The 68082-nt window shown below is 41.2% G+C and overlaps 10 protein-coding genes and 2 pseudogenes across 21 annotated transcripts in view; 6 read left to right on the top strand and 6 right to left on the bottom strand.

Moving 5' to 3' along the window:
- Positions 1 to 849, top strand: part of LOC311339326 (uncharacterized protein) — a 2702-nt gene extending 1853 nt beyond the window's left edge. For all 3 annotated transcript variants that reach the window (XM_084464710.1, XM_084464708.1, XM_084464709.1), the window contains exons 3-4: positions 1 to 43; positions 390 to 849. The exon at positions 1 to 43 is cut by the window's left edge and continues 322 nt beyond it. In XM_084464710.1, coding sequence (XP_084320836.1) covers positions 1 to 43; positions 390 to 578 — 232 coding nt within the window. In that variant the 3' untranslated portion in view covers positions 579 to 849. The remainder of the gene's footprint in view (positions 44 to 389) is intronic.
- Positions 850 to 1305: 456 nt separating this feature from the next.
- Positions 1306 to 8379, bottom strand: nab2 (NGFI-A binding protein 2 (EGR1 binding protein 2)). 3 transcript variants are annotated; one of them, XM_084464377.1, is made up of 7 exons: positions 8250 to 8379; positions 5862 to 6768; positions 5566 to 5699; positions 5054 to 5105; positions 4747 to 4861; positions 4280 to 4417; positions 1306 to 2945 (listed from the first exon to the last, which is right to left on the bottom strand). In XM_084464377.1, exons 2-7 carry the CDS (start codon positions 6756 to 6758, stop codon positions 2851 to 2853), a joined length of 1431 nt encoding a protein of 476 aa, XP_084320503.1. In that variant the 5' UTR covers positions 6759 to 6768; positions 8250 to 8379; the 3' UTR covers positions 1306 to 2850. The 3 variants fall into 3 exon arrangements, with proteins under 3 accessions (XP_084320503.1, XP_084320504.1, XP_084320505.1); XM_084464378.1 differs by having other exon boundaries at positions 5566 to 5609; XM_084464379.1 differs by lacking the exons at positions 1306 to 2945; positions 4280 to 4417 and adding an exon at positions 4426 to 4637.
- A 1111-nt stretch (positions 8380 to 9490) lies between these two features.
- On the top strand, positions 9491 to 13979 carry dnajc14 (DnaJ (Hsp40) homolog, subfamily C, member 14). Of its 2 annotated transcripts, none has more exons than XM_084464375.1 (7): positions 9491 to 9581; positions 10519 to 12052; positions 12177 to 12283; positions 12555 to 12674; positions 12833 to 12993; positions 13129 to 13231; positions 13436 to 13979. In XM_084464375.1, the coding sequence occupies exons 2-7, from the start codon at positions 10733 to 10735 to the stop codon at positions 13737 to 13739; spliced, it is 2115 nt and encodes a 704-aa protein (XP_084320501.1). In that variant the 5' UTR covers positions 9491 to 9581; positions 10519 to 10732; the 3' UTR covers positions 13740 to 13979. The 2 variants fall into 2 exon arrangements, with proteins under 2 accessions (XP_084320501.1, XP_084320502.1); XM_084464376.1 differs by having other exon boundaries at positions 9516 to 9581; positions 10553 to 12052.
- Positions 13980 to 17974: 3995 nt separating this feature from the next.
- Positions 17975 to 21534, bottom strand: inpp1 (inositol polyphosphate-1-phosphatase). 2 transcript variants are annotated; one of them, XM_084464381.1, is made up of 6 exons: positions 21368 to 21534; positions 20764 to 20969; positions 20617 to 20677; positions 19104 to 19304; positions 18740 to 18911; positions 17975 to 18623 (listed from the first exon to the last, which is right to left on the bottom strand). In XM_084464381.1, exons 2-6 carry the CDS (start codon positions 20965 to 20967, stop codon positions 18137 to 18139), a joined length of 1125 nt encoding a protein of 374 aa, XP_084320507.1. In that variant the 5' UTR covers positions 20968 to 20969; positions 21368 to 21534; the 3' UTR covers positions 17975 to 18136. The 2 variants fall into 2 exon arrangements, with proteins under 2 accessions (XP_084320507.1, XP_084320506.1); XM_084464380.1 differs by having other exon boundaries at positions 17983 to 18623; positions 21389 to 21534.
- A 1178-nt stretch (positions 21535 to 22712) lies between these two features.
- On the top strand, positions 22713 to 27011 carry LOC311338216 (protein S100-B pseudogene; annotated as a pseudogene). Its single transcript has 3 exons — positions 22713 to 22718; positions 26402 to 26545; positions 26874 to 27011. The product of its transcript is annotated as a protein S100-B pseudogene (transcript).
- A 677-nt stretch (positions 27012 to 27688) lies between these two features.
- LOC311339304 (acyl-coenzyme A thioesterase 1-like) lies at positions 27689 to 32932 on the bottom strand. Its single transcript, XM_084464685.1, has 12 exons — positions 32827 to 32932; positions 31244 to 31370; positions 30822 to 31031; positions 30501 to 30600; positions 30202 to 30407; positions 29699 to 29874; positions 29469 to 29585; positions 29319 to 29389; positions 28943 to 29030; positions 28784 to 28864; positions 28391 to 28526; positions 27689 to 28223 (listed from the first exon to the last, which is right to left on the bottom strand). The coding sequence occupies exons 2-12, from the start codon at positions 31344 to 31346 to the stop codon at positions 28123 to 28125; spliced, it is 1389 nt and encodes a 462-aa protein (XP_084320811.1). The 5' UTR covers positions 31347 to 31370; positions 32827 to 32932; the 3' UTR covers positions 27689 to 28122.
- Positions 32933 to 34565: 1633 nt separating this feature from the next.
- Positions 34566 to 37205, top strand: sys1 (SYS1 golgi trafficking protein). The gene is made up of 4 exons (XM_084464880.1): positions 34566 to 34771; positions 35219 to 35435; positions 35542 to 35609; positions 36157 to 37205. The coding sequence occupies exons 2-4, from the start codon at positions 35274 to 35276 to the stop codon at positions 36395 to 36397; spliced, it is 471 nt and encodes a 156-aa protein (XP_084321006.1). The 5' UTR covers positions 34566 to 34771; positions 35219 to 35273; the 3' UTR covers positions 36398 to 37205.
- A 2488-nt stretch (positions 37206 to 39693) lies between these two features.
- On the bottom strand, positions 39694 to 41295 carry LOC311338674 (neuritin-like; the record flags this gene model as incomplete). Its single annotated transcript, XM_084463982.1, has 3 exons — positions 39694 to 39922; positions 40502 to 40658; positions 41247 to 41295. 3 exons carry the CDS (start codon positions 41293 to 41295, stop codon positions 39694 to 39696), a joined length of 435 nt encoding a protein of 144 aa, XP_084320108.1.
- A 677-nt stretch (positions 41296 to 41972) lies between these two features.
- LOC311338591 (translocon-associated protein subunit alpha-like) lies at positions 41973 to 46291 on the bottom strand. Its single transcript, XM_084463886.1, has 9 exons — positions 46156 to 46291; positions 45101 to 45222; positions 44746 to 44839; positions 44405 to 44532; positions 44112 to 44246; positions 43456 to 43532; positions 43176 to 43254; positions 42848 to 42941; positions 41973 to 42720 (listed from the first exon to the last, which is right to left on the bottom strand). The coding sequence occupies exons 1-9, from the start codon at positions 46223 to 46225 to the stop codon at positions 42656 to 42658; spliced, it is 864 nt and encodes a 287-aa protein (XP_084320012.1). The 5' UTR covers positions 46226 to 46291; the 3' UTR covers positions 41973 to 42655.
- Positions 46292 to 48974: 2683 nt separating this feature from the next.
- LOC311338214 (ammonium transporter Rh type B pseudogene) lies at positions 48975 to 50396 on the bottom strand (annotated as a pseudogene). The gene has a single exon. The product of its transcript is annotated as an ammonium transporter Rh type B pseudogene (transcript).
- A 2525-nt stretch (positions 50397 to 52921) lies between these two features.
- arfgap1 (ADP-ribosylation factor GTPase activating protein 1) lies at positions 52922 to 62037 on the top strand. Of its 3 annotated transcripts, none has more exons than XM_084463993.1 (13): positions 52922 to 53115; positions 53681 to 53749; positions 54108 to 54217; positions 54709 to 54880; positions 54978 to 55078; positions 55196 to 55282; positions 55398 to 55512; positions 55599 to 55655; positions 55752 to 55784; positions 56915 to 56971; positions 57928 to 57987; positions 58680 to 58735; positions 58832 to 62037. In XM_084463993.1, exons 2-13 carry the CDS (start codon positions 53690 to 53692, stop codon positions 59172 to 59174), a joined length of 1251 nt encoding a protein of 416 aa, XP_084320119.1. In that variant the 5' UTR covers positions 52922 to 53115; positions 53681 to 53689; the 3' UTR covers positions 59175 to 62037. The 3 variants fall into 3 exon arrangements, with proteins under 3 accessions (XP_084320119.1, XP_084320121.1, XP_084320120.1); XM_084463994.1 differs by having other exon boundaries at positions 52939 to 53115; positions 53632 to 53749; XM_084463995.1 differs by lacking the exon at positions 56915 to 56971.
- A 2101-nt stretch (positions 62038 to 64138) lies between these two features.
- Positions 64139 to 68082, top strand: part of elmo2 (engulfment and cell motility 2) — a 13060-nt gene continuing 9116 nt past the window's right edge. For both annotated transcript variants that reach the window (XM_084464755.1, XM_084464754.1), the window contains exons 1-6: positions 64139 to 64222; positions 64595 to 64635; positions 65488 to 65560; positions 65656 to 65706; positions 66055 to 66224; positions 66622 to 66721. In XM_084464755.1, the coding sequence (XP_084320881.1) occupies positions 64145 to 64222; positions 64595 to 64635; positions 65488 to 65560; positions 65656 to 65706; positions 66055 to 66224; positions 66622 to 66721 (513 nt within the window). In that variant the 5' untranslated portion in view covers positions 64139 to 64144. The remainder of the gene's footprint in view (positions 64223 to 64594; positions 64636 to 65487; positions 65561 to 65655; positions 65707 to 66054; positions 66225 to 66621; positions 66722 to 68082) is intronic.

The following is a 68082-nucleotide window of genomic DNA, read 5'->3' as shown; positions in this document are numbered from 1 at the left end:
AGGCCGTCAGAGAGGAGAGCGTAAGGTTATGCAGCCGTATGGGGTAGGGAGTCCTTCTTTCTGACCTTTTATCTGGCCACCTTTTTTTTGGGGGGGGGGGGGGGGGGGGGCCTATGGTCTGGTGGTTGTGTGTGTATATTAGAGAAGCAGCCCAAAGTTGTGCGGTCGAAACCCCGTCACTGCAGTCTTCCTGTAGGCGTACCCTTGAGCAAGATGCAAAGAACGTTAATGACGAGCGTCCGAAGAAAATAAATGTCACACTGCTTGCTGTGGATGAATGTATCCTCTAAAATTAAAAAAAAAAAGAAAAGAACAATTCAAAATCTGTAATGTCATGAGTACGTTCTGCCTCGGCGAGGGTGTCTCATGTGTGGTGCTCTCCCTCTCAGACGGCAAGTCCGCTGGCTTGGCCTTACAACCCCCACCTCGACAACGAGGTGCTGAGCCCCAACGGCGGGGCGTTCATGTCCGAAATGGAGCTGCAGTCCCAGGTGTGCGAGTTCTGCCACGCCATCTTCCCCGGACACACGGCCACCCGGGGAGAGTTCCTGCGACACCTCCACACGCACATCACCTAGCAGACGCACCGCTTCACCTAGCAGACGCACCACTTCACCCTGTTCTATGATGATGTCTTAAAGAGAGATTACTTTCGTTTTTTTTTTTTTTCTCTGTACATTAAGAAATAGCTAACTCGAAATAAACAGTTTTTCTGCTGAGGAATATTTAGATTTGGGTTTGGGTTTGCAAAAAACAGACTGCTTTGATTCAATTCTATCTGTGTGTTTTTTTTCTACTTTAGGTTCTCCTCTGGTTTTATATTTAAAGAAATAAACAACCCTGAAATACCACGGAACCTCAATCCATAAACAGATTCCCCAAAACGTTATTGTTGCATTCTGTTTTAAAGACCATGCCATGCAGAACCATCTTTGTTGCCTACCCAACAGAGGAGGGCTATGTGTGAAATAGCGCTGAGTGGATCTGAGTGCTGACATCACTACTAAAGGTGAGTCATGCAAGCCTCGTCTGTACAGAACTAACTGTTCCGCACGGAAATGGAAAGAAAAAAAAAAACTGCAAAACAAGACGGTGTTACTGGCTGTGTGACGCAAGCTATAAATTACTAACACACCATCACGTTATAGAAAAGGTAATTACATAATTCCTCAAACACTAAACATTTGAACATGAAATTATGACTTGAAAAATCACAAAAACAATTCTTAATTAAACAATAAAATAACGTTTATTGAGATTTAATAAAATAAATAATCTGTTTTTCAACATGAGGGTGGTGACAATAGTGAAAGAGAACCTGCAGTTAAATTGAATGCTATACATCACTTGGCTGCCTGTCTTATTGTGTAGATATCATGTAGTTATAATGGACAATGCATTTCCAAACATGGGCCTTCCCACTATTTCTATTAATATAACAATATAACAACAAAACATTAGCATATTCATATCTAATGTAGTGAAGGGTCAGTTGTGTCGGAAGATGAAGCACCGTTTGATCATCTTTTGACTCCAGGTTGAGTGTGTGTGGGATTGTTCATCATCATTTGATGTTGCTTTGATGGGTTTTTGATCCAAGAGGAGATCTTGAGGACGTTAACCCCCAGATCCCGGATGGTAAACACTGCACTGCACTCGTCTCTACTCCCTCTCGTTTTATAAGATTCTAACTGGTAGGTGGCAATAAGTAAAACGTAGCAGCCCCTGTGGGAGAGCAGGGGTGTGAGTGGGTGGTCTTTTGGGTTAGTGGGGGTGACTGGATGACATAGGCAAACCTCAGCTATCTGAAAATGTTCCCACCTAAAATTTAAGAAAATGTTTTTCTTTTCAACGAGATTACACCACGGATAGATGTGTGTTCGATTATAAGACCACAGTAATGAACACATCAATGATATTCAGTTAAAAAGAAGGCTTGTTCCATATTTTATCTTCAGTAAATAAACATGGCCCCATCATTATCTGGATCGTTGTACAGTTGTATTGTAGTTTTACTTATTTTAACAACCTGGACACACACTAAAACTTTGCAAAGTTATGATTATTTCAAAGTGACTGACTTAAATGATACTGTTAATAGGGGCGTGAATGTGTGAAGAGTGTGAAAAACACATTACTTTTACACCCTAGCATCACACAAATATTGTTTCAGTGCTCAAATAACTGAAGGATGTTTAATCTGATGTAATTTCTTTATAAATTATAGATCATCTCAGGGTTCATGAGTTGATGTGAAATCCACAAGATAGCAGACAACAGCAACGGTATATATTCCATGTTGAATAACTAATATTTTAGAAGCTCCCCCCTAGCTCTCTAGTATCTACTAGCGTTACATCATCAACACTTCCTATTAAAATTTAAATCATCACATATGATTTTATTTAGTTAGAGGGCAGCAGAGGACAATTTTTCAAATATTGTATGTTGATATGTTAAAAATGCTGATAGATATTTTAAAGATTTAATTTTGCCCCCCACCATTCAAATAACCCTGCCCACTAGCTCAGCGATCCCATCAGGTTTATTACAGACTAATATAAACTCTTAATACCACCATGTCTTGTCCATTTAGTGTGGGTTTAGGCACCCATGGCTTTCTACCCAGACTTGCCACCGTAAGGCTGAGGAGCCATCAATCAAGACAGGGTTTAAGGTATTTATAATATGGATTTTTTCCCCCAGCCATTTTTGTCGTGTTTTCTAGTAATTGATGTGAGAACTTAAACCTGCTCAGTTACAGTCCATATAGTACATGATGTGTTGAGGTTGAGATGGAGGTCTGTACATACGACGTAGTGTACCCCCTAGGGGGGGGGGGGGGGGGGTTCATTTCCCTCTGTGGTCAAAATCCTCCTTTGTGATGATAGGGCTCCGGCTCCTACACGCTATTGCACTCCCCCGCTCTTCTTTACTCTCGTAATCTGTGAAAAACAAATAAAACAAAGTTGCGTAAGTAAACATCCTGTCTGTGATATGAATATAGTTAAAAATAGACAAGGACTCAGTTTATCATTGTCATTATAATAGCATGTTGGAGGTCTGTGAAGTATAGATAGTCACTATGAGGCAGTTTAGTTCTGACATGTTGCGTTAACCGTGCATTTACTAAAGTCGATTTTACTGTAACTGCATATACTTCTATTTGAAAGATTTCATGTTTTAGATTTTTTTGGAGCATTTCATTTTAATATCGGACTCATGGTGTGTTTCGCAGTGGTTTAAGCACCAGCACAAACAACTGACCGTCAATACAAGTGTCCAGGAATACTGTCATTATATTTTTTTCCTGAAAGATGAATTCTTAAAGATAACAACGCATACTGAGAGACAATAAGCATCAAAAAACCACAAGGGGTGAGAAAAACAACAAGACAGAGTGGAGGGAGACCAACGTCAGAGATGAAACATATGTCATTTTTATTATTTCCACACTTTACTCCGAGGGGGATGTGTGTATGAGATGTATAAAAAAGGACTGTGCCATTTCCCTGCCCACAAGTTTTATTTTTGAACACTGTCGCTTGGTGAGTCAATGCAACGCCCCTCCAATTACCTCCCACTCCTTCGCCCCCACGCCCAATGGCTCCCGCCCTCCAGCCCACGCACCTAAAAGTCTGACGTCAGACACTGCTGCTGTTGGGGGGGGGGGGGGGGGGGGGCGGGCAGGGAGATCTGAACGCCCACAGAGTGCTTCCTATCCCCACCTCCTCCTCCTCATGCCTTTGTTTGCTTCTTGCTGCTTTTCTTTTCTTTCTCTCTGTTTCCTGCTGCCTCAGCCCAGCAGTGCTGAGCCCTTCTAAATCTCTCACATACCTCTGATGAATACATTTGGGGGGGGGGGGGACACTGTTAATAATATCAACTTTTTCTTATTTTATATGATGATGGTGACGTTGTGTTTGATTCTAGCCCATGACAGTGTTACACATTTGTCTATGTCATCTCTCTCTCTCTCTTCGTCTCCTTCTAACTGCAAACCTCTCTAATTTGCAGTCTAGTGAAGTTCAGCTGTGCATAGTGGGAGGCGTCACCTCAGAGATTATATGACTCACTGTTGTTCAAACTGTAGATCCATAAAACATTCATTGTTTGGGGATCTCTGTCTGCGTCGTTCCGTTCATCGAATAAAATCCTATTTTCTTCCACTTTAAATTAAAAACCAAACATGTGGCTCAGTAGAAAAGAAAGAAAGAAAGAAAGGTCATGTGCAAAAATAGCCTGATCTAATATCAGGCTATTTTTTTTGAAAATTCACCTGTTGAATGAGTGCCTTCTGACCCTAGGCTGATCCTGCCATCTCGGCCATGTGACACCATCCTAGCCAATCGCAGCCCTTCATCCATAAGTGTTTGCTGTATGAGATGGCGACTCCAGTTGACCGGGTTAGAAGTGTCTGTTGGAGGGGGTGGGGAAGAGGGCAGGGGGATGGAGATTGGTCGCACTGTAACCAATTATGTCTAGTTGGACAGACAGATGTGTGTGTGTGTGTGTGTGTGTACTGCGTGGGTACTCCTCCATAGCGGTAACCCTTCTTTTACGATAATCAGTGGTTTCATACAATCAGACATTGACATTTAAAGAAACATAAAACATGTCTGGGGATGACAGATGATCTGTAGAAGGGGACAGGTTAGAGATAAAAAAAAAAAAAGTGTCAAAACTCCCCAAAGAGCAATACAAAGAGAAACACTTGATATTATAGTGCTTATCTGGGGAGACTACCTTGGGATACAGTGTCCAGGCTTTCATTAGACACACTGTCGTCCTCCGCCCTCTGGGTCGTAATCTCTGACCCCTCCACCCCAACCAGCGAAGACACGCTTTCTGGCACAATGACCTGGACAACATCACAGCCGCACAAGAGGAACATAGAGTTCTAATGAACAGTTTTCACGTCGCGTTGCGAAAAGAAGTTGTGATGATCAGTCTGATTATGTGGCAGAAACATCCAGCAATTAATTCATCGTTTTTAACCCACACATTCAAACCAAGCTAATTGGCCAGTTATAATTGTGCTTTGATAACTCACCTCATGTTTCACCCTCTTTTGCGATAGGAAATTATTGTCATCTGTAATTGTCCTTTGAATAGAAAGAAAGAATAAAAAGAATAAGATGAGATAAGATAAACATAATGAAAAACAAAAATATAGCCCAGATCACCTGCAAATTGTTTATTTATGTATATTTTGCACAGATTTCCTTTTTATCAGAGCTAGTTCAATCAAGATACGTTTTGTTTAAATTGCCATTTGAATTATGGTACTATAATTACATGTAAAAATCACCTGAGTTTAATGTATGAGAAATGTCCTTACATAACCAGATCGGGCTCATATATTGTTACGTTACATACAACATTAGATCCAATAATGCCATATTCTGGAATGTACACGATTCATTTCCATATTACTTACTCTACATTCCCGTGTTTCATTTACTATAGAAATACAATGATATTTAACACTAACAAATATGGAATATGGACTGTACATCCAACTGTCGAGCAGAAGGATTTGTTCCATGTTTTCAGTGATCTTACCGAGCATGTTTTAATGTTGATGTGTAGGCACACTTCCTTGCCACCTGCCGAGCCAAAGAAAAGAGTTCGACACGTCTCAGCAAAAGGGCATTGTCTCTCATACAGAACTGGGCAGCAGCTTCATTGATGATCAACTGAGGGGAGAGAACACTAAGTAAAGGGAGCCATCTTTAAACTGATTTACATCAAATATTGCAACCCTAGCCGCTAGTGAAATTAATCCTTTCATATTTCTAATGAGAAATATAAAGAAGTCCATCACTTTAGTTTTTGTGTCTTTGGTTTGATGCCCTTACCTCATGATGCGTGAGTTGCTTGCCTTCCCTCCGCTTTGAGTCAAACCTCCCGTAAATCAGGCTGTACTTCCTGATCTCCTCCTCCTTGTTCCTGTCCTGCGGTCCCATCTTGAATATGTGACCCACAGTTTTTGCCATCTTCTTGTTCATCCTCAGCAGAGTCTTCACCTCCCCTGGCTCTGATCTGGGCAGCGTCCTCAGGAGCCTCTCCACACTCTCCCCCACCGCCCTGGCCGTCTCTCCGTCCAGCTGCCCCCCGGGCCAGGCCGAGAGCGTCCCGGGGGGGGGGAAAGACGTGGAGGACCCCGGGGGTGTGGAGGGACCCGCCGGGCCGGACGGGTGCAGCGGTGGGCTGGGGGAGCCGTCCTCCGCCGTGCAGTTCCCGTCCTGCTCGGGGTTGAGCCAGTGGTGGTCCATGGGCGACAGTTTATCCCTGTAGTGCGCGTCGGGGGGCTGGGGGGACGCCTGAGAGCAGGGGCTCCTGGGGCTCCCGCTGTGCATCGGCGTGAGACACGCCCTGTCCTCCCTCTCGCAGGGGGAGCCCGGCTGGCCGTTGCTGACGGACTTCCTGGGCCCCCCCTGCGACCCCGCGGAGCCCGTGCCCTCCACTTTGAACAGCGGGATCCCGCAGGGAGCGGCGCTGGACACGGGCTGGTTGAAGAGCGCCGGATTGGCCGCCCAGTCACGGAGCGCCTTCTGTAGCCTACGCACATGCAGTGGCTTCGTGGCCATGCCAACTAGTGCCATGATCTCCAAGAATTCTTCCTCAGCCGCCTCACAGAGCTGCTGCACGTCATCGCCACCTTGCTGGATGAAGGTGTCGTAATAGGCCAGTAAGTTGGCTCTCTGAAGCACCCGATAGAGCTGTAACTCCCCAAGCGTGCGTGGCAGAGACATGGCGCTGTACCTAGAGCAAGTAGGGCAAGAAACGCATGAGGGAGAGGAAAGGGAGCTTTGATGAAATTGCGATAAACAACTAAGGCATCACAATAAAGAAGAAGTCATTGTGGTAATCTAGGGTATGTTTTTCATTTACTTTATAGCTTAGAGTCAGATGGTAAATGAGACAGTACCCAACGATGGGATGGGTCAGACAGTAGTACACTTACACAGTTCTCAAGGACTTTCAGCTAAAACACACAGCCACAAGGTTGTAACATAGTATATAGGTCCTATTGTTTGATCATTTTTAATGCAAATTATGACTACTGAGGGAGTCAACACAATATCTCATCAGTCATTATAACTACCATGGCTTTCCTAGTAAACAACCCTGTAATTATAACATTTACTTGCACACACAAACACAAACACACAAGCCTCTCATGTGTGATTCAGCATGGCTCACAGGTGGAATTGGAAAAGTGTGACGAGAAGGACATCACTGCTGTGGCAATATTGCTGCATACAGTCATGATGGTAAGGTAAGCATGTTTACATTTTCGGATCCACTGGCTGTCAGTGCTATAATATCTAAAAGTGCAATAGCTGTAATAGATGTGCGTTGAATGCAGGTGCTGTGTGTGTGTGTGTGTGTGTGTGTGTGTGTGTGTGTGTGTGTGTGTGTGTGTGTGTGTGTGTGTGTGTGTGTGTGTGTGTGTGTGTGTGTGTGTGTGTGTGTGTGTGTGTGTGTGTGGTGGGTCACTGAGTTGATTTTGTAATAATACTGGTTTGCTGAAGTGACACTGGGGTTTAAGTCCACACCTTGGTTTAATCACTTCACCGGTGTGACTGAGGGCTGACTAATAGTGAGGCGTGCATCGCCCTACATGAATGAACATATTACGAAGCCATTGTTTTCATCAGTGGAATATAAATGGTAATTTGTTATCAGTACTGGTTTAATGACTATAAACTGTTGTATGAACGAGCTACAGCTTGTCATTATTTGGGAGGTGCAGTGTCTGTGTTGAATGATAATTGGGTAGTTGATAGTTAGTGAACAGCGCTTTTTCTCTACATTTAGTATTGATAAGTTTAACTTATTGTGGCGCTATTACGCTAATATAACTTTTATGACATATCTGCTGCATCGTCCATGACATCCTATACGTCTATATGGAACCTATTGTACATTAGCAGCATGCATATAACATTTTTCCACTAAGTGTAGATTAGGCATCGTGGTGAAGTCAACGATCGTCCACGTTTTACATTTAAACTAGTGTACTTAATTATTGAAATGCCCTATTTCAGCTTCTGGTACACTACTCTTATGTTTGACAACTTTTCCTATTGTGAATTGAGAAATCTGGAGGTTACAGTTGAGTCCAGTCAAGTTAATGCTTTGTATTGCTTTCTCTTCATCTTTTGTACAATCCCTGAGCCCAGACGACCCAACTAATACAGCTGTATTTGTATCGAAAGGAAAGAAGGCATTTCACTTACCTTCTTCTGATCAGTCAGATTAATTCAGCAGGGGTGCAGTTCAACAACTGCTTAATTTCCCTATAGTTCACCAGTGTGTACGAGCTTCGCATCAAAAAGAAAAAACAAATATGGATGGCCAACTGATACTCAAAGTGTAACGTTCGCCTATATGTGAGAAATCCTTTGTTATTTGAATTCAGATTTAAAAAAAAAATCGTTTTTGTTTGAAGCCAAGACAGGACTAATCCCGAGCAGCCAGATGTTGCGGAAACGCCCGGAAAGACATTCTCTTTTCGCTTATCTTCAACCAGTTTCTATCACGTTTGGTATTGAGTGGCGTGCTCGTCAGTAAGTCCCTGCGCTTATAGCAACTCGTCTTAATTCTTTGGCAGAAATCCTCCTCCGGCGCACCGTATTGGTTGCTGACTGCCTTTTTTTTGTACTGTTTGTGTGGGTGCAAGAATGATGGGGGCGGACTGCAGCACGCCATCTGACCGAAAAAGAGTTTTCCTCTCCCGGCAGAGGCGGCTTTCAAATTGGAGATGTAGGTGGAGACCGTAGTGGGGGGTTTAAAATACCAATTTTAACCCTTGCTTCTTATGGCACACAGATTGCCATTATAGGCCTATATAAGAATGTCGCCATTCAACCTAAATCCAGTGTGTATTCACCATAGGCCTATGTGTATGACTGTTGTACCTGTAAGACACGTGCCACGATGGTATTTTGGGGGCATTGCTAAAGATTGTATTTTCCATCTGATTTCGTTGGAGATTCGCTGACGCAGTAAGGGGATCCCCGATATGATCGACAGTCCCTCCGCCCCTCCACTTCTCTTACACCACTAGCCTACACGTTTGAAATGTTGCGCGCGGCACCAATGTGTTAATTTTGGTTGAATCGATAAATACCAATATGTTGTAAAGGATCGAGCCGCAGACGATTAAGTACTATACAAATACATCCCGAAAGTTTGAAATTTCAAATGTAGTTCGTATGCCTTTTTTTTATTAGCTCTTACTCAATTGTGATCATTTGAGCCTCATACATGTCGGCACGTTCATACGCATGAATCCATATTTAATGACTAACATTGAACGGTAGATGGTGGTAATGTGCGTGTAACTGATTGGAGAAACCAAAGAGAAGAAGCCAAACGCGCACGTCTACATGCATTGACATCCTCACTCCACAGAGGCGACAGAGAGCAGGACTGACATGAACCGTAGAAGAAGACCAGTGCGAATAAACCAATAAATGTAGAAGAAGAAGTGAGGAAAGTAAGAGAAAACAACATGGGACAGTGACAACCTAAAAACAACCCGTCAATCGCTTGCGTAGTCCTCCGAGGTATCTATAGCATCTAATGAATGAGAGCGCTCTGATGCATTTGCTAGATCCATTTCGTTTCCTTTGCAAATGACTGATATCTCCGATCAAACTCGCTAACCTCACAGGAAGAGGAAGCAATGCTACCGTAGCGTTAGCTAGTTCTGGGTTGTTTACAACTGCCTTGCCAGTTTGTTCGACGTAGGCGTTTAATGGGAGCTTTGTACGGCTGTGTTTGCTGGAGAAACTACTGTGCGTCTCCGGTGATGTCCGATCGTTCACCGTCAAACGTTCAACTGTCACACTTGGTTTAACACAACCACCTCTGCCAGGCTACTTTCTCTTCGGTCCTGCCTGGCATCGCCTGGGCCAGCCGGGGCTGCTCTGCGAAGCTAGCCGTCGTTTGATGCAGGTGTCAGTTCAATCAATAACCATACATGGTGACCTATTATAAGGACATAAGGCCTTTTTCTCTTTGCTTAAGTATTCGGACCTTTGCTCATAGTTGCGGGAGGCGTTGGTCGGACCTGAGTCGTTTATCTGGATCGGGTCAAAATGTCTTAAGCAAATGCAAGTCGTCTTAGTGGTTTGGTGAATGCATCCTCAAAATGAAATGGAAGACTGTCCATTTGCCTGTCGGGTTTTAGTTATGAGGTGCTTGCAGAACGGAAATTGCAATCAAGATTAAATGCTTCTGTTTACGTAAACTTGAGATGTAACTGTTGATCTCTGACAGTTTAAGAAAGATACATTTGCGATTTAAACAAGACATTTAATTGTAAGTTTATTGCAAACTGATCAATTTTGGAGACAATTTTTCTTCCTGACTATATGGATCTTTAGTTATGAATATTATATTATTACACAGGTGAAAGAAAAATGTTCAATGGTGACCTATTTTTTTTTGGTTGAGAATCTACAAGTGTATTTAATGATCTAAATATAACTATCATTCCAGGGGGCCAATGTGTGATGTGATTCTGATTATCCAGGAAAGACTCGACATCCAAACCTTGAAAGTGACACACAAGGAAAATGGGGTTAACCTTGCCTTGGTTGTGCCTTACAAGAATTCGGAGAAGATATCGACTGAGAGAATGAATTTAGTCAATCATCTTTGATGAGATTCCATTCAATCTACACCTGGATCGAAAGAGCTAAGGCCACTGGAGATGGCTTCATCTGAGAGGGAGATGGATGGCATTACTGAGACTGAGGAGGAGAGTCCCGATGGCCCCCTGCCTTCTGGTGGTCCCCCTTTGGTGACCAGCACTAACCACTGGGAGATCAGAGAAAGGGAGCAGGACCCCCACAGGGTGCCCATTGTGGAGGACATTACATCAGTTCTGGATTTCAATAACCCTCAGGACACCTCAAACCTAGCCATGCCTCAAGACTCAGGAACTGCTGAAGAAGTGAATGGCGGACACATAGAATCACACAGGGATGCAGACGATCAAGTCTTCAAAATGTTAGGCCAACAACCAGGTGTGGACTATGCAGACACTCGGTGTATGGACGAAGAAGAGGAGGACGAAGAAGAAGAAGAGGAAGATAGCCAAGGAGGAAGCCAAACTGAAAACGTTAAGTCGCCCCATATGAACGGCGAGGCCGGTGGGAGGAGCTCGCAGGGGGCGGGGAAGAGATGCAGGTCCAGGAACAGTGGCGGCGGGGCGGTTTCCGAACAAAGTAGCCACAGCTCGGCCGGCTCTCTGTTCTTTTCTTCCATTCAAAAAGGTACCGTTATGTCCGGGGGTAGTAGGCACAAACAGAACCGCAGGCGCAACCACCAGCACCAGCAGGGTCGCGGTCGCAGGAACAGGGGCCAGGAGCTGGTGCTGGCGTTCAAGGAGCTGTTGTCAGAGTCCCTGGGCACCTGGTGCCTCTCGTGCATCCACATGGTGATTGAGCTCATTGTGGCGCTCACGCACCATTGCGGTGTCGGCGTGGAGACCGGAGGGATGACTCTGTACAACGTCGGCCTCCAGCTGCTCGCCAAGGTCACAGACGTCCCCGGGATGAAGGCGGACGCCCTGCGGGTCCTGCAGGGAGCCAGGGGCACCGCTGCAGAGCTCATGGATAAGACCGTCCGGTCGGCCAGGTGGCTGCAGCAGGTGGCCACGACCAGTTTCGCCCTCGTTTGTGCCATAGTAATGCTTGCTTCCCAGTGGGGAAAGAGTCTTCTGATCCGAGTGGGTGGAGAGAGGGCAAACCGGTGTTGGGCCGCATGCCAGGACTCCAGGCTCTGGAAGAGGGTGAACTCTTTGACGGAGACGGTCAGAAACTGGTTTAGGAGAAAAGGACGGGTGCCCGTGTCCCTGCCGGACTCCCCTGGTCAACTGGGGAAGACCCAGCCGGGCCAGGAGCTGGAGAGGCTGCTGGCCTTGGCTCAGGTACCGGAGGAGGAGCTCGACCCCTTCACTGTGCTCGGTGTGGAGGTCCACGCCTCTGAGGCGGAGCTGAAGAAGGCGTACAGGCAGCTGGCTGTCCAGGTGTGTGTGTGTGTGTGTGTAATGTATACGTGGTCCATCTTCCAAAATGGAAAAATTGGCTAATGTATAGTGTTGGGAGTTATTTTCATTTGTTTATTGCTGTATTCTCTACCCTGTGTGCTAGGTCCATCCAGACAAGAATAAGCACCCCCGTGCTGGGGAGGCGTTCAAAGTGCTCAGGGCCGCCTGGGATATTGTCAGTAACCCTGAAACACGGCGAGAGTATGAAATGTGAGTGAAAGAAAAAAGGAGAAGTTCAGCCCCAGTTTCTTTGCAATTCTCTGTATTAAAGCTCTTGGATATTGTCAGGGATTCAACAAGAAAGCTTTCATCCTAGTAGAAGAGATTGAGCTTTTATTCTCTAGTGCTTCTGAATTGCTTTTCATTTATCATTGCATAAAGATGTTATTCTCACCCCCTGAAGACAAACTTGTATGTTTTACTTGCTGTTTCAAAATTATTTTATGGAATTAGCTGACTGACCTACATTTTTCTAACACAGAAAGCGAATGGCGGCAACTGAGCTGTCAAAGTCCATGAATGAGTTCCTCACCAAACTGCAGGATGACCTTAAGGAAGCCATGAATACCATGATGTGTACCAAATGTGAAGGCAAGCACAAGTATGTCCCGCCCTCCGTCCATCTAACATACCCCTCGAAGCATTGCTGGCTTTAGTACACAGAATAAATGAAATTAAACAATTTAGCGTAGTTATTGGCTCATTCATACCAGAAAATGTACAAATAAGCGACGCAACATTGCTTGTGTTTTTCTGCAGGCGGTTTGAAATGGACCGTGAGCCTTCTGAGGCCAGGTTTTGCGGGGAATGCAACCGTTTCCACAGTGCCGAGGAGGGAGACCTGTGGGCTGAGTCCAGCATGTTAGGCCTACGGATCACATACTTTGCCTTTATGGATGGCAAGGTGTACGACATCACAGGTGAACTTGATGGCAGGAGATGGTTGCCATTGGCGCATAATGAAATAAACGTTATTGTGGTATTTGAGTTTAAAAACATTGAAGATAAGTGTTGTGAAGTGTATCGTTTATACTGCCTTGTTCTTTGTTTTACAGAGTGGGCAGGTTGCCAAAGGATTGGCATTTCGCCTGACACACACCGTGTGCCCTATCACATCTCATTTGGTTCCAAGAACAATGGCAGCGCTGCACGACAGCGGTAAGGCCCACCTGGGAATGGTTGCAGTCGAGCTAGGGTTAAGTGGTCAATGAATATTGGTGGTCATGGGAGAGCGGTCTTGGAAATGCAAGACCTTAATGTCACCAGGAACGGAGACATTAAGTTACTGTTACTAGTATGGCATCCAGGCAGATGAAGGTGACGTTTCGTCCTCTAACTGCCGGAGTGTTTCCCCACCTCCAGGACGCCCTCGGAGCCGGCCCCAGGTCCCAGTAACCCGGCCGATCTACAAGACCTCTTCAACCGCATCTTTCAAGGGGGGCCCGCCGCCGACATGGCCGCCAACGGGGGATTCTTTCCCCCGGGCCCGCCGCCGCACCCTCCCGGCACGGGGGCGCCCCCGTTCCCCCCCCCGTTCTCCCCCCCGCCCGCCCACGGTGGATTCTTCATGCCGGGCGCCCAGCGGCCGGAGGCCGGCGAGACATGTGCGGAGAGCGGCAAACCCCCGCGGAGAAGGAAAAAGGTCCGCAAGCCCTTTCAGAGGTGAAATCACGTGACTGGTTTTTAAAGTTATCGACCTAATGGCAACACTGAGACGCGACACACACACAGATATCACCCATGTTTGTCTCTTCATAAGCCCCTGGGCGTGCCGAGGGCGGCCCTTCGTGAGTTGAACTCAGGAAGATTCATGTGGGTAGAGCCGACTCTTTGGCATTTGTCATTTCAACATCGGCAAAAAGGAGGGACCCGATCACGAAGACCAATCGGAAAGAAGGCAAAGTATTAAGGGGGGGGGGGGGGGGGGGAGTATTGAAGAAGTGAAGGCAAAGGTGCTTTTAAAAAAACATCCGTCATTACTTTATTCTTTTGGGTTGTCTTTGGTCTTTGAGACGACGGTAGCCTTGAAATATATCAGAATGCTGTACACGTTAATTTCCTGCCAAATTTTGCATTGCATGCACAATTTATTCACTTGCTTTTAAACATTTTAGTTCTGTTGTGTTTTTTTTCTTTCCTGTAGAGCTTTGCTTTTATGGTTCTGAAGGATAAAGCAAAGGCCTGTTGGGGGTAGCGCTCTGGATCCCCTAAATCAAGAGATGATCTAGCTATCGGTACTGTTTCAGTGATGCCTGGACTGGCAAATTTGAGAGTTGTCTGCTTTCGGAATATTTCCCCCGCTACCCCTCGTTCAGTCCGTAGTTTATCTAACAGAAATCAACCAAGAAGATAGGTCTGTGTCCGTCTGCTGCAATGCAGCTTCACATAATATATTGTAATGTTTTGCATTGCATAGACGTGTGAATATCTGAAAAAGTGCACTTTTTCATAGAGGGCAGCGTACAACATTATCTAGGCATGCTATTGCAAACATCAGCCAAGGCGCCAAAATAACAGGTGGGGCTATTTGGCGACTGGCGAGATATCGCGCTGATGGTGTACCATTTCAACATGTTGCCTTCTGCGGTGACCATGGTGACGGGAGGAGGGTTATCAACTAATCCTTTTTGTTTTAGTGGTATTGATTTGTCTCACTTTGGATGGAAGTGAAAACTGCAACAGAATATTGGCACAAAGCTTCTCTTTATGTTCTGCTAAAGCGTTGAACTTGCAGTGAACTTACAAATGATTACTATTATTTTTGTATGCAGTGGGTGGCTCGGCCTGGGCTTCAGAATGGTGAAAAGGTTCTTCATGCTTTGCCTGGTTCTCCGGAAGAATGCATACAAATGGTTCTAGTGCAGTTAATCCCTGTCAGTCCAGATTCTAAATGCCTCCGTGTGCTACACTGGGGAATGAATGGAAAACCGTGTTGGTAAAATGTATTTCCAGTAATACAAAACATGTTGGACAATTATGATTTGGCTTATTGACTTTTGTGACCTGGTCTTGATATTTAATATATAAATGTGCTTTAATCTGATCTTAATTTGATTGAATTTGTTTATTGAAACTCAAACCACTTAGGAAAACATGTTAATCATATTAAGACTGAATAAATCCTACTTTTTTTATCCTTTTCAGACACATTGCAGAACACTTGAATCTTGAATGATAGACATAATTATTACTAACAATACTGAAAGCTAAAAGGTAACATATTTGCCTTTTTTTTCCTGAAGCATAAGCCCATGTCCGCCTCAGATGTGGAACATTCAAACAGCAGGCCAGCAGTATTCTTTTTCCTTTGTTCTCTTTTTGAAAGGTAAACAACTAAAGGAATGATGTTGGCCTGCTCACAGCTATTGTCTGTGGATCAAACAGCAATGGACTGCATTGGCCCCCTGTGTAACGGACTCCTATGACGGTCTGATACGCCCATCGTTTTCAGGAAATTAAGAAAGTGGGGGATCCCATTACACTTTGGTGATACATTCTGATGACTAAAGCAACACAGAAAGCTTTGTTTTCATGTGTTATTGACAACCGATTAAACCAAGGTAACAGGTGAAGCATCTGTCTGGCACTTCCCTAGATAGACATTACATTGTCATTGTAGATTGTTTAATGGGGTCGATGGAAAACCGAATTACGCAGACAGCATTCTTTAACGGTTTTCTGTTCTATTCCCTGCCCATGCTGCAGATGCTATTCACTATGTTGTAATTGTGCGTGTGTGTGCGATTGTCACTCGCTTCTCTATTTTGAACCCAGTTTCAGTTAGTCTGAGGCTGTAACTGTAGGCCTATATTGGTTTCAGAAGCATACCAAATTGATGATTGGCCATGACTTGGTTTGTACACTTCTTTGCAGTGCCATAACAATTAGTTTTTGGTCAAGGAATTCATATCTGCATATCATTACTTCACTGGGTGCAATGTGTTACAATACTAAAACTAAATTACAACTTTAATCAAAATAAGAAAGTGATTGAGTTAAGTTTGGGATTTGGCATGAACAAGAAAGCTACTTTTACTCCTAATGAAGTTCTGTGATGAAGGAAACTCCACTTTTTTTTCTACAGGATATTTTCTCTAAACATGATTAACTTGGTTTAATTAATAAGTTAGTCACTTATCAATATCTTCTCATTTTGAAGTTTTACAACGCATGGTGGGAATGTTTTATTTTCCAAATTATTTTTAGGCCACCCAAGAAATGATGTCTGGGTTTGACTGAACTCAATAGCCTCTTAATGCTTTATTTATTTTTTCCTCCTTTACACAGGAGCTGGTTTCATTTTGTGTTTTGTTTCTTAATAGCTGGGATAAGTTACATTTTTGCTTTTCCAGGCATGGAATTGTCAGGACCTTCAATGTCCTATTGGACTGGACTATTCAACATGGCTTCCACACATATTTCATATTTGTACATTAAGATTATGGTTAAAGTAAAACAAATATATAGGGTATATCCAAGGCCAGACTCAGAATAAAATGGGGTGAATGTGTATATTAAAGTTATAACACATACACATAAAATAACATATGTAGATTCAGAATTTTTACAGAGAAATATTCCTAGACCTAAAACATGCACAAAAAAAGGGCGAGGTCACTGGAGTGCATTGGATGTGGTTAACCCAATCTGTACCCACAGCTTGGTTTTTCCCTAAATTAAAACAACAATATGCAAAAAAGAAATGCAAAAATCTGACAATCAACAGGATGTGTTGTGCAGGACTTTACAATACACCGACCACTTTTGTTAGGGAAGACGGTTTGAGTCGTCTTTTGCTGGAATTACATTTGATTTCTTTCACTTTCTCCGGTTTATAAAATAAACGTAATTTGCCATTAACCCCTGCTGTATTTTGTGATCAATATATTTAAAAGTTGGACATTTCTTAGTGCTTTAATTCTGAGTACACAATGTATAATTGCCATACATATACAATTGACATCAATATAAAACACAAATGCAATAGCAATCATGACAAAAAAAATGACTGCAACTCCTCGCAAGGAACAAATACGCTTGCATAGGTCCGCTTTGAGGAAATGTGCTTGTCGTCACTAAACAAGTCATAGTTTGGCCTGGCGTGGCTTTCCCGTCGTCGGACCTTCATTAAGCAGTGGGGCTACGGCCACAGAAAGAGACCAGGTCACCTCTTTTTTCTCCTTAAAAGGAGTGTTGTCAGACAGCCACAGCCTTAACCAGACACTGGCTGATATTGAGGTCCCCTTGGCAGGGACAGGACATGTGAGGTGGTTGTTTTTTTTTTATAGGTTGAAATGAAAACAAAATCTATTTATAACGAAGGGAGATTATTGATAAATTCCTAACCAAAAGACCTGGCAGTTAGAAAATACAGATGAACCTTTGGTGACACCCATAAATAGCCTCTCCACTGAGAGCTGATGAGCTGTCTTATCTAAGCTATGTAAGCCCATAACATTATATTGGTATTCAAATAAATGGAGAGTAAAGTGTACTACAAAATGTAGGCTTGGACGTGGCCCTTCCCTCTGAACCGGTGATCTTGTGAGTGGAGGCCGGCACCTCAATTCTCAGCTGCAACTGCAAGTACAGCCATCAGGGGAGGGATACATTTTGGGGAGTTGGAAGATATATCATGTATCACTAACATTTTACATATATTAAATAGTCATAACAGAGACATGAAAAACAAATTCTGTTATATATATATCTATATCTATATAGATATATATATCTATAGATATATATCTATATATATCTATAGATATAGATCTATAGATATATCTATAGATCTATAGATATATAGATATATATATATATTAAAAACTGCAAAGATGGCTGAAGATAACCCAAATAATGTATCATAGTTTCCCCGCCATTCTTATTAACATAAGCATATCTGGTTCTGTATTAAATAATATATATTTGCTTAAAATAAAACCTACACCAAGCCATTCCCAAAACTTTTCTTCCCCAGAAATAGAAAAAAAACGCATATATGGATACAATCTGAGCCACGGCTACAGTGCTTTGGCTTGTGCTACACCCAAAAAGGCTCCACCCCTACGGCTTGAGGTTGAGCGCCTCGATGGCCGTGCTGAGAACCTTGCAGTCCAGGTAGGCCACCAGGCCGCCCTGGTTGGCCCAGCAGTCCGCTCCCTTACTCTGGGTGCGGGGCTGGTGGTAGGTGAGCTGGGCGCCCCGGGGCTCCGGGGACCCCAGGCTCTGCGTGTAGTCGACGATCCCCCCTCCGAGCGCCCGCAGCAGGGCGTGGGGGGCGCACGAGTCCCACTTGAAGGTGCTCCCTTCGGACAGGACGTAGACGTCGGCCAGGCCCAGGATCACGCACAGGATCTTGTAGCCCGCCCCGGAGGCGTAGGTGACGTTGTCCGGCCCGCACAGCGAGGCCATCGCCTTCTTCACGGCGGGCTTCTCGCTGGAGCTCAGCACCGCCCGCAGCGCCGCGCCCTCGGCCGGACTTTCGGAGAGGGATACGGAACACGCGCTCACACCTCCGCAGCACACGCCCCAGAAATGCTTTCCTCGCCAGCTGTGGTGAGCGTGTGAGAGTGTCACACGAAATAATGAGTCTTTCTTTTCAAACAGAGTTACAGCTGTGTATTTTAAACGCTGTCCCGTTTTTTTTTGGGGTCGTTCATGACTTACCGCCCCGAAGGATCTTTGTGGTTGAAAGGCTGGTTGATGACCCCCATGATTGGCTCCCCAGTGCTACGCAGGTAAACCCCAATCAGGACCAGGGCGCAGTGAAGACCCGATGGAGACAGGTGGCCGTCTTCCAATACCATCTCACGACCCTCAATGTACTGGCTGGTAGCGTCTTCACATCAAAACAATGAAAAAAAGTGTCATATTTTCAACGTTTATGTAACTTGTTTTTCGTACCACAGCCAGGCCTGCCAGGCATGGGTGTTTTCGAGTTAAGATTCTTCAGATGCCTAGCGGTTCAATGTTTTTACACCAACAGCCGCATGGCAAAAAAAAAAAAAAAAGTGGACGGACGACATTTTACCTATGGGGTCGATCCAGATGCCGAGCTCGGAGGGACTGTGCGGTATGCTCAGGTCTCCAGGGTCTGTGTCTACACCGGCCGGGTCCTGGTGGATGGCCTTGGCCAGCAGGGCCGCTGCCGTGGAGTCACCGTCCAGCACGCAGCCCAACAGCGCCGCCGTCTCCGCCTCCGTCGCGCACACCGTCACCACCACACTCTCTCCTGCAGGACAGCAACACACACACACACACACTCATTTCAGATATGATGGTGGTGGGAATTCCGGAACCAAGTCAATCACAAACTATCTAAACCGGGTAGAATAAAGAGTCATCTGAACTTAGAGCAATTATGGTCATATATTTGGGTAATAACGGTATAATAACATACACACAATGACACACAAACTAACAATAATCCATAAAACAAACAAACAATGATCAATGAAACAAATCAATGAAACAAACAACGATGGGAGTCCTCCCTGCATCGCTTCAAGTTCTCCGCAAGCTGAAGTCCAAAGCATTGGCTAAAACGAGGAGTTCTTACACAGTTTCTGTCAGGATTCTGAGGGCAGCTGAGCCCCCCAATAAAACTAAGCATTTGTTAACCAGATGGTAATCTATCGATTGATCCTCCTCAGGATGTGATAAAAAAGGGTTTCGCGGCCGTGCCGTAAGTTGGATCTCTGGTCTGTCCCTTCTTCCCCCAGGGGGTCCGGAAAAAACAGCCTTTGAACACATGCCCCGAAAGTGGTTCACTGAACACAGGCACATTCCGACCGGCATTTAGAGACACAGAATGTGAAAACTGATTTTTTCCCATTACACATGAGAGGATTGTACTACTGCTACTATTTAGTTGAGTTATTTCTCAGGCGAGATAATCCCAAATTGACTGTGACTTAATTCAGATATGTAATTAATGAGCAGCCATCTTGCTCAAAGATGCATAAGGGTAGACTTGTGAAATTTGGGTAAGATGAACCACAACACTATCAAGCCCCCATAAAGATCTTTTTTATTTTTATTTCATAGCCTACACAGTGAGGATTTTCAATAGTGTATAGCCAAGAAAAGGGCATAGACCACATATATACGTATATATCCATATATATATAATTGATCACATGGACCGTGGCTTGTTTAGGTCCGGTCTGAGTCAAAACATAAACAAACTGGGGGGTGGTCAATGATCACCATTCACTGACCAGTTTTATTTTTAGGTTCATTTTTGTAAGGTTGGGGTAGGATTAGAAGTTATGAAACTTTGGAAATTGGTGTTAACAGTCATGTTTCTTTACTTCAAGTACAGACATGAATAAATACTCAAATCTCACTCCAAGGTTTACTGAAAACTAGGCATTATATTGTAGCTGATAGAAAGCTGATTGATGGTCCATGCCTAGATCTTTTCAAATATTTCAGATTTCAAATGAAAGCAACTTTCTCAAAAGGTCATTCGTTTTAAAATCTGGTTTAAATCTTCTTTTAAGATTATTATTTTTAGCTATGAAGTGTAGTGAAATAATTACCAAGACCGTTTTCAAACTTGTTGGACTCCTCGCCTTGGATGAAACCGCTCATTTCAGGGAACTGGAGCAAATAAACATAAAGGGTAAGATGATATCTTATCATATAATATTATACAAACACTTTAGCATATAGAGTAGACGTCCTACCTCTTCACCGACATAATGTCGGATCATCTCCTGTATCACCACGTCAGCAAGTGTCTTAAAGTCCTGGACAAACTTCTTGTTTTTATCATCTCCGGTCTTCTCTTGCACCAGAAGCTCAAAGAGCGGCGCTTCTTGTCTGCAGACCCGGGCCACATTGGCTGCTTTCTCTGCTACGCGAAGCAGCACTTTTAGTAGGGCAGCCATTCCTTGAATAAAATATAATCAAAGTTTTTTAGTTAAGAGTGCTATGGCGCACTGAAATGAGTGAGAAATAAACGAGGCGCATAGTGGGTGACCAGAGAGTGAGAGAGTATTCTGGGACGCACTGGAGTTAATTATGGTCTCTGGAGAAAATAGGGCATTTCTGGGTATTAAAAAAAAAAGTACTTGAGAGGTGTGGCCTGGACATCATTTAATTTCGAGCCAGCACACTGTTTCGCCAATGCCGTATTTTTTTTTTTTTTTACCCCTATATCCGTCACCTTCAACCGGGGCAAAACAGAGCTCAGTGATTTTAGATGGTTGTTTCCCCACAGCGGTGACATACTAGTAGAAATAAGGTTACATGTGAAAGAGTTGCAATACGTTGAAACCCATACCTCACCCGAGATATAGGTTAACTTACTGATCGCGTTTCCTTCTCGGACTGCAAATGATCGTACTGTGATATTTTAATTCCGGTAGGCTTTCCCCCCTAATTCCGACCTTCGGTTACGACAACGCGAAGTGACAAGCAGAACAGGTTACAGACGTCTATAACCGCTCAAAGGATCAAAACAGTCCCACTTCAAATTGTATTTCCTGGTCGTGCCTGCACACGTTTCATGACGTCACATATGGGGCGGGCAGTCGTTTTGGAGGTTGATATTAACAAGGTACAGAGAGATGACACGAATTCACCGTGTCAAGACAAGCAGAACTGCGCCGGATGTGTGTCCCCCCCCGACCCACAAATTCCGCATTCATCATTAATTGAGTGACAAGCCAGGTTCAGCCACAATATTGTGAACGTTAACACTATGTGTTCCTTCGCCAATTTGTAAGGTTCCAATATTCAATTATTAGGGTATTCGTCAAACTGCATTGAAAGAAAAACTTTAAATGAACACTCACACACACACACGCACACGCACACGCACACACACACACACACACACACACACACGTGTAAAAAGTAATATGGATTAAAATTATACATTATGAGAACCAAATCAATCCTGACCTCTCAAACCCACAGATGAGGGCACTCTGTATATTGAAGATTTATATACCTGATGTTGAGGATTCCCTCCACTACTGTTGAGGAGTTGATCGAATAATTAATGTGTATTCACCTTCATCCTGTTCTCATCCTCCACCCTGCATCTCCAACCCCAAATGGCCCTTCCTTTTTCTCACAGCCCAACGACAGATCCCCCACAGACCAATAGGTCATGGGGCCAGGTATCACACACAACCAAGTCTTCAGCCTAGAGAGGGTGGATTAACACACTGCAAGGCAGAAACAAGGTAACAACGGAAGGACTATGGTGGTTGTTTTGATTAACCTGCATGAGCCCACGAATAAAGCAATGAACGTGAAGTAGTGACTCTGCAGTCTTCTTTGGACTAAACTGACTAAACAGAATCTTGAAACTTGATATGAATCTAACTTCTTCACCAAATGGACAGTTTATGGCTCTCAGAACACAAGCACACAGACAGACATAAGCACAGACTAACGCACACAGCAGTAACATGATACCAATTAAGATTCATATTGAGAGTAAGTGGTTTCCAGAATGCCTTTGACCGCTAGCATCCATTAGAGTAGACCATACAGGCTTTACAGTGGGGGGTTGAGGAGACTGTAGGCTCATTCTTCTTGTGAAGCTACGGTACAGCCAGCTCTTCCGTTGGTCTCTGTCACCGCGTCCATATTCCTGCTCCACTAAAAACAGCATCTTCAAATGCAGGTAAACCAGTCTATATTTTGTATGATACTAATTAGGGTGCCAAGCACAAAGTGCGAAGGCAACCTATTGTAATCGTTAGTTTTATTATTATTATTCCGCTAAATTTGACTTACACAGCCTAAACTGCTTGCACGCTTTTTATGAAACAGAGAGCAAATGTTACACTGATTGGCCCAAAGGTGGCGCTACAGCAACAGTCCAAAAATGCAAACTTTGAACTGGCATATACCTCTTCCGTATAATCTTAATAAGGATGAGGACTATTTCATCATACATGATGCATCACAGCTTTTTGCGTGCTGGTGGGGCCCCATGTTGTGCAGAATGTGCCCTTTTTATTTTTTCGCCCCTGCCCTTCAAACAGTCAGAGTCTGCCACTGTGCATATCCTCATGGTGAACAAATCTGGCTCAAGAACCTATGACTTTCTTTGAAAAGATTTACTGCCATCTTGAATTAAAAAAAAAAAAAAAGAAATTCCCCAAGGATCACAGGATTTTTGACTTAGACAAAAATCCTATAGCATCTATCATCTATGGATCAATGTCTTCAACCTGACATTAAGCGAAGTCTGTACAATAAAGATTAAAGCACCCAGGAGCCATTGACTTCTAAAAAGGGTGTCGTTTAAAACGCGTAAAGACTTAAATGCTTATATCAACATCAAAATTGACTCCTATGATCTTGAGTCCAATACAACAGTTGTTCAGAATCAAATTCTAAACAAGATAAATTCAACATATTTTCAATTAGGGCGTGGCATCAAGATGGGTGTGGCCACTGACTAAAATGACCACAGTTCATAGACGGAATGTTTAATTTGAGTGGGACCAACTTAGTGGCTGTTGTTGGGGACCAAAGTTCCAACTGCTCAAGTGAAATGAAGTTGATTGACAAAACAACATGGCCGCCAGAGGCTCAAAATCATCCAAAATTAACTTAATGCCAAAAAGCAAGGTTAACTTAAAGCAATCATCATCATCATTGTATCTATATCGGGCTATAGGGAGCGCTATAACAATGAACTGAAAATCCTACGCTCAATGTTAGGTGACTAAAGGCGGGGTTAACTTGAGTCAATCATCACACAAACTTGGTGTACTACCAGATCTAAGCTGAGGCTATTCCATAACTGTCAGTTATGTTCTTTTAAAGATGTGGCAAGGAAATGGTTGATGGTAGCTTCCAAAGAAGTACCTTTACATCCCATCTATGATTTCAATAGCCAAAAGTATTACTTCAGGATTCCTGATGGACAGGTTGAGAGCAACCAACCTGTCCATCAGGAATCCTAAAGTAATACCTTTGGTATTATCTTTAGTAAGCAGAGAACCATTCTGCCCCAGCCATTGCCAATTTATCCCACAATATGTTTTCACTCGTTCTCTACCTGGTAGGATATTTTAAACTTCGAACTCTCCAACCCAATGTGTTACAACTATCGCTAATCGAAACAGCTATGCAAATCTATACGGTTAGAAACTCCAGAATATACTGATCATCCTGATCAAATTTTGGATCAGTTTTCCCCAAAAACACTAACCAGTGTTGCAAGATTGGGCTGTTCCCCTCCCAATTGGGCTACTTTTTTTATCACTTTAGGCTGGAACAGTTAGCACTGGGCCGGTACATACAGTTTGGGCTGGTTTTGAAAAAAAGTGTTTGTGAGATTTGCATTTTTGTTAGTGAGATTTGCCAAATTTGCATTTTTGGACTGTTGCTATAGCGCCACCTTTGGGCTAATCAGTTTAATATTTCTTCTCTGTTCATCTTGAGTCAGCCTCTAGTACAGCTGTAGTAAGTTTCATAAAAAGCGTGCAAGCGGTTTAGGCTGTGTAAGTCAAACGTGGCGGAATAATAATAATAAAACTAACAATTACAATAGGTTGCAAAAGCATAGCAAAAGCAATCATAGGTGGAATGTACAGGTACTTTCCTCGCCACACCTTACAAAGAACATAACTGACAGTCCCTCTATCTCTCTCACACACACACGCATGCACACCTCACAAGGTCTGTGTAAAGAACACACTGACAGCAGCAGAAAATGTGTCTTACACAAATGAGCGGACATTAACACATAGCACACAAAATAGGCATGTAAAAGGCCAATGCTCAAGCAAAATAAACACCTGAATGTGACCAAATTAACGTAATAACTATTAAGTTAGGTGGTTGTACACAAGGCACATCGCTATATCTCACTAACCCTTTTTTTTTCAAAACCAGCCCAAACTGTATGTACCCGCCCAATGCTAACTGTTCCAGCCTAAAGTGATAAAAAAGTAGCCCAATTGGGAGGGGAACAGCCCAATCTTGCAACACTGGTAGTGTTTTTGGGGAAAACTGATCCAAAATTTGACCAGGATGATCAGTATATTCTGGAGTTTCTAACCGTATAGATTTGCATAGCTGTTTCGATTAGCGATAGTTGTAACACATTGGGTTGGAGAGTTCAAAAAAGTTTAAAATATCCTACCAAGTAGAGAACAAGCAAAAACATATCATTGTGGGCTAAATTGGCAATGGCTGGGGCAGAATGGTTCTCTGCTTACTAAGAGCACCCAACCTGTCCATCAGGAATCCTGAAGTAATACCTTTGGCTAATTAAACCATAGGTGGAATGTAAAGGTACTTCCTTGGAAGCTTGGAACCATTTCCTTGCCACATCTTATAAAGAACATAACTGACAGTTATGGAATAGCCTCAGCTTAGATCTGGTAGATACACCAAGTTTGTGTGATGATTGACTCAAGTTAACCCCGCCTTTAGTCACCTAACATTGAGCGTAGGATTTTCAGTTCATTGTTATAGCGCTCCCTATAGCCCGATATAGATACAATGATGATGATGATTGCTTTAAGTTAACCTTGCTTTTTGGCATTAAGTTAATTTTGGATGATTTTGAGCCTCTGGCGGCCATGTTGTTTTGTCAATCAACTTCATTTTACTTGAGCAGTTGGAACTTTGGTCCCCAACAACAGCCACTAAGTTGGTCCCACTCAAATCAAACATTCTGTCTATGAACTGTGGTCATTTTAGTCAGTGGCCATGCCCATCTCGATGCCACGCCCTAATTGAAAATATGTTGACTTTATCTTGTTTAGAATTTGATTCTGAACAACTTTTGTATTGGACTCAAGATCATAGGAGTCAATTTTGATGTTGATATAAGCATTTAAGTCTTTACGCGTTTTTATCCTCATGATGAACAAATATGCCTCAAGAACCTATTACTTTTTTGGATAGATTTACGACTATCTTTGATTTACGACTATTTAAGACTATCTATCTTTGTTAAAAACACTAAATTCCCTAAGGATCCTAGGTTTTTTCACTTAGACAAAAATCCTTTTTCCACATACCACCGCACCTGTAAAATGCTGCTTGCTGCTTTAATTGTCATTGTTGTGCTGTTAACTAGCTCATATTTGCTCCTATGTCACTCTATGAGTTTATTCTTTTATTACTTAGATTCAGAAAACATTATTTTCTCACAACCATGTGATGTAAAATCTCAAATACAGTAGGTTGTTATATAGATATATATATATTTTTTATTTTCCAAAATATTATGCACGTTTATGTCATGAAAGCATGAGGTACAATTTGACTTATCTCCTACAGATGTATGTGGAATCAGGATATGATTTGTATGGTTAAAATAAGGTGTGTTTATTGCAGAGTCCTCGTCCCAGCATAAGTGACATGGAGCAAGCCATCATTGCCATCATTAGGGTGTTCCACAAGTACTCTGGGAATAAGAGCAAGCTCAAAAAAGCAGAGCTCAAACACCTCATCAATAATGAAATGAGCCAGTTCATAATGGTAAGCCAATCCTTCCAGTAGTATTGATATCGGTGTATTATGAAGGACAGTGTATTTACACAGCGTAAGTGAAACACATTATCGGCTCAAAAAATATCGTAGACTTCTCAATGTCATGTTTATTCCTTCTAAATAGAATACCGTCTAGGTGAAGAACAACTTATTTTTTGTTGATTGTGGTAAATTGTTCTCTACTAAAATAAGTGTTCCATTCACAAGAGATTAATAAATAATACGAATATGTAGATATATAAAATAAATCAGCTTCACAAACCTAAAAAGTGTTGTTTTGCCGCATTTTTTAACAATTGTTCCTTCTGTTCCACAGAAAATCGAGGACAACGACACTCTAGACAGGCTTTTTGCAGACCTCGATCAAAATGGAGATCTGGAGATTGACTTCCAAGAGTTCATTTCCCTAATTGCCATGATTACCTCAGAATGTCATGACCTTATACCACTTTGAATCCCCATCGATAACTTAATATATCTATTAAACTTTAAACAATACCTAAGAAAGAATCCATTATTTTGTTAATGGACTGACACTAAATGTTGACCAATACTGACTGGTAGAGTCTTCATATCAAAACATGAAAAAAAGTGTAATATTTTCAAGGTTTATGGAGGGCTGCCAACTTTTGGGTTTTCGCTGGCATGAGATCCTGTAGAATCTTGTAATGCATCAATCTTTTACACCAAAAGCCCCATACAACAAAAATTGTGGACTGACGACATTTTACCTATGGGGTCGATCCAGGTGGCGAGCTTGGAGGGACCATGCGGTATGCTAATTTTACTAGTGATAGGCAAGAATACAAGGAGTGACGTATCCAGACCAGCGGAGCTAACCAATAGATAAGACTTGCCGTATCCGGTTGGTAAAACAGCAACGCTTTTGGCCCGCCTATATCAGATACACCGATTTGATTGGTTAATGTTCGGATCCAGGGGAATCAGAGAGTGATTGTGTGTTCCAGATGCCTCGGACACCAGCCACCAGCCGACTTGCAACTGGGGAAATCTCCCAGCTTTCTTGCGGCATTTCACGAAGGCACGCCCCCTTTTTGTCAGTGCCCCCTCGGAATTCTGAGAGTATACCGGGTTCAGTGAAGCAAACAAAAACAAAAATGGCTGATAATTATTTTCATTTTTATTTGTAACACGTTGGTCATTTTAATGTCGATTTTAAATGCTCTTACACACTTGAATACATTAATACTTTATTCCAGTCACCAATTTATGCATTGCACTGCATGCATTTATTGTCTTGCTGTGCGTGCAATACAATGTAAAGTTGTGTTGTTTGCTTTCGAGCTGGTTTGCTAAAGAGGCTAATGTAGCTAACAATAACAATGACTAGCTAATGACATGACACAATCACAAAGACGAATGGGAACTCTATAAATGCTACAAGACAGGAAATGTCGTAGACGTCATAAGTGCAACTCGGAAGGCTTGTGTCCGAGGCATCTAGAACACACCATGAGTATATTGCTCGTTCCCAGAGTGACTCGCTGAGCAAATTCAAATTGTGCTCTCGTGAGAACTATGGACAAAGTGTGATGTCGGGTTCCTTATCTTCTTAGGTTACAGTCAATAAAATCGAACATTTTCTTCCAGGCATCTTCCTGGGCAGCTGCATGGGGTGCAGGGTGCCCTCCCCAGATTGCTCTGACTACAAAACAGCAAATAAAAGACAGCATTAAAGTATGCCTTTAGAATTTGCCATAACCCTCACCGAATGTTCTGTAGTTTATTCAACTGCAGCCATGATTCCAGCAAAGAGTTTGAGAAAAATGTTAAGTTTTGAAGCGAAACAAAGAGAAAAACCCAACAACATACCTTTCTTTGGTTTGGCCCTCCAAAGGGAAACTCTTGTGTTTGGAGAGTAAGGTGGCTCTATCAGATGACCGGCCCCAGGGTACGACAAGCGGGTGAACAGGTGAGCTTTCCCCACGGCACTCAGGGCCTCCTCAATCTCAACGAGTGATACAACATGATTGGAACAAGAACTCATCAAGGAGGTTTAAAGGGGCAACTTCCAGGATTAGAAAATAAAAAGTAGAAAATAACAGTACTTGGATGAGGAAATCAATGTATAAGATTGCATTGTAGGATTTTCTTTATTTCTCTGAAATAGATCTTCTTTGTCTTTGTTATAGAATGAATCTTAAAAAGTACTAATCCAGCCACATTTGAATGTGGTAAGCTTCATACATTTAGACGTTTGTTCACCTCATTTGCTGACTCCACACTTGCACAGTTGCCGTCGTCTTCACCCAATATGCATAATAAAGGGCATTCCAACATTTCAATCTGCCAAAACACACAACTTGATGGAATCATTGAGCCTGCTTCACATGTCAGTGTGTGCATGGGGAGTCAAATAGTTACCTTAATTTTGTTGCCTTCGGGAATGTTAGATGGCATCGTCATTTCTTTCACAGTGAAGTAGCCATGTTCATCAGCCGCCTTCGGGCTACTACAACACATCAGCCAAACAGGTAGTGATATCATGTGGTATTAGAACATGATAATAAGGCTTTATATAACAAAAACAATACAAGGTAGTGTTTTAAGGGCAAAACACCAGCATCAAAGTTGTACAATGTGTTTATATTTCAAGAGCTAAATCTTAAAATATTTCTATCTCCTGGTGTATGCCAATTTATTCAGATTAGTATGTCTTGGTATGTAAAAAAAAAAAGAAAAGAAGCTTAAAATGGGATAATCCATGTCAGCTATACATGTGTATATATAATTTGGAAACCTTCCAGACATCATGCTAGGCCACTTGTCATTACTTCCCAGTGGTCCGTTGATACCAATCACACACTTTGGCTGAGAGGAAGAAAAAAAAATCATTATTTTGATCAACACATTAACGCTTATACTTGACTTACTTATGAAATCATCTTACTTTGAGACCCATATGAGTGGCCATATGTAGGACAAGGTAGACTCCATAAGAGAGCCCAATGAGGCCAACTCTCTCCCCACAGACTTCCGGGTGGTCTTGGAGGAGGTTGTATGCCGCCTGCCAGCAAAGGGAAGAGGTTTAAAACAAGAACAGATCAGCTTTAGCTGCACAACATAGGGATACACCGCCAACATACTGCAGAGGTTAACTAACAACTGAACTTTCTTTACCCGGAGGTAATCATCCCCAACGTTTATTTGATTCAGTGGGCCGGGGATGTCTTTGTGTCCGAAGTAGGCAAGAGACAAGCTGGCAATGCCTTTAGATGCAAACAATGCAGAGCGGTACTCGTTCAGCCCTCCGCCAATGCCCCAGAGGTCCACCATGGCAGGGAAGGGCCCCGGACCTGGGTGGGATGGAAGTGATCCGGTCGGTCACTGAACGGCCTGGTCTTTAATAAAGCCACTTTTTCCCTTCAGCCAAGCAGGTGATGTATTCTTAATATACTGAATGTACAAATCGATCCAATCCATAATTTAGCTCTATAGCCTCTTGGCTGAGATAAACAATTAAACAAATACTTTTAAACAAATAAATGACCAAATCAATAAACAAATAAATATAATATAATATAATATAAAATAAATGTAACAAATCACAAACTTGTGTGTATACTGTGTCATTACAAATAATAGCAGATAAAAAAAAATGGGTGCTTCATTATTCTGCTTACCAGAAGGTAAAAATAACGTTCCCACAATCCCATTCTGGCGGATCTCGACCCTCCTCGTGTGCGGAGCCACGTACCACCGCTCCACAGTCAAAGCGGCCAGTCGACCCGCATGTTGTTCATCCATGGGCTCCTGGTCCGAGGACACGTGGCCCTCCCAGAGGGACAGCTGCACTACGTAGGGCGACTCCACGTCTCTCTTCCTCAGCCTGTGTGGAGCGGGCAGACAGTAGGTGTTTGAGAGGGGGGCATCAAATCGACCAATTCAAGTGAATTCAGTCCACAGATGAGCAGCTCCCTACCTCAGACCCTCCCTTGCAGAAGGCGCAGGGTGCAGTGCCCAGAATAGTCCCATTGGTTCACAGCCAACATACGACCCCCCTACCGAGTGATCCTTGGTCACTATTGGGAGGTAGAGCAATAGTGATAGTGGGAGTACATATTAATTATTATTACTTATTGCCTTATTTGCCCGAGCGGTGCATATCAATCACAAAGTGTGATTGATATGGCTTGACTTACTCTTATTGGACAGTATGTGGTTACAGATATTAGACGTTAACATTCTTATGTTTACATTTTGTTGCTCTAAAATCAGTATAATGATAATCCTTTGGACTTACAGTTGACAACGCCATTCTCATCGGTATTATAGTGGGAGAAAGCTTCCCACAGGTCCCCTTCTTCACTGTGCATGTGTGCCCGCACAGTAACGGGCCAGTGCGGGGGCAGGAAACGCCCCTGGATGCTGATCTTCTCGTCGACGAGGGCGCGCAAGGGTCGAGCTGTTAACAATGGGGCGGGTCTGAACTGGCTCTTCCACCGCACAGCCCCTTGAGTCAGAGAAAAATCACATTTTGGGAGCCAGCCTCAAGTTAAGACTTGACCTTTGGCCCAGCTCACCAATGTGAGAAAACATAGACAAAATAACTTTATTGTAATAATGCAAAAGCCCAAACCAATAAAAAATGCCATTGTGAAAGTGTGTGCAAAGGTTGTTGCAGATTTGAGATACAATGACAAGATAAAAGAGATACCAACTTACCCAACAAATGTTGCATGCATGCTACATTTCTGAGTGTGGTGACCTCTGGAATTATTCCTGTGTTTCGCAATAGTGCTGTCACGGATGAATGGGCTTTCAGCATTGCGGATACGGAATACAGTCCACCCTTTAGTTAGACACAAACAGTATTAATACATCCTATTTCACTAAACCTGTACGATTAGGAACCGCATCTTGTGTCAACACAGTAATTCATTATCAACTATTTACATAAAAACAGAGCTGATCTGAAAAACTGAAAGAACTGAAAGAAAAATTGTTTTCTTATCTTTGCTGCTTACAAAATTGGAGAAACCAAACACTCAAACTAAAACAATACAATACAATACAAATATTTTGTCTGTTGAAAAGAACGGTTCACAAACAACAATCAGCAAGACTACTACATACAATACTACTAAATGCACAATTCACTACAAACTGGACTGGTCTACACACACCGTAAGGAGCTGGGAATGAGAAAGCTCCTCTTAAATGTTACCTATGACCTGATAGCAGCTAATCAGTAACCAGAAAGGGGTATGGACAAGCATAATTTAGTTTCACAAACATTCTCACAAAAACCATAATTCATTCAGGATGATTTACATTTAGGGTTTATGGTTAGGGTTTGGGTAAGGGTTAACAGAGTCAGGATCAGAGTGGAGAAAGAAAGACCAGTTTATCCAGAATTGTAAAACTAATACCTTTAATTTATCCTGAATAAATCTAAATTTTTTTAATACATTTTTTTAAATATTATATTAATTGTTACGACACAGCAGCCTATACACATGCACACACGTTTCTCTCAACAGACCAAATTATTGGTTAGTTGTGAGTTGATCACATTTCCATTGGATATTTTTATAGGCCTTATGCCCTATTCATAAGATATATAGGTCTATATGATCTGATGTACAGTGGTAGCCATAAGTTTAGGCACCCAAAGTTGACTAAAAAGAGGAATGAAAAATCATCTTTTGGAAATTGATCTTAATGCCTTAATTAAAGAAATGGGGGTGTCCATACTTATGCACCCTGTATTTTAATGGAGAACATTTATTTATTTACGATACATTATTCATTCACAAAGCAAATTGGTGTCCTTAAAGGTTGGATTTTTCCTCATTTGTTTAATTAAGGCATTAAGATCAATTTCCAAAAGACGATTTTTTTATTCCTCTTTTTAGTCAATTTTAGCATGGGTGTCTAAACTTATGCCTACCACTGTAGCCTATATACATTTAGCCTACTGTGGTGAACAACCTAAAGTTAATTGTTAACTTTGAAACCTCTATTTCAGTGTTTCACAAAGTAGGCTTTTATCTTCCGTAAACTCAAATGTCACTCATTAAAATCACTCATAGTGATAAAATGTGATCAATGGAGTGATCACTGCGGTTAATAATGTAAGTAGGCGTATACATTTACATTTAGAGCCTTTGCACGGAAGCAAAGTAGTAATAGATCACTCGTCATGTTTTGCTTTTACTTGAAAATCGGTAGGATCACGGTCTAGTGTTAACTATTGGTCACACACACAATTTTGAAGATATTGTAACGTGAACCACATAGCCTACCTCATAAAATGGTTGATAAAAATATTAATGTTTTTGTGGTCCAAGTTCTTGTTATTGCGGTGGTAGGCCATGCGTCGTGAAATATGACGCCTGACTCCTGCGGGCGATATTTTTTTTTCGTAGGATAAGTCTGGGATTGTCGCCTCTGATTGGTTAGAATGGCTCTCCTCCGATTGGTTATAGTTAGGGTCAGGGTTAGGGTTCGGGTAAGGGTTAACTCTAACCATAAACTCCCACAAACAGCTAAGACTTATCGAAACACGATCTAAAAAATAGCTCTTCTAACCAATCAGAGGCGAGAATCCCAGACTTATCTTACGAAAATAAAAAATACATAAAAAATATATAGCGGGGGCTCAAGCTCCCCTTGAAAAAGACTGAGCCAGAGTGGTAGAGAAACCTCTCCCAGATGAAGGCTCTGGGCTAAGCTTAGCCCACCCTCCCAACAACAAAAAACAAAACTTTTCACTTTTTGATAGGGTTAAATATATATTTGGTAACACTTTATAATAAGGTGCCATAATAAATAGCAAACTAATCATTACCTAACCCTTTGTTAATATTTGTTAATTGTTACTAAAATATATATTTGGCACAAGTTAATAGTTTTTTCATCATTAATTAAATATTAGTTGTTTGCATAAAATCTGTATGTTAATGTTTTAACAAATAAAAAACAATCAATAATATAACAATAATATTGTATTAATATTTATTAATAGTTAACTAAATGTCTTTTTGGCACTAATTACACTAATTACTAATTAATAACAGTTATTTCTTACATCATTTAAATGTTAAATGTTTATTTACAAACTATATGTTAACATAAAAGTTAATGACATATTATTATTTAACTAATTGTTATTATGTGCTTCTGCCTAAATGTAAAAAATTAGGAATTTTTACATTTAATTTAAATGTTAAAATGTAGCCTTTTAACCCTGGATAATTAAATCTCGTTTTTCTCTAGTAGTTACAACTTTTATTGTTATTGTTTGTTGTGTCATGTGCTAAATGTATTAGCACATGCTAATACAAAACATTTTCTTGGATGTTTAGTTAAAATAAATGTATATCTGGTCCATCAGGCAATAAAGTGATTTTCCTGATAAGAAGACAAAGTAGCCTACGATAGGCCGACAATATTTGTGAAAAGTGAACCTGTCCCTGAAGTCAGAAGGGGATATGCAATTAAGAGAACAGAGCACAACACTTAATTGGAATTAATGTGTGAATGGAAATTATTAGGTTTAGGTTTATATGGTTGATATTATTAACGTAAAGTCATTATTTAATCAATAACAAGCACGACTGGGTATATTTTCATTGAATGTGATGTCGTGGGATAAGAAGGTATGGGTTTGCGTCCGTTGTTATCCATAAAGAATTACGTGCTTTTAGGATTTTATGTTGAGAAGAACATCTTTTATTTACACTATTTAAAACTCAACTCGTCTAAATATTATTTTTATTCTTATTATTCTTATAATTTTCATTATTTTTATTTAGTTTGTTATAATAAAAATGTATCTATAAAACATTTTGTCAAATCGGTGAACAGGTACATCGTGACGTAGCGCTTTGGGCACGTTTCCTAGTCTCTTTCAAAGTAAAAGCCTTATCCAGCTTGAAAAGTATACAATGAAGCTAGAGGAAGGACTTTATTTTGGAAATTATTGTAATAATTTTGTTATCCGGTTAAATTATTTCGACCTAGCTTACTTGTTGGTTTAGTTTTGCGTATGCAAGACACGGGGAGCTAAACATTATGTGGACGTGTCATTGATAACATAAAACGGGTTGTTTCGGGCCGAGCTGTTGCGTGGCTTTTCGTTTGGATGAGGCGTTTCGCCCACTCACAGCTGAACAGACTCTTGTTTTCGGGCAAAGAACGTTTCTGCTGTCAAGGAACTACGATGAAGTTGCCTCAATCAAATTAAACGTAAACACCTATGTTGTATACATCAATGTTCGTAATATTTGATTCCTCCCCGGTCAAGACTGTCAAACCCGCGGGACACAAAGCCTTGTTGTTGTATGATTGGCATCCGAGTGTTTTTAGACTGGTTTGGGATCTGCTCAGTCCAGCAGGATGGACTGCTGGTCTTTGTATGCTCGGCAGCTAACGTTAGCCGTCTCTCTTCGTAACCACTACTGCCACTCACTCGGACTGCTGTCATATTATTTGACAGTATATGTATATATTTTCAAAAGAAAATGTGCGTTGTATCAGCCTAGTTATGTGTCAAGTTATTGTTGGCCCCAATCTCCCAAATGCTTTGAACGTTTCAGTGTGTTGTTGTGCCCTTGCGGTTTTAGAACGTATACAGAAATGATACAAATCCACAAATTAACTTGTAACTTCTTCTGCTTTTTGTTTCCAATTCAGAAGTCAAACTCACTGCTTTCATCAGCTTTGAGAAGATCCCAGAGTTCACAGTGCAATGGCTAGCCATTTCAGAAGCTACATCTGGGACCCAGTCCTGATCGTTTCTCAAATTGTACTGATGCAGTGCATCTACTACAGCTTCTTGGGACTGTGGATGGCAGGAGTGGACAGCCTTGTGCAGATTAACCACTCTCTGGACCAAATATTTAGCTATCAAGTAAGTCCTACTCTTAACCATATGTGTAATAGCAATTCATGCCATGCCATGCCAATTTATGAACCCAACCACCGGCACGGTCTAAACGAAGCTTTTCTACTTGCAGGTCCTTGGATTTGCAACGATACAAGGCAGACTTTCAATGATGGCATTTGTTTTAAATTCTCTTACATGGTAAGATATATGATCATCTTTAGAGTTGTCCTTAAATGCATTTTCTTGTTCCTCTATCTCGTCACATCCCAGCAACACACTTTGAAAGCCCAGCCAATAACCTCCACCACATTGAAAGCTGCTCAGGATGTTGATCCATACTGGACCACATTCTCAGTGCGATGCGAATGAGTCTGCGTCCTGGACCACGGCCAGGGCTTTTCATATGCAGTCTACCGCCTACCTACTCAACATGGCTTGACTAATTTGTTATAGTCTTTTAATCACAATCAGCTTTTTCAATATTGCATCACAATTCATTATTAAAATGATAAGTGAGGACACATTTTAGAGTTGAGAGTTTAGGTATTTTATTTAGGTAAAGTCACACCTAAGGTTTAGGTAAATTTGCAGAGAAATGCTTAATCTCGGCAAGATGCCATATTGAACAGGGTCAGTGATACAGTATTCTATTTTTTTCTATTGGGGTATGGCACATGAGTTACACATTCAAACTCCACATGATTCATGTTTATCCTAACTTGTGTCTGTCCCAATATTTCACCAGTGCCCTCGGCCTGTGGTTTTTTATCCGCCGAGGGAAGCAGTGCCTGGACTTCACCGTCACTGTCCACTTCTTCCACATGATTGGTTGCTGGATCTACAACGCTCACTTTCCAGCCGCTCTGTCCTGGTGGCTCGTCAACATTGCCTGCATGGCTTTGATGGCTGTGATTGGGGAGTACCTGTGCATGCGGACTGAGCTCCGGGCAATCCCTGTGAACACGGGCCCCAAATCCAACCTGTGACTCGCTGACCGCACACAGTGACGCAGATGTGGGTACCAGTGGACGGGACAGTTGACCGTGGGAGTTTGGTCAACTTGGTGACGGTTTTGGACTCAAACGGCAGGCAACAGATGCAAATGGACTGTTGAAATAACAGAGATAAAAACCACAAGACAAACCTTTTTGTCATAATTTCCCATTGTACACTGAAAATCTTTCATTTGTATGCCAATTAAGATGCACTGCTAAAATGGTTTTAGATGCAGGTTAATGTGTTTCATATTATATACAATTTATTTTTAGATTGTGACCTATGTCCCAAAATTCCATTAACTGCATCAGAAAATGCACTATTGGATAAGGTGGTGTCCGCAATGTCCATCGATTTGTACAGTATTATGTATCCTAGTGTAAACCAGCTGGGGATCTTGTTTGCTCACATCAACATTCTTGGCATATATAGTGTTGGATAAAGGGTTGTTTTCTGGGTTGAATCTCAAGATGGCAACTGTGCCTCATAGTTTGCAGATTGCTTCTAGTCCCCTCCGTAAGGGATTATCTACCAGCTACTGCTTTGTTGTTTTTTAAAGTGTTGTGTGACTTTGCTTTTTTTGCATTACCTTAGAGTTACACAATGTATAATTATTCATAGAGACCAATGCTTTTGAATTTGTCAAATTGTGAGATTGAGCTAGCTGGTGGCTGTGAACAATATAATATGAGTGTTACCACAACATCTATGAATTCAAATATAAGCCTATCATACAATCTGAGCCTTTATCTGAACCTATCAATGGTAATAAATCTTGTTTGGGTTGATATTCCTTGATATAGTATTGTATTAGAGCCTGGATGGTAGCAGACAGCGAAAGCGATCTTCACTACTCAACCAATTCATCTTTTTAGAAAAACATGAAGTAATCATTTTCACCTAATCATATATATATATAGAGAAAAAGTTGTGTGGTGGTATGGCTCTGTTTGTCCAGAATCCCCCAGGCGCTCTCTTCAAATCTTGCTGCATTAAGATACTGTGTCTATGTGCAAATGGAAGTTACAATGTTTTATACATTATCCAAGACAGAAAGTGTACACCCCAATTCACTGACAATAACAAGAGAGAGAAGGAATTGAAACTTTTTAGGTTTTAAGTAAAAATCACTGCTTTCATTTGACATTTAGTGGGACATTTTATGTTTAACCAAATACAGGGGAAGGATTAATTTTTGTCACGATGTTATGGGTTATACATAATTGGACGGCTTGCGTCAGCTGTTAAAACTGAGCTTCTATGAAGAGTGCCTTACACCACAAATGGGCATTATGGTGGCCGTAGGTCTTTCCTCTGGGCCGGAACCCCCTCTCGCTCTGTCCACTTCCTTTCTTTTGAGTGGTCAGGTGGAAGAGAACAGATGGGGACAGACTAACGAGCTTCTGCATGGAGACTCCACACTCTCATTATCGACATTTTGCTACAGGCAAGGCTAAATACAGAAGTGTTAGGCTGAAGGAGTGATCTCTGAGGAAACTGTTAAACTAATACACCCTCATTTAAAGTGAGACTTGGTAACAATGTATTTTGAATGTCTTAGAACTAATTTGTTATATAATTACCCGTATGAGAGCTTATATAGACAACTTCACAACCATCAAAATAAAACATTCATCACAACAAAACAAATGGGTGGGTATTTCAATAGATAGTTCTGTTTTATTGTTACAAACATATTACTTTGTGATACAATACTTGGTACAGGCTTTTATAAATACTGTGCTTTTTTATTGACTTCCAGAAATGACAGGTATTGCATTTCATGTTTACATTCAGTTCTTTAGATAAACTTTTTGTATATTTGCTTTTTCATGTTACTGAAGACCTGGATGCAATCATGTTCATGCTTTCTTCATCAGAAGCTTAAATAACTGACCTCTTTCTCATGCTTTATAAACCAAAAATACTGTGTATTTTTAATCTGACATTTACGGCCAACACAAACAAGGGTTGACAATTTGTTACCACTTAAAAATGAGCACAAGCTACTACAAACCATGCCAATGTTGGAGAGAATCGATATGGATAAATAAACTAAAACATATTGCTTCTACTTGGGATCCAATCCGATGTCATGCATGTATCTATACAACTTGCTCTGTGTCGAGGTGCAGACAGATGCATCTATAAAATCCATCTGCTTCCATCCAACCGTATGCTGAAAATAATCATGCGTTTGAAATTGTATTATTATAAATACCAAGGACCACACAATTCAAAAGGGCTAAATTATGATATGATGTGAATAAAACATTAATTGCAATATTTGGGCAAGTGTCCATAATTGAGTAAGCCGTTAGTGTGTGGTCATAATGGAGGATGATGTGAGGCTCATGGTTATAATTATTACTCTTTGTTAGCTCTTTATTGTTATTTGTTTGTTGTGTTATAAAGGCCCTTTAACACAATACCATGTAGAATATTAAATTGGAAAATAATTCTCAATATCTTCACCTCATTTGAGGTGTCAGTCACTGACTGTTGCTGAAAAGTCAGGTCAGCAATCAACAATACAAATCCCATTCCGCAAACCATAACAATGGATGTAGAAAGAGATTATTAGCAAGGATGAACATGAAGTTCTGTGGGTCCAATGCCTAATTTGGTGTCTTAATAGTGGCCATGCAAAACTAGCCAGAAGTGGCTAAGATTTGCGGGAAATATTGTTAGGTTTCATACACCTTGCTTGATTGTCACATAAACATATAATCACGACAGCTTGCAATATCCTTATGCGGCGGTCTTATGCATGTTCCATCTGTGTCTGGTTGACAGATCGTTCAATACTTGTCAACATGTACAGTATAAACTATTTTTTTAATTACAAAACAGTTTTGTTATTTTCTTTATCAAACAACTGTCACTAGAGTTTATCTAAATCATCGCATTGACAAAATAACAGCACAAAGTCAACCTTGCTGACATAGCTTAGCTTATGCTCAATTACATTTCCGAACAACAATATTCTTGAAGCAGTAACACATTAGCCTTCCAAAACGTAACATCTATGGCTTTGCGTTAACATTTACTGCGGCCCTTTAACATTGCCACACCATTATAACAGTACCCAATTTGCTAACTTGTCAATCTTGTGCTGATCAAACTCGTAAGCAGTGTTTGATTTACAAACATTGTTAAATTGCTTAAGGAAATCCTTGGCGTGACGATTCTAGTGCTCAGGGGAGAATATAATGTAAAGAGATGTGGGTCTGCAGAGGGAGGGAGTGGGGGGGGGGGGAGTAGGTCGTCTGCTTATGAGTCCGCTTCATGCGTATGCGGCTACAGACATGATGAGCCCAGCCAGCAGGGGTAGGGGAAGAGTGGTCAGAGAGGCCCGGAGGCGGGGAGAGGAGCTGGGGGCGCACAGGTCGAACAGGCTCCCCTGGAAGCGGATCTTCCTGGAGTCCTCTCGCAGGGTCTCCCAGATGGGGCCCACCTCCTCCTGACAGTCTGACAGAGCCATGAGGGCACACGTGTGGAAGGCTTCCCAGTGGCTGCACGGCAAACACAAGAAACAGGGATGAGCAGAGGTATGCTCTGAAACAGCAGAACATTAATTGTTATGCACACCATGAGTGGTTGTGATTAGAATTCCACAGGTTGGTGTTGGGTATAATATTCAAATAGGACTACAAAGACTTTAATTGCCATAGATTAAAGCACCATACCAGGACACATACAACATGTGAATAATAACTTGATGGTTTGTGTATAGCTGTGTAGATTGAATACACAGTGCTGTGCTTGCAATGCGCACAGAGGAACAATGATTTTTCTAATCTGGGTAATTACTGCTGCAGCCATAGTCATACATTATTTAGTCGAGCAACTCTGTGCATTCTTTCCTGTTCTCTACACTGGAGATCTGCGGACATCTGTTCATTTGTTTTCAGTTGGCGTAATGCATAGCCTTACAGAATTATAGAAATAGGCCTATCTTCAAAGCATAAATATCAAAAAAAGATATAGAAACATACTTATACAAGAAATATCCTGGATTTGACTATTATATAGTGACCTTTCTTACAAACATTTGCTTATTTTCTAATTATTCTCCTCTCCAATAGGCCTACCTGCACACCGCCTCAACTCCCCGCTCACTGGTCACGTTCTCCTGGTAGTTGTCCATGCTTTTCCCCAGCGCCAGGACACAGTCCGAGAAGTCCTTGTATATCTTCTCACACTTCACATCGGTCGAGTCGACTGTCACAACGACGATGCACAGGGACACTACAAGACAGACAGTAGCAGATGACAACCCCGAACAACTGCACAACATTTAATTTGAATTAGACATATTATATGAGCTCTATAATAGTAAATACAACGTGCCGCCCTTTGGCTAACCCAGCAGGACGTTATCGTATTTAGTCCCCGTCTTAAATAGGAGGCTTGCTAGCTTTTTTATTTTTGTATTTTTTTTTATATTGAATATGGCAAGATCATGTTGTAATTAAGTATTTAAACGACAAACCGTTCAAAATTGCTGTATTTTAATTTGAACGCCATGTTCAGTGTGCTAAACAGTAACGCTAGGTGAACCTTGATGCTCGGTAACACATTGCATGGAGGGGTGTGCCCGGCGATGTACTAGCCAGGCTATACTTCGCTACGTAAAAACATTAAGGTGAAGATACGATATTCCTTTCTTTTCTCCTGAGACGCAAATGAATTCATGCAGACTTTACATAATTCAACATGTTTGCAGCTTTTGCTGGTTCAATGTATCAAAACATCTTGCATTTAAACATTGGGAGGATAAATATTGGAAAATTGTATGCATCGATAATAAAATATAGGCTAGGTAGGCACGCTTACCAAAGACAAGTGCTAGAAGTCCACAGATCTTCGTCGATATAAATCCCATATCCCATTTCAAGCCAAGCAAACAACACTTCGAGCCATAAGCCAAGGGAGCTAATAAACTCGTTTAAACATACAAATATTCCTCGCAAATCGCGATGTTGAGCAATTCAGATGGCCGTCATTTGCAATGCATTGTCATTTGGTAAATAATTACAAGATGATACGCAGGCCTATTTGGCGCGTCTTGCGGTGTCTGCACAGATGCTTCCGACAACAAGGACACCTGCATCTATCTGTGCATCTTTCTACTCTCATCCCGGACTGCTCTTATACCCATAACCCCGACATGCTGCTGCCATCCCATGGTTTATTGTGGCTTGGAGTGAAACAGCGCCTCTGTGTTAAATACGGGGTCGGCAGCTGTGCACCATCTACTCAAACTCTATAGAAAACAGAAATACTGATTGTTCGACGGTCGCCTAGACCTATTCAAATAGGCTAAGTAGGCTAAACAAGCCTACTGCTAAAACGCAAATGGCCATATACAGAACTTCCTTTTGAAGCTTTATCTTTGGGATTAAGACTATGTTTAGTAATCCATAAATATAACCATGAAGAAACCTCACTTGTTATTTGCAGAATTGTTATTTCATTCTTATATTAAATATCATAGGCCTCCACTGTTCATAGGCCTCAAATGATGAGGGAATAACACAGCAATTACTTCAGACAAAAAACTATTTCCCTCAGCCCTTTATTTGTCCTGTCATGCAGTTTGACAACATGGCACACATTTTTTTTTAACAAAAGCTTAAAATACTTAATACTTTTCAAAGCTTCATGAGAAATAGGTAAACAAAAACAAAACATTTGTTCCCTGATAAGGCTTTGCTCTTATTTGTTGTACCTTGAAGAAACGATGAGTTGAACCGATGGACATAAAATAAAAAACTGCATCCAAACCACTCAAGCTTTAACGGGAATGATGGAGAACGTCGCCAATACACAAATCCAATACCAATATTAAACCCATCACATACAGTAAATTCTTGGAAAGGCAGCTTGAATTGTTTTCGACCTTTTTGTTACAAATAGAAAAGGGATGTCTCTAACGACAATATACCTCAACGCTTAGTGCACATGCTGTACATCTGGTGTGTGCTATTTTTCTAAATGATGCATTACAGACTATTGTTCACGTAATTTTTTCAATACATGATCCTGATGCTCTTTCAGGCCCAAACCCCCTGGCAGGTTAAGGCAGCAGCAGGACAGATGTCAAGGGTGTGTCAGGCATACTGCTGGGACGGGAAGCTGTGCACTCCAGGGCTGGTGAGCAGTGGTTATTCAGAGTCAGTTGCTGTGGCAGATGAAGAAATTGGCGTCGGAAGTCGCTCATGGCAGGGAATGACAGCGGGAATCTATTGATCGGTCCCAGCTGCCCTCTTGGTTCGTTTCCGTGGTGATGTCTTCGGGGATGCTTTGTCTGTAACACAGGTGGTGTGTTAGGAATGATGCTGTGGCTTTTAATAAGATCAGATACATCAATTCGAGCAGAATGTTGTTGTACATTGTACGATTCCTTTTAGAGCGCGTCAATGTGTAAAACTTACTCATGGCATCGAGGGTTTCCTTAGGGATCCAGCTGATGTCCACATCATTCATGTTGCCAGTGCCCTTCTCAATCTTCATCGTAATTCTCCTCTTCTGAAAATAGAAAAATATCATGCCTTTATAAATAAAGAGCAATGTTCTTTACAATCCTTTTTTTAGGGAAGATGATTAGATAAAGAGAAGATAATATTTTTTCATTTTTTCAATATTTTTATCATATTATTATTATTCAAAAAGATGCCATGGTCACACCCAGTAGTTGAAATTTTAAGATATAAACATATATACTAAGTATTGATGAGTTTTGAATGTTGTTCAACCCCATACCGTCCTAGAGTCCAGAACCTGGTACATGCCGAACAGCATGAGAGCCACCAGTCCAGTCAGGAAGATGTACATGAACATCCTGGAAACAGAAAAATATGTTAAAAAAAAAAAAGTTTCAGGCACACTTTCTCATTCTGTTTGGCACATGATCACTCAATACATATGCAACCCTTTGATTATAAAATTAAGGACCAAAAGCTGTTTCTTATGGACTTAATTTCTCATGTTATTATTTAAATAATATAAAACTCATAATAATAATAATAATACAAAACATTACGTTTCTCCATCCAGCCCCTCCTCTAGCTCTGTGATGGTGACAGTCTGGTTATAGATGGCGGTCTGGAAGGCTTTGCCCTGGAGAACAATGATCAAACAAAACATCATTAGTTAATACATTACAGATAATATACTAAGATGACTACTACTGGTAGTAATCCTGTATACTGGTACTAGCAAACAACTGATGTCGTCAAATGCAACCAAAAATGTTTTTAGCTGTGAGTATACTGGCATTCTAAATTACTCATACAGACAGATTGGGACCAAAATCTGTTGACCTGATTTTGCATTGAGCTAGCTACAATCAGCTAGCTGTGCTGTGCCAGACTGCGCAACAATCTGTAAACGAATGTCATCCAAAAGAGATCATTCTTGCCATTGGTTGACTCAGACCAAGTGTTAGTGTAGATCATATCCAACACCTTTCCTATTGAATAATATTCTTAGGTTTGTAGAATTGCGCCAGAAGACTTTACAACTTCAGGCACAAATACTCAAATGCAAATAGATATTGTGGGTGAATTCTCACTCTTTCAAGCTTACAACCCTTTGAAGCAGATTGTAGTTTCACTTCATCAAAATATCTTGTCCCAGAGCGATTGGACAACCAGCCACACTATATCTTTCTGAAACCTCTATGGGGAGACTTCTTACTTCTGTGTCCATGTAGTTGAGGAGAATCACAAGGCCAAAAGGCCGGCCAGCCATGGGTTGGGCTGGGATGAAGGAATATTCAAAGGAGGCCTGTTTCTGGGCTGGCACCACAGTGTTCAGCTGTAGCGCTGTGAACTGCACAACAGAGGAATACCACATAGTTCAATTAAACATGCGACTGATAGAATAAACAAACTAACTAACTTTTGATTTTAAAATGTATTCCCTGAAATGTACTGGAAAACTATGAGGGTCTCTATAAAACTCTTAACCACAACTGTGTTTCAACATACGTTCTGGATGTAGAACTGGAAGTCTTGGGGGTAGCGGAAGGAAGCCTCCAGGGACTGGACCGTGAACTCCTGGTTCCCCTTGTTCGTGAAGCCTACCAGGAACTTCACGATTTCATCGGATGGGAACTCTGTATTGTGGGGAAAGACATGGTACACACAACATGGTCCAGTGTCAATAAATGTATATTTATTAACATATATTCCATAGCATATTTACTACAATCATAGACATCTCACAAGAAACCCCTCCAAGTCAATATATGTGTTTTTGAAACACACGTGCACTTCACTAAGCATAGGTAATGTTATATTTAGGAAGAAGGCCCATTAAAACAACGAACCCTCTCCGGTCACAAAGACGATGGTCGTGTCAGCGTCAGGATGAGAGGTAACATCAGCAGATTCAGAGTCTTCCTCTGCATCACTGTCCATTTCCTGAGGAATAGAGTAGGACACTCATAAACTGACCTTTCAGAACTGGCATAATAACACATTCAGGATGTGCCAATCACAATCATACAGCTAAATTACAAGAGTAAACACTAACAGTATAAGTACTTAAAATACACTCTGAAGATACAACATAAATAAATCAGTTTGTCCAGAGAGACCCATTTTGATACCAAGGGGCATATGTTTGAAGGACAATTATTTGTAATGCTTCATGGGTTCCTGTTTGTTCCAAATAAAACATACCTGGTGTATTATTTGGTCTTCCTCGACAAGGACCTCATCCTCCTCTTCCTCGTCGTCCTCCTCATCAACTGTGGCATCGTGTCCAATGTCCTCAGCAGACTCCGACTCAGCAGTAGCCTGGCCTATATCATCGCCCCACCAAAAACAACAAAAAGCATTTGGTACTTCCTTGGCAACATTCATGTAATAAAAGTGGAATGGGTATAGGATTTAGGACGACATGCGTGAGTGAAACCATTGAATAGTTTGGAAAGCACTGATGAATGAATTGCAGTGATCAGCCTACCATATGCTAAACCACTTTATTTGGGGGAAATTTAAGCACATGTAGGCCTACATTTAAAGTGTAGGCCTAGAATTGTTGCATCAATTGGTTGGTTGCACATTGTCTACCAAACCTGATTCAACTAGGCTGTTTGAGACCAACTTTAAAGTGGTCAGACAATATGCATTACTGTAGGCTATAGACTAGCTCGAAATCATGGGCTGAAATGATAATAAACACAATTGATAACATTTGAAGTTGATAACAAAACTTCCAAACTTGATTTAAACTTTCTGTGGAGGCAGGACAGCGAATCAAGATGCTCCGTGATTTTTTACCCCCACACGTATTTGGAACTATGGTGACGTGTCCCATAAGCTCCGTCCCGTTAAGTAGAGCGCAATATTCACAGCGATATGATCTATTGATCCCAAAAAGACTTAACTCTTAAAGATAGGTTTCCCTTAAATAAAAAATATAAATGAGCTGTAACATTCCCAAAGTTTTACAACACAAGTAAGTAGGTGGAGCATGGCTTTCATTTCATTTCTAAAGAATTGCGACTGTCACACTTTGATACAACTACACAAACAATTTAACTTCAACAACCTTATTGTAACTTGAATGACCACTTACTCAGGCCTTCTTCTTTTCTAAGGTCTGAATGGAAGTTTTGTGCCACGTCAATGTTACGCTCCCTGATAACTGAGTAGCATGCCGAACGACTGCAGTCGAAATACTGTTACACTATTGCATGCCATTGCACACCTAAACAAAGTAAAGTACTTACCGATGGATATTAATCCACATGGGAAGGCCAGGAGTAAAAGGAGCACTAGTTTGGATCCAAAGTTGAACATTTTGTATACTTTAATGTTGGGAGACTCTTCCACACCAACAGTCAGGGAAAGAAGGCAGTTCAGAAAGGGGAGGGAACAGGACCTTTTAAGACACGCCTATTCCGGGGCAGTTTCGTTCGTTTACGAATGTTTCTTTTTATTGTGTTTTTAAGATGCTTCGTATCGGAAGACACTCTACCTGTGATTAAGTGTGAATACGTGTAAGCTCGACTTATACATTTAAATATAGAGAATGGAAGAAAAATAAATCACAATCACTAGGGTTTGGATACGATTCAATCATTAAAATCAATCAACTTTTCTTGGATAATGTCAAAGCAGATGTATTCCCACACTGTAGATAGAAAGACAGTCAGTGTGACACAGTTGGATGGTAGTAGTGCTGGAAGAGGAAAAAGCCACAGCGACACATTGCATGGGGAAGAACATCAGCACTAAATAACCGCCATGGTAAGGTGATGGATGAAGATGTTAATTACAGATAGATTAATTACTGAAAACAAGCCATTGGAAGAACACATTTTGCGGGTTAGCACACTACCAGCATGTTGTTTATCTTTGACGTCACCGTTTGAGCAGTCGATCAATCGTTTTGGTGTAGTCTGCTGTTTGTCCGCTAGATGTCACACTTATCCACCTAGTGATTGTTTTTATGGTTTCGGAGCCGCAGTTGAAAGATTATAGTCGGGGAACCAGATAAATCGATATGTGTTTCGAAGTGTTTCACGGCCGATGTCATTCTAGAATGATCAGCAGTACCAGGCCTATAAGTTCAGGTCATGAACTTTCATAGTTTAGTGGAGTCAGTATGCAGTTACAATTACTTGGGAAGCTGGAGTCAGATAAGGAAACAAAAGGGCATGAAACTTCAAGCCTCGAGGCTCTAATAAATCGGACACAAAGTAACCACAAGCCGCCACAAGATGTCAGTAGATAGTTCATAGTTCATGATGCTCTTGCACATTATTTCGCCACTTTCACGCTGAAATAGGCCTAGGCATACTGCGTAATATATATAGCCTAGCTATCAAATTTTTCCAAGTTATCTCCTTACATTTAGGCTTATCGTTATATTCCAACCGTTGCTGACACATTTTTCTGAAAGCCATAAGGAAGTAAATAATGTTATAAGGCTTACTTTTTTTTTAATGTCATAGGTAAACAAGTAGACACTAGGACATTTTCTAATAAGTTATTTTTCTAATTTTAAGATAATGCGGGTCCCTCCATTAGTAAATGTAATGTTATTGCTGTTATAATTATCCATATATACATAGGCTTTTTAAAAAATAAATAATTTGTCAAAAATAAAATTCATATGCTTACTAGACAATCATTTCTGCCATTTATTTTTTTGTCACGGAATTAACTGCACTTTCACAGAAGGGATAGTAGTATTAAGAACATGTTGTAACTTATTGCATACTGTCCAGCCACTTATCTCATTAATAACCATGTGTAGTGATAAGGGTCTGAAGGCCATCAGCTGGAATGAATTGATTTGAATTGATTTAGTGACATCCGAAAAGTATCATGCTTGTCATCTGCTATTTCATAGCTCTATATTCTATTTTTATTAGGTAAAGTCCAAGAAGTTCTAGTTATTGTGTTTAAATCGAACCAAAACATAAATCACAGGTATTAAGTGTTCACCTATCATATTTTTACTTGATATATATTTTTGGTTAAAATTAATGAGAGGGATGGTTGAGGATTATTAAAATGTGCATTAAAATAAGTAAATGAATACATTATAATATAATTATATTATGTTTTGTGTATTTTTATTTCTACTGTTTTAATACTTCATCATAAAACAACACGTGTAATACACTTATCTTAGTGATAGCCCTCAGTCAGTATATATATGAAAGGTTTATTGGATGTCTGTTGGGAAAGGTGTCATGGAGGATTTCTATCAGCTATTGTCACATTGGCACATTGGAGCAATGGAGGCATGGTTTGGATTAATTAATGATAGGGTTGGTTATTTAAATAACCAACCCTTTTTTCCAGATAACCCGATTTTTCCCTGCCCTTTATCTGTATTTATCTGTATCAGTGGTTACCATGCATGAAATATTTCCTATTGGCAATAGCCTAGAGAAACTGTAATAAAATAATTCCATTATCCTTGATTCTGCTGCTTGACGATGGATTATTATTATTATTATCAACTATTAAATTAATCAATTATGGCGTGCAACATAGGTATTGGAAAGCTATTGTTCAGGATGTTATAAAAAAGGATAATGACAATAAACCAGGTGGCTAATCAAAAGTTAGTGATCAATTATATAATGACTAAGCATGTGATTAGTTTCCATTAATAGTCTTTAATACTCATTTATAATAACATGATTCACATTTTTTAATAAATTAATAAAGTATACAGTGAAAATAAAAGATGCTTCCAATCCTAATACTGTTTCCCCTATAACAATATGTATTCCAATAATTATTGACTAATAGCAAGTTCAAGGTGGTATAGGTCCTCCTAAGGTGACAAATGTGTTAAGCAGGTAAAAACCACCCTTGACCCTAATCAACCAAACAAATAAATACCACATCAGTCATAAAGATATGTATGGCTTCCATGAATACTTAGAACATACATATATGGTTATCGACATTCCAACTATGCAATCCACTGACCTATGTCATTCTGTCTTAAAGCATTCAAGAAAGTTTCAGAGCCAATTAAAACATGTATTCAAATTCAATACATCCTGCACCTCACACCAACACACTAAACCTTGGAGTCATGTTCGGTGATGGGAGCCTTTTTCACCTCAGTGTAAAAGTCAGTGGGCATATGAAAGAAGAGTTCATCGTCAAAGCAGTCTTCGTCGTCGGGGGAAGCCAGGCAGGGCAACCTGAGGACAAAACCAGTCACCACGCCGCCCACGGCGGCCGCTGCGATAGTGGCAAAGATGGCAGCCACCTGGTAGAGGGCTTGCTCCTCGGCGCTGCGTCCCAGACCGGCCTTCAGCCCCGGGATGAACTGCCGCAGCTCCAGGAGCTTAGGATCCCCCTCGGGAGGAGAGCGGTGGGCGAAAACCTCGTACATGCTCGGCCCGTACGTTTCCTCGGTCGCCAGCAGGATGGCACAGATACCGGCTGTGCACGAGATGAGCCCCGTCAGCCCGTGGAGGTTGTGGATGCCGCACTGGTCCTGGATCCGGAGGCGTTGAGCCAGAAATGGGGTGAGGTACCTGTAGCCCAGGAAGCAGGCCGTGCAGCCCAGGACCCCCAGGGCATACGCTGCCGCAGGCGAGATCATCATGTCCACGGAGGCCCCCACAGTCACACCGCCGGCCAGGGTCACGTTCTGGATGTCGGCCATGGTGAGCTTGCCCTTTTTGTTGAACACGGCCGATAGAGCGAAGGCAGTCATGGTAGAGGAACTGAGCCCTATGAAGGTGTGGAGCACTGCTCTGTGCTGGTCGTCACCCTTCAAGGTCAGGGAGGAGTTGAACGAAGGCCAAAACACCCAGAGGAACAGCGTCCCCAGTACAGAGAGGATGTCTGAGTGGTAGCTTGTGATCTCCTTCGAGTGTCCGTTGTTTAGGTTGGGTCGATACAGCATAAATGTCACTCCTAGGCCAAAGTAGCAGGCAAATAAGTGAATTACAATGGAGCCACCTGCATCATTTACCCTTATGTACTTCAACACAGCCCACTCTGTCACAGAGAAGAAGGGGATCTCTAAGAAGGCCATCACCAGAAGCTGCACAGGACTGGTCTTGCCGAGCACAGCTCCGAATGAGATGAGAACAACTGCACACGCAAACTCTGCATTTATGAGGTTGATCACCGCGAGGTGAATCTTGCCGTCTTGGAAGAACTGGAAGTAGCCTTGCACCAGGATCGCCCATTGGATCGAAAAAGTGGCAGTGAGGAAGTTGAAGACCATTCCACTGAAGCCGTAGAAGCGTAGAAACGCCAGCAGACAGCCGAAGCCAACGAAGATCATCACCTGCACGTCTGCGAAGTAGGGATAGTCTCGGTAAAGAGTGTTGTCCATCGGTTTGGTCATGTTGTTCTGCATCTTAGCATTGGCATTGTCATCGTACGTGACGAAGAAAGAGTAAAGCACCAGAAGTATGACTTCCAGCACTAACACCAACGCCGGCAGGCGCACTCTCAAGCTTGTCGACGATGGGCTCATGTTGATGCACAATGAACAGTTGTGAGTCGTGTGGCTCTAGGGCTCTTTTATACTGCAATTCACCTTTAGATAAGAAGCTTTGACCTCTGGGTCAAAGCTTCACAGAAGTGACAGTGCACTGCAACTCCACATGATTTTAAAAAAGTGCTGGTAAAGCTGATGAGACACAATATATTTCCTTTCATATTAATATATTTATATTAATATTAATAGAACAATTCTAATAATTAAGAAAGACAAATATTTTACTGATTTGAAAATATAGGTAATTAAGATTTGAAAACAAATACTCACTATTTAAGATAGAGATAGTTTTCTTTATATTTTACCCCTTAATACTTTATGATTTAATTTCATTGTATGATTGTTGTTTTATGGTTTTGTTAGACCCATACCACCCATACCATAGGTTTTTTATAAAATGTTATTGTTCTTAATGAACTATGTCCGCTGTAAAAAAAAAACAATACACTACACATAATGTTTATTATATTGTAAATGTTTTATTAGCCATGGGTCATCATAAACAAATTGAAGGAAATATTCCCTAAGAGTGTCATGGACAATGAACACGGATAGCTCGAATAATATAAATGATATCACTATCAGGTTTCTCCATGTGAAGATTGTCCCTTTTTAGAATCTCAACTTTGAGTTGTTGTTCATTACTCAGCTAACAATGTGACAAAAAAGCCATAAATCATTTGATTTACCTCATCGTTAAAGTCATCGTTAAAACGTTGTTGAGATTATACCTAGATATTAGAGATTATATACCGCAGATTATGTCCAGTTGTCAACTGCTGGGCATTATCTCTAATACCTAGATATATACCTAGAGAGATTATGTCCAGCAGTTTACAACTTTTTTAGTGCACTGGACGGTGTGTGCTTTCTGACGTAGCTCAACATACTTCACACTGCACCTTATTAGTGATGAATGACCTCAATTGGGGCTGCGCCTTGTCACCAATCGTGATATTCATGGACAGGATATCGAGGCGTAGTCGTGGTGGGGAGGGGTTGCAGTTCGGTGATCTAAGGATCGCATCACTGCTCTTTGCAGATGATGTGGTCCTGATGGCATCATCGGCCTGTGACCTTCAGCACTCACTGGATCGGCTGGCGGCCGAGTGTGAAGCGGCTGGGATGAGGATCAGCACCACTAAATCTGAGGCCATGACTCTTAGCAGGAAACCGGTGGATTGCCCTCTCCGGGTAGGAAATGAGTCCTTAGCCCAAGTGAAGAAGTTTAAGTACCTCGGGGTCTTGTTCGCGAGTGAGGGTACGATGGAGCGTGAGATTGGCCGGAGAATTGGAGCAGCGGGGGCGGTATTGCGTTCGCTTTACCGCACTGTTGTGACGAAAAAAGAGCTGAGCCGCAAGGCAAAGCTCTCGATCTACCGGTCGATCTTCGTTCCTACCCTCACCTATGGTCATGAGGGGTGGGTGATGACCGAAAGGACGAGATCGCGGATACAAGCGGCCGAGATGAGTTTTCTCAGGAGGGTGGCTGGCTTCTCCCTTAGGGATAGGGTGAGAAGTTCAGTCATCCGGGAGGAACTCGGATTAGAGCCGCTGCTCCTTTGCTTAGAAAGGAATCAGTTGAGGTGGTTCGGGCATCTGGTAAGGATGCCCACTGGACGCCTCCCTTGGGAGGTGTTCCAGGCACGACCAGTGGGGAGGAGACCCCGGGGAAGACCCAGGACTAGGTGGAGAGATTATATCTCAACACTGGCCTGGGAACGCCTCGGGATCCCCCCGTCAGAGCTGGTCAATGTGGCCCGGGAAAGGGAAGTCTGAGGCCCCCTGCTTGAGCTGCTGCCCCCGCGACCCGACCCCGGATAAGCGGACGACGATGAGGATGAGGATGAGGACCTCAATTGGTTTCAATGGGCTTTACTGTATATAGTAAAGCATACATTACTAAGCTCACACCCCTTTTCCGTGCAAACTGCTTAAATATCATACCTGCTGCACAATGGGGTTGGACTGATGTGGGATTGATTTATTCAATGTTATAATATTATTTTAATAATATAAAGGCAGATCATTAATTGGAGATTCTTCTGAATAAATATACTTTTTTTTTTTTTAAATCCTGACACATTGTTTACTCTTGACACTTGACTTGCAAGCATGTTATATGCAATGATTGTCTTAATGTTATAAGACATTAAGCGACATGCATGTATATTTTCTTAATTTCAAACTAGTAATATTACAATGCCATCCCTATAAAGCCCCCTCTGTCATTATTTAGAGTAGGATGTGGCTGTTATCCAAAGCATTTCTCTTGGGATCACTCTGATCACTCAATGTTGTCTAAAGATCCCCGGTCTTCGCACTATATTGATATTTGTGTCTTTTGCTTAATGCTATTTAATCAACATTGTTTTGCTGAATAGGTCTTCTATCAAGCTCTAGTCTAGACGCATGAGGGCTCCGCCGGACGCGTCACAAGAGAAGCCGAAGAAGAACCGACGGACACGACCAACTCCCAGAATGCACTGCAATGCCAACGTAGGCAAACAGGAACATGGCCACCGGTGTGTAGCATCAGCAGCCCACATTCATAGTCGATCGAGCTCGATCAAATTAGCGTGAGTGTATCGTAATCTAATACTAATTGCGCCTCGAAGAGTGAAGAACATATTTCTCGGGGTGTTTGAAACCAAACCCGTATAGAGTCGTGTTGCTGGAAACCATTCACTGACAGGTAAAGGATGAGAAAGACTCAGTTAGCATTGACGCTAGCAGTCATCAATACAGTATCAGCCCAATTGAATGTCAGCAAGATGCTCATCAATAACTTTAACATGACATCGAACCTCAGCCATGGACTAATAACAACCTGACATTACTTTTGCGACATTTCTTGACTAAACCTGGTGTTAGCTCTGTTTTGGGCTCTTTAGCTTAGCATATTTTGGGTGAGTTAATTGCTCAATACTTTGACCAAATCTTTATTGTATCATGGAAATTGTAGACTAACGTTATATATATTGTGATCAGCTTTGGTTTCTCTAGTTCAGAGTCTAGTTCATATGTCGGAGAGTAAAGCTCATGTCACTCAGTTACTGTTCCAGTTGAGTGGACAAGTACAGACTGTACTTTGTCTACATACTGTACAGACAGTATGTAGACATGTCAGCAATACCTGGAGACTATTCCTGTACATGTGTTGTGATTGTAACACACGAAGGTGTATTTCTTACACATATCTTGTGTACAGCGGTTGTACTGTTGAGGCTACTTTGGACCGACCTTTACTTTCTCTTCAGAGTGGCAAAATGGCAAGTCCGAGGACCAGGAGAGTTCTGAAGGAAGTACGGACCGAAGATGAAAACAATGTAGGCACTCAACTGAAAGCTCTGATTATCGATCATGCGATGGTGAATTGACAAAACTGAAGCAAATGATCTGGACAGTAAATGTTAAACAGATTTTTGAAAAGATATTCAACAATTAGTCTGGACCATAACATATATACTTTTTGAGAAAGTCTTTGTGGTGTCTGCAGGTTGCAACCAATTGTTTAATAAGACAATAAGACAATATTATTTTCCAAATCCCAGATCCACTCAATTTCCTTAAGGATGGAGATTCGTTATAACTTCTTAAAAAAACGAAATCCCAAATATTTTCATCTTTATTCATAATATTTATAAATCAAATGTGTCTATATAACCATATACATTTCTGTTCCAGCTTTGCTTCGAGTGTGGTGCTTTCAACCCCCAGTGGGTTAGTGTTACGTATGGCATATGGATTTGTCTCGAATGCTCTGGGAAGCACAGGGGCCTGGGAGTACATCTCAGGTACGTTTAAAAAATGAGGTTAGAGGTTTACCAAACAATCACATATTATAAAATCTTTAAATGAGATTGATGATAAGTGTTTATAACCATATTCTTTTTTATTTTCATAAGTAATATTAAATGTGATAACTTTATTTGAAATATTACATTTTAGTTGCTATTTGAATTGGTCTTTCCGAGGCCCCGTCAAGTTATTAAACTTATTTACAATTATTTAAATGTTTTGAGTTAAAGCACAGGAAAAGCAATCTAATGTAGCACAAATTATCTTCCTGGTCACGCAAAAAAATACAACAATTCTTAAAGTCAAAAGTATCAAGTAGCTACCGAAACAACATTGGGTATTCCATTACGGTTTATAATCAAGTATAATTACAATTTTTTTCATCATTTTTTTAACAGTTGACTGAGTACATTCTTCATGGCAGCAATGAATTTGAAATGTATTTCTTAATTCCTTTTTCTAACATGACATCCACTTCCCTCTATAGCTTTGTGCGCTCGGTCACCATGGACAAGTGGAAGGATCTCGAGCTTGAGAAAATGAAGGCCGGGGGCAATGGGAAGTTCCGCCTGTTTCTGGAGCTCCAGGATGATTATAATCCCTCTTGGAGTTTGCAGGAGAAATACAACAGCAAGACTGCGGCCCTATTCAGAGACAAGGTAGCTTACCTGCTAGCCTGTCCCGTTGGGAACGTTTCACTTTCACTTTGAAGTAATGACAGCAGCATCTGACCCCATGTTGTGTTGTCTTTAACAGGTCGCTACTATAGCAGATGGAAGGGAATGGTCCATCGAGACTTCCACTGCCCAAAACTGGACATCTCCTCAACCTAGGACTAGCATGTCCGCTTCTAGTCGGTAAACTGGAATTAAATCCTGTTAGGTGTTTTGAAGCATTTTTCTTTTTTTGAATTGCCAGTGGAGTGATTCATTAACTCAATTATATTTGTCTATTTGTATATTTCTCTTGTACAGCCCTGTAGCACCCGGGCAAAACCCTCCAAAGCCTGGCGACAAGGCGTTTGAAGATTGGTTGAGTGATGACGTGAACTCCTATCAAAGGTATAACAACATTACATACAAACCTTCCTCACATGTATGATGTACGTATCCTCAACCAGTTTCTCTAGGCTAGATACGAGGGGTTCTAATGTTCCCCCATACATCCCACTTCTAGCGGAGGCGGCTACAGTGGAAATCAAGAGAACCGTTACGTCGGCTTCGGCAACACGGTGACCCCAGAGAAGAGGGATGACGACTTCCTGAACAATGCCATGACGTCTATATATTCAGTGCGTCTTCACATAATTACACTAGAGAGAGTCGGGTGAGTCACTGGTGGAACGCCTCTTTAAAATGGCCTTTGTTAATTCACTAGGGTTGGAGCAACTTTGCTGTCGGAGCCAGCAAGTTTGCCACTGTTGCTAAAGACAATGTAAGTATATCCATCTTATACATTTTATCACATCTGATTTGAAATTGAATTTAAAATGTGCTTTTGTTTTCTGTCTCTTGTTTTCACTCGATACAGACAGCAAAACTGGCAAACCAAGCAACTCTAAAGGTAGGAGAATGAGATCAAATAAAATGTAAAACAATGCAATGAAATATTTTATATACAATTAAATCCTTCTCCATAAATCATGACGATAAGAAAACACGACTCTTCCAATTTGGTAGACCTTCTCATCTTATTTCTGATTAGTATTTTAAATACTAATTTCTTTACACACATATTTAAACTTTTACGTTACGTTACGTCTATGCATGAATGAGTCCTTCTGGCTGTGATCAGCTCTACCTCTTTAACCTTCCTCTGCCTTCTCTGGATGTAGTTAAAGGGCTATAAAGCGCCCCCAGAACCGGTAAAACATACCTGCTGCATGGCCCTTTCACTACAACGCTGACATCTGCCACTCATACTTTTTTTGTTTAATTTGGGGTTGAAATTGTTGTGGTTCTTGTGATTTGGAATGCAGCGTTTGCATTTGGATTTAATGTATATATATATGTACTGTATATGTAATTTTGATTATGTTGCCACATCCCTGATTTTGCCTTCTAACTTATTCACCACTAACTCATTTAATGGATTATCTCTCGGACAATGGTTTGCTAGCGAGAAGTTAAATAACTGAAGGATGATGTTGGCATCATCTAGACATCTACACAGAAATAATACATATGGTAGTCTACAATGATTGAGTAAACTTGAGTCAGGGCGTCCTGTTGCCATAGGGATATCCATTAATGCATGACAGCTCCAAGTTCAGCTGATAATCGTTAGTTTTCTGCTGAAATTGCTTCAGAGGTGTCATGTTGTGTGTGGGACATCTTACTGCTAACGACACAGTTGGGAAACTAACTTTCTTTAATCTATTTGGACCAAATACAATGTATGATTTGTAAAAAAGGATTAACAATAATTTGGACAATGGTGTCCATTTTTTAAACAAAAAAATAACCCAGGATGTAGTAAAGTAAAATGACTAATAACAAATTGGTATCCCATGGGGTTGGTAAAGGCTGTGAGCAAGATCAACCACCACACCACTACACCACTGCTCATTCAGTGATACTAATGATACTCCGTAATGCAATCGCCACTCAGTGCCTATGCGGTCCTCTTGCATTACGAATGTTGAACTTCTCTTATTTCATTAAAGTGAATTCTTCCTTCTCACTTCCAACTAGGCCGCAGAGTTAGGACAGACAATAAATGAGAATGTTATCAAACCCACCCAGGAAAAGGTAACATTGATGTTTGAGGTTGTTGGCTTGGTGGCGGGCTGTAGTGGCCACTGACAGTAAACGGCTTCAGAGGTGAATGTGTGCTTTCAACACGATGCGTGTGGGAGGTGGCTCTGCACTGTTGACCGACAAAAGCAACAGAGCTAATGTTTACATCCTTGATTTGATGGCCTTTCTAGTCAGACCCTCTGCTTGTGCATTTATTGAACTTATAGATAGAGGTGTGATTCTTAGCTGCTTTCTGAAATTTTCCACAATGAAATTATTGCCGCTGTGCTTTTAATCTGTTTATGGTCTTTCTGGAAAAGTATAGTCTTTCTAGAGAAAAACAGTCAGATGTAAAAAATTGTATATATTTTTTTATTAATTATTAAATACAATAAATAAATAGAAGAAATAAGTTTAATATATACTATTATAGGAATATAAAGATATTTATATACTATAATTATAATAAACTGATTTCATACGTCTTTTGTTATGGAAATGCCCATACATGGTAATGGAAGGTATGGCACACTTGCAGGGCTTTGTCTCTTTCTCTGCCTCTGTTGCTTAAAACAAAGCTGCTTGGGGTAATGTTAAGGCTTTTGCATTGTACACTACATTGTAGTGATACGTTCTGTAATAATTAGGCTGATAAGGCTTTCCAGAAAGGTCACTTATCAAGTATGTATGTATGTATTTCAACACCAGCTGTACCACACACTACTTTGTTTGCTTTTGCGTTCTAACGTGCAGTAGCCATTGTCTATGTGCGTGTATGTGTAACATTGAATGTTTAGAACTGCACAACACAGCTGCATTTGTCCAGAAAATCTGTGAGAATGTGTTTGCATGATGGCTTAAAAACACATTCTCATAGTTGTTGTAAATGTTTTTTTCATCTGTTTATTCTGCGTTTGTATCACTTGATGAAGAGAAGTCTTATTTTTCTAATAATGTGGCCTATCCAGGTTAAAGAAGGGAAGTTGCTAGATGAAATGACAGTAGGCATCTCTGGGCTGGCCAACAAGGTAGGATGGTGGAGGACAGACCTCTGCTTCACTGTGCAAATCCTCAACCAGTCTCCTCCGCAAGGAACTCTGTCTCCCAGCCCTGGTATTCTTCTACTCATTGGCCCGCATTCAGACCGCCCTTTAAAAAGCCATAAGGTCTGCACAACAAATTAATGGAAAATGATGTCAGGGTCTGTTTCCATTCAGTTTCCTGAGCGGAGACTGGTTTGGGTGTGTTGTATATGTTTCACCAATATTAACAGAATTTTCCGTTTTTCTTTTGCTGCCATTAATTTGGTGGTGAGTACTGTATTCAATTTTGCATGACAAGTATTTTCACAACGATACGAGTTTTAGAAATCATTAAATATAAGGACATTGCAGACTTTGGTTAAACACAGCTCTGCAGCTACGTATTAAAGATTGCGTTAACCACATTGATGACTATTGATAACTTAAAATGTGATTGTGTGTGTGTATATATATATATATATATATATAATTTTAAATGATTAATTGTTAAAAGTTTTGCACTGAATATGCTATGGATGCCGTTCCTGTGATACATTGATATTCTCCTAAATATACAGTTTTAATGAACTACAAGTTCAACTATGACCATTTTGCGTCATGGATCTCAATAATCTTAAGCACTGCTAGGGTTTCTTAACACACATACTGCATTGTTAAACTGAAACTCTTGGCCATAGGTTCAGGGGGCCGGCTCCAAACTGACTGATCTCTTCATGGGAAAAACCGAGGATGGGTGAGTAACGTGAGCTAGTGACCTTCATCTCCACGTCACGTCGGTCGGTCGATCGTGGCGTGGTGTAAAGCATTGCCACGACCTCCTTGGTTTCAGGTCCACCGGAGACAGCTACCAGAACATGGAGTCCACCGGGGTCTACGAGGCCGGCGCCGGACAGCCTCCTGCCAAGGACTTCTGGGAAACCTTTGGCAGCAACACCTCCCTGAAGCCCAAGAAGTCCCCCAGCAGCGACAGTTGGACCGTGGCGGACAACTCCACGAAGAAGAGCTCTGACAGTTGGGACAATTGGGGCTCGGAGGCGGCGTCAAACAACAAACACAGCACCGGGGACAGCTGGGAGGCCTGGGACAACAACTGGGAGAAGGCGGGCGACGGGAAGCCCGTCAAGAGCCCGTCAAAGCCCGCCGAGGAGAGCTGGGAGAATGCAGACTGGTAGTGGAGACACACACACACACACACACACACACACACACACACACACACACACACACACCCGCCCCCCTCATCTTACCTCTCTACCTGGTCCTTTCTCAGCCCTCCATCTCACAGACACTTTCAGGGAAAGGAAAGTCTGATCTTGTTAATCCATTTTTATATCATAGTTATTCATGAGTTGCCATTTTTGATGTCCAAGTGTCTTCATTAGAATCATTTGAACTCAAAAATCAATGTCAATTTCTATTTCCTCTTGTGAATAAATCAGTGTTTATGTCAGGTGAGTTAGTGGGGACATTGATTTCACCTACATTAATTTATGCATAAGGTTGTATTTATATTGTCCAAGTGGTATACTCCATTTATCTGGTTACCCACCTCATTTTGGTACAGTATTCTGCCTCAAATAATTGCATTGTGTAGAATATTCAAATGAGCTGAAACTAAAAACGGGGTGGATCGAAGTCAAAGTAACATTTAATACAAATGATGTGAACATGGTAATCTAGTATCAAAATGTAGTTGGCAAATGTTTATATATTTGCTTAATTGCTTGTTAACTTTTTTTTTGATGCATGATGTATTATTTATGCTTGTCTTGCAACAATTAAAAGCTCAAGGAAGTACAGTATACTTTATATTGTTGAAAAGACAGATTAAATGTAGAAATTGGTGAAGACATTCACGTGGATCAAATAAATTAAAGGAGGGAAACAGGTTTGTAAAAGTCACCTACTTTTACAATCCAGAAATTTGCTCACATTAATTTCTATGTTCACATCAAATTTGAGTGGCCAAATAAGAATTCATCTTTTGGGGAAGGGTTTATAAAAGGTAGATGGAAACTACTAACGCAGAAGCTCTACTAGCCTGACACCATGTCCCCACGACGAACGTTAAATGTTCTTAAACGTCTCTCCCCATCTAAAACTTCTCATTCTGACTTTAATCTGACGGGCATGCCCTTTCTTAAATCTGAAACAGGAAAGAAAACTAATATCTCCAGTTAGGTCAAACATAAAAATCGATTTAATCCATGATAATAGGAAAGAACATTTGTATTTATTGTATAGATTTTATTTTCAAATGAAATATTTCATAGGGACCTGATTATATTTTCTTAAATCAAAAATGTATATCAGAATATTGAAAGATGCATGATTGTATTCTTTTCACAAATGTTTGCCATTCTCAACTTGTAGAATCCTCTTTTAAATCCCTGCCTTAATGTTGCATTGGTGCACTCAGTCTGAGCTATATATTATAGATGCATACTGACCGAGCATGGCATGACCATGCCATGCTGGACCTTTCATAATTATGTCCCGGGCAATAGGCAAAATCATAATTGCAATTGGTCCTCTGTATAGTGATGATTCTCTAACCTAAATTGTTTGTAAAGCTGGATTGTGTGTGCTTTGCAAGTAATATAATTTAAGAGTAAAAACATTAATATCGAGACTTGCTTCATATATGAGTGTGAGTATGTCTACGACTAGACAATTTCCCTGTGTTTGCTAAATCTGGGTGTCATGGAAAAACACCTATGAGCTTAGTTTACCAAATGGATTGTTATTAAGTGGGGTTTCCACATTCAAACAAAACATAGTCTCTGTCCAAGGCCTTCTATAGGATATAATTCCCCCCCCCCCCACCAAAATATGTAGACTCTACAATCTTTTTTTTTATCCCACTTTTAGGTTTGTGTACAATCTACACAACCTCTTGCATCTTATCTACATGAATTATCAGATTTGTTTCTTTATGTATATATGTCCTGTTCACCCCGCATGGCCCCATATTTCTAAGACCTATGACTTTGTACATTTCGAACAGAAATACTATTGTAAGATGTCAGCATGTGTTGTGAAATGCAGGAAGTGTTGAATAGAATTGAAGTCTTCATTAGTGTGCTCTAATTGTTATAACCTGTTATAAAACACTATTAAATGGTCCCGTGCATGCATTGGACAAATATATTCCTGATGTTTTTGGAATATGATAGCTATTCTAGGTGATGTGAGTGCGGTTCCCATGGTGCAACGTGCTTGGACTTGAAAGATGTTCTCACCCTGATCCCATGTACAGCTTCCACTTCCAACGTGGAGCAACTCCAAACCCCATCCCCATGTTTGGTTTGTTTTAGTGTTGGGTGGAAGCTTTTGTGTTATCACCATTCTTACTGCCCCTAGTCGTCACCATTGCAGATACTAACAAAAGTGAATCCTAGGCTTTTAATCGTATCTGATGCTGTAACGCTGTGTGTGTGTCGCCGTGTTCTCTGCTGTATACGGCCGATCTGTAACTCGTTCACGTGTAGAGGGGAAGGGTACCGCGTTGCGTGGTACTCCTTGGGTGTCATTCAGGTATTCATTCTGGGAGCCTTCCTCCGACTTCCTCTTCTGGACATATGTGATCCGCGGGCGTTCAGGCGACCCGCTCCCCAAGGTCGCCTATACATTCCATCCCATCTCTTCCCTCGATAGGTTTACTGTGATGTTGACAACGTGGCTTATGTGACTCGTGTCCCCTTGTGCTGTCACGGCTCCGTTTCGGCACACTTCCAATGGTGTGGCATGTAATATTGGGGCGGTGGGGGGGGGGTTTAAAAAAAAAAGGTGTGCTAGCTCGATGGGTCTGATGCATTTACATGTCTTGAACTGTGACCCAGAGACCCGCACGGCAGAGGGCCCTCTGCTGTGCGAGCTCTCCCTAACCTGTGCTATGGTATGCCTTAAAAAAAAAGAAAAAAAAAAAAAGTTGTATTGGTGTTTTTGTTGTTGCAGTAAACCATTTTCTTTTCATGCTGATTGCTCGTACGACATACTGAGTTGTATGCGTGTGCCTCGTTAATAAACATGTATGATGAAGTGTAGGTCGAGATATGTTTTACTTTCTCTGCTCTATTAAGTCCCCTTTGTTATGAATTGTCAGTGTATGTTGTTATTGATCATGTGTCTAGTTTACAGCCAAGGGGGAACAGTGTCTCTGGAAGTCACTATTGAAATATCACTGGTTTGGTGATATGGTGAAAACATTGATTATTATGACAACATTGCTTGAGTTTATAGATGGCATATTGTTATCACAGAAATCCATTCATTTAGATTAAATTAAAGGCAAAATCTTTGTTTTGAATATATCTTCATGCGACTGTAGTGAGTATAAGATAAAAGTGTGCAACATTGAAAGCAATTTTTCTCAATGCAGGTAGAAAAAAAAGATTTTCTGCAGGCCATTATTCTAATGTCATTAGCAATGACACAACGGTAGGTGTTGCAACAATGTGATATTTGCCATTTGAGGTCGATGTGAAGAAAATCCCACTCATTGCAGACAGATCCATCTACCCTGTGGCCCGCCTACAAGGCGTGGTGTTGTATCCCATTTCCTAAACTATTTCATTGGAGGGGGAATCCTAAAACAGCATCTATGGCCGAGCTCCAGGGTAAGTAGCGTCTGAACCGATACAAATGCGTTATGAGCGGTTAGTTAGTTGGAATGTAACGAAGCCAATGTATTGTTGATTGGGTTTCCCCTTAGTGTATCATTGGAAAATATACGAACTCGCTGAGATTTCAGGCTGGCAGGCTGCAATGGTGGACCGGAGCGGAGAGACAGTCAATGACTGGATGTTAGACAATCAAATATTACATGTCTGGATGTTTAACTCGCTAATATTGAAGGAATAGCCCGAGCGCCGAATTGAAGGCGATCACACGTGTTAAGTGGCTGCATGAATGGCGGAATGACTGAGTGAATTAGTGTGCGTTAGTTTCGGGTGTTGCATATGATTTGTTAGCATCGACTGGTGGATGAACATTCCGTCATCAGGCACATAACGTTACATCCCGATCCCCTCTTCCACCTCTCCATACAGCAGCAGGGCTATAAATACAACGTCTACTTCACGGACAGCTTTTAGACCTGTACGTCTTTTAATGCCTGGCTTCGCTGACCCGTTAGCTCTATCTTGTCATGGCCTAGCGTTCATCTTTAATTGTGGCTAATCGCAGTTTCAAGTATGTCCATTTCATTCACATCTGAAACCAGGCATGTAACATATGTCAGCCAAAAGTGCGATTGCGACTAATTCCACCGTGCTAGAACGTTCCCCAGTATATGTTGATCTATAATGTAACATTTAATAAGCTCTTCATCAATTAATAATACATCAATAATACATTGATATATTATCCCACCAAGAGTCATTGCATTTGCCAGGTAATTTGCACAGAGAACTATTCGATTCTAAAATTGGCTGGAAATATTGATTAGAAATGATTGGAGACAGAAGATTCCAATCCTATCCTTAACGATGGTAGTGAATCGGACCCATGCTAAACTCTTTCTGCAGACTAGTTTATCAACGCATGTTACCCTCTAGCGGTGTAGATAGGTTTTCAAACCCTATTTTCAAGTCGGAAAAAACCCCAACAATTGCCTGTCTGCAGGAGGCCTCTGCGCTTGAATAGCTTACTTCACAACGGGCTGACAAAAGCTGTAGCCCTAGGCTTACCTAAAAGTGGTCAGGTTTTGATACAAGTCTTTGTCTCATTAAATAGCACACGTATTCTTGATGTAACCCAAATTTTGTTGTCCTTGCAGGGAAGCTGACACAATGTTTTTTTTACAGCAACTTTCTGATTGATTAATCAACTCATCACCTTTCAATTAGGTGATGTATTGCTTTATTTTGTTCCATTCTGTATTAAACAAAAGTATGAAAAAGGCAAGGAATACACAAATAGAATGGCAAGTGTACTTACAAGAGGACAATTGAAATAAGCGTGGCGCCAGCTGTCCTGTGCCACCATGTTCAGTGCTCCCGAGAATGAAATACGCGTGGTCTACCAGTCATGGAAACTAACCTCAGGCAACCGAGTTTGTGAGTTGTCAAAATGCATGGGTGTTTGTTAATAAGTGGTTTGTTTACTTTACAGGGTCTTGTAAACAAATAAAATAGCAGTGATGCCTCCCCCATCTGACATTGTGAAAGTTGCTATTGAATGGCCCGGTGCCAATGCACAGCTTATTGAGATCGACCAGGTCTGTACTTTGTTGTTAAACGCCTCTAACATCCTTTCTGCAGTCTGTTAAACAACTACTTGGAGTCATGTAGAAAGAGATTTCGTTTTTATCTTCTGTTGTAAACTGTTGTAAACACTGTTAAAATAACACAGACAGACAGATCTGTTTATCTGCTTTATTGCAGTTGAAAGTGGAAAACTTGATCTTGACAAGACGGTTATATTTCTGACAGTACAGAATAACTGCAGATTGTATTGAGAACATATTACAATGTTGTAGGTCTGTGTAGATTCAAATTATCTTGATAGATTATTATGATATTTCCTGGCTTTTTTAGTGAAGCATTTCAATTGATTTCCCATGCGTTTATAATACATTGTGTGTTTACAGAAAAAACCTTTGTCTTCAATTGTAAGGGAGGTGTGTGATGGGTGAGTACAACACTTATTGATTTTTATTGATTATTGACACTATATTGATTCATTACTAAATGTAAGTGTATAGTCAGCAAAGACGGGAATCAAAATGAATATAATTTGTGTCGATTTGGATTCAGGTTGCATTATTAAAAATATATATATTTTTTTTTATGATCAGTGTAATACAAAGGGTTTGTTAATAATGTACCACACGCTGAAATAATGTTCGAAGACTAGTACAAATAAAATGGTGTATTTTGGTAAATCCACGTTTTGAAATACATCCAGTGTTTCCAGTTCCAATTAATTTCCTCTTCTGCCTAAAGAAGTGTTGTCTTTGGGTCAATGGCCTCCTTAACATTCTTAAAGCAGACTAGCCCCTCCAGACGGTCCCTGACTCGGTTTGTCCCCCGGTTTCCTCCTAGAAGTGACTGCATTTCATTTTCACATCGTATCTTGTCTCATGTTTATTCCGACAATAAACACACTGCCAAAAAATCAATTTCCATTCCATTAAAGTTTGCTGCAGTTCTCCCTCCCTGCGGAGCAGCTTTCCTTCCGTACACGCAGAACCACCCACTTCTTGTGTCCTCTATCCATAAATCCTCCATCTGCCGTAACCAATAGACCTTCTGGAGGCCTCCGCTAGATTTCTAATCTTTTTTTTTTATTTTTTATACCACCCGTGTACTGTTTGTCAATGTGTGGAAATTGTATGTGGGGTGAAAACAGCCTACCCACATTCTGTTTGGAGAAACATGCATTTGTCAAAAGAGATCTTGCTCATGGCTCTCGACTAATGGGAGCCGAAGCATCCGCCACGACTGCTCTCATGTTCCCTCTCCTTCGCTGTCCTGATCTTAGGTGGTCGCTGTCTGGGGCAGAGCAGTTTGCCCTCCGCTATGCCGACGGCCCCCAGCTCTACATCACCGAGCAGGTGAGCCCCTCTTGTCTCTGGTTCTCGAGAGGACCGCGGGTCGGGAGTTTTGACTTTTTTTGCAGCTTACCCTTTCGTCTGTTTTTGTCTTCTAGAGTCGTTGTGACATCAAGAATGGAACCATCCTGCGCTTAGCCATTTCTCCTGTAAGGCACTTTTATTGGCTTTTTTCTATTGTTTCTTTTTATATTCTTTTTTTTATCGATCCGTTTATTTGAAAGTCTGTCATTCGTTATACTACTGGTTCATTAAACAATGCTTCAAATTGTATGTGACAAGTTGAAAAAAGTCAAAAACACAATCTTGCAAGGCACTCGAATTGTAAACAACCATAATCACCGTCAGTATACTTTATTTGTATGCGCACAATGCTCTCATAGAAAGTTTAATGTATCTCCTTTCAAGACAACAACAACAATAAAAAAAAAAAAGAATCAGACGGTGTGACGGTCTAATATAAGGGGGTATAATGTGCTTGACGTACGTGACTGCAGGCCCGTGCAGCTCGTCAGCTGCTGGAAAGGATCCAGTCGCATGGCATTGACGCTCGCCTGGAGGCCCTGAAGGAGCTGGCCAAGCTGTCCGCAGACCCAACCTTCGCCGCCGAGTTCATCACCATGGAGGGCATCGGCACGCTGGCCCGGCTGGTGGAGAGTGGCACTCAGTGAGTCTTCACAGCCTAAATATACAGAAGGGACGCTCTGACGTGTGCAGTGTTGGGTGAAGAATCTGCTTCAATGATGGCTTTATTTATTGGAGGGCTTTGTATTTTTTTGATTTAATTGGTACTCCTATTTCTCTTGTCTCTACTACTACTGCGTATTTTAGGTGCATTATGTCAAACCGTATTTCTTTTATTCCTACCCCTACATTGTTTTTCCAAGATGTTGATGAAAAGTGCAGTGTAGTGTAACATTTTAAGGACACCCCCAGCAGGCGTACTTCCTGCTTTTGTTTTGTAACCACAAAGCAGAGTCAACCCAGTACAGTCTGCATACTGAATAAAAGTGTGAAAGAATGGGGACTAAAAAGTGAATGTACAATTCTGTTTTTCTGTGAAGCTTTGGTGAGATGCTCGCTTTCACACTCACTGCCTTTCTGGAGCTGATGGATCATGGCATAGTTTCCTGGGACCTTCTGTCCCTCTCCTTCATAAAACAGGTATGAATAACTATTTATTTTCCACAGTTTCACTCTTCAAGGTCTCCCCGGGTTTTATGCAAAAAGTTAAGTTTTGTAAGAAAAGTTTTGAGCCCTGGCTTTAAGTGCTGCGCATGAATAGACAATATTTTCTTTTCTTTCTTTTCATTTACGTGACCTTCCACCCTTTGAACATGCCGGAACTGAGTGGGTTGCTGTTGCCTAGCAACTCGCCATGCCTTATGTTACTTGGATGGCTCTTTTTTTATTTTTATTTTTTTTCTACTTTGTGGAAAGCTAAACGAATGTTCTTTCAGCGGAATGCGCTAGAACTGTGGATATAAATCGAAATTCCAGACAGCTCTGAATGAAAATGTGTTTTACTGCTGATTCAATTTGCCATATGGCATATCTTAATCAAGAGCACTTCTACTGTTATATAATAATAGATCCAGCGCACATCCAAGCAGAACATACAGATCTAAATGTAGATATCGTTGGTGAGAGCAAAGTTGTACAGCGTTTCCCAGTCCCAGCGTGGTCTGCAGTCATTCAAATGCACGGACCTTTAAGAGTTTTATCTGGGCGATTAGAGCGTTTGATTGGTCCACCGACAGACTACTGCCCATAAATGTGGTTCAGAACAGCTGTGTCTTTTATCTACCTGCAATTACAAATCTGTATTTCCATTGAATCTGAGTTAAGGTATCTTGCTTTCTGCAATAGGCCCTAAATCATTGACAACTCTGAACAGAGTTCAATGTACATTGTTATCACATTATACTTTTATCTTATATTGTCTTATCTTAACAATAAGCTTGTTCAGCAATTCATTTCCTAATCTTAACCATTCTACTTTTTAACTATGAGGTGGGACCAAACAAACAGCAAACCCTGTACATTGTGCTAATTTCATTTACAATTTTACATTTTAGATTTAATGCGATTTATTCTCTTGTAATGAATGGCAGCACTGCCTTAGTTAAAGCACTATTGAAATGATCGCAATGACCTTTGAAAAAACGTGAAGAAAATGGACAGTGAATTATCCAGATAAAGTGTAATACTTCTTGCATGATCTATTGCTTGTGTGTGTGTGTGTGTGTGTGTGTGTGTGTGTGTGTGTGTGTCTAGTGATTGTATGGAAAACATATTCTCAGTCTATCCTGCCTTTCAAAAAGTGATATGTCTCTAAGTAGAACGATTGATTAGGACAGGACATTGTACAGTAGGGCAAGGTGGTGCGGTGTTATTCATGGCATTTTCAAGTTATCTTTCCTCATACACCGTCCCCCTTTCTACAGAGAAAAGGGAACAAATGCATACAAATGAATAATCATGTGCAGTAGTGATTACTCTGTGAGTCACCAGCAGTCACACAT

The sequence above is a fragment of the Micromesistius poutassou genome (assembly GCF_964030765.1).
Source record: "Micromesistius poutassou genome assembly, chromosome: 2".
Lineage (NCBI taxonomy): Eukaryota > Metazoa > Chordata > Actinopteri > Gadiformes > Gadidae > Micromesistius > Micromesistius poutassou.
This window is presented reverse-complemented; position numbering and strand designations above follow the sequence as displayed.

Bases quoted from the DNA above. Each gene is read 5' to 3' on its own strand.
- nab2 (XM_084464377.1), bottom strand. From the start codon at position 6,758: ATGTCTCTGCCACGCACGCTTGGGGAGTTACAGCTCTATCGGGTGCTT. The intron at 5,106-5,565 runs GTAAGATCACTG...TTCTATTCAAAG, and splicing joins TCAACATTAAAACATGCTCG to GACAATTACAGATGACAATA. The intron at 4,862-5,053 runs GTGAGTTATCAA...GATGTTGTCCAG, and splicing joins AAAAGAGGGTGAAACATGAG to GTCATTGTGCCAGAAAGCGT.
- dnajc14 (XM_084464375.1), top strand. From the start codon at position 10,733: ATGGCTTCATCTGAGAGGGAGATGGATGGCATTACTGAGACTGAGGAG. The intron at 12,284-12,554 runs GTGAGTGAAAGA...TTTCTAACACAG, and splicing joins ACACGGCGAGAGTATGAAAT to AAAGCGAATGGCGGCAACTG. The intron at 12,675-12,832 runs GTATGTCCCGCC...GTTTTTCTGCAG, and splicing joins AAATGTGAAGGCAAGCACAA to GCGGTTTGAAATGGACCGTG.
- inpp1 (XM_084464381.1), bottom strand. From the start codon at position 20,967: ATGGCTGCCCTACTAAAAGTGCTGCTTCGCGTAGCAGAGAAAGCAGCC. The intron at 20,678-20,763 runs GTAGGACGTCTA...TATTTGCTCCAG, and splicing joins GACATTATGTCGGTGAAGAG to TTCCCTGAAATGAGCGGTTT. The intron at 18,624-18,739 runs GTAAGTCATGAA...CGCTCACCACAG, and splicing joins CACAAAGATCCTTCGGGGCG to CTGGCGAGGAAAGCATTTCT.
- LOC311339304 (XM_084464685.1), bottom strand. From the start codon at position 31,346: ATGCTGAAAGCCCATTCATCCGTGACAGCACTATTGCGAAACACAGGA. The intron at 31,032-31,243 runs GTAAGTTGGTAT...CTCTGACTCAAG, and splicing joins ATGCATGCAACATTTGTTGG to GGGCTGTGCGGTGGAAGAGC. The intron at 28,527-28,783 runs GTGAACAAACGT...TCACTCGTTGAG, and splicing joins GTGTGGAGTCAGCAAATGAG to ATTGAGGAGGCCCTGAGTGC.
- sys1 (XM_084464880.1), top strand. From the start codon at position 35,274: ATGGCTAGCCATTTCAGAAGCTACATCTGGGACCCAGTCCTGATCGTT. The intron at 35,436-35,541 runs GTAAGTCCTACT...TTCTACTTGCAG, and splicing joins ACCAAATATTTAGCTATCAA to GTCCTTGGATTTGCAACGAT. The intron at 35,610-36,156 runs GTAAGATATATG...ATATTTCACCAG, and splicing joins GTTTTAAATTCTCTTACATG to TGCCCTCGGCCTGTGGTTTT.
- LOC311338591 (XM_084463886.1), bottom strand. From the start codon at position 46,225: ATGTTCAACTTTGGATCCAAACTAGTGCTCCTTTTACTCCTGGCCTTC. The intron at 42,942-43,175 runs GTATGGGGTTGA...TTCTATTTTCAG, and splicing joins AGGTTCTGGACTCTAGGACG to AAGAGGAGAATTACGATGAA. The intron at 42,721-42,847 runs GTAAGTTTTACA...CCTGTGTTACAG, and splicing joins GGAAACCCTCGATGCCATGA to ACAAAGCATCCCCGAAGACA.
- arfgap1 (XM_084463993.1), top strand. From the start codon at position 53,690: ATGGCAAGTCCGAGGACCAGGAGAGTTCTGAAGGAAGTACGGACCGAA. The intron at 55,283-55,397 runs GTATAACAACAT...TCCCACTTCTAG, and splicing joins GACGTGAACTCCTATCAAAG to CGGAGGCGGCTACAGTGGAA. The intron at 55,513-55,598 runs GTGCGTCTTCAC...TTAATTCACTAG, and splicing joins CCATGACGTCTATATATTCA to GGTTGGAGCAACTTTGCTGT.